General features: G+C 42.7%; 5 protein-coding genes and 1 pseudogene across 8 annotated transcripts in view; 2 read left to right on the top strand and 4 right to left on the bottom strand.

The window, feature by feature from the left end:
- Window positions 1–2,570: 2,570 nt before the first annotated feature.
- On the bottom strand, window positions 2,571–3,390 carry LOC133914791 (putative dynamin-related protein 4A). The gene is given in 2 exon segments (XM_062357807.1): window positions 2,571–2,999; window positions 3,001–3,390. Coding segments are annotated over 2 exon segments (819 nt in total).
- Window positions 3,391–8,512: 5,122 nt separating this feature from the next.
- Window positions 8,513–12,352, bottom strand: LOC133916484 (myosin-binding protein 2-like). Of its 4 annotated transcripts, none has more exons than XR_009909505.1 (5): window positions 11,095–12,351; window positions 10,857–11,015; window positions 9,383–10,740; window positions 9,111–9,195; window positions 8,513–9,011 (listed from the first exon to the last, which is right to left on the bottom strand). XR_009909505.1 is itself a non-coding variant. In XM_062360167.1 (4 exons), exons 1-3 carry the CDS (start codon window positions 12,128–12,130, stop codon window positions 9,404–9,406), a joined length of 2,529 nt encoding a protein of 842 aa, XP_062216151.1. In that variant the 5' UTR covers window positions 12,131–12,352; the 3' UTR covers window positions 8,513–9,011; window positions 9,383–9,403. The 4 variants fall into 4 exon arrangements, 2 of the variants coding, with proteins under 2 accessions (XP_062216151.1, XP_062216150.1); XR_009909506.1 differs by having other exon boundaries at window positions 9,286–10,740; XM_062360167.1 differs by lacking the exon at window positions 9,111–9,195 and having other exon boundaries at window positions 9,383–10,737; window positions 11,095–12,352.
- An 8,410-nt stretch (window positions 12,353–20,762) lies between these two features.
- LOC133916485 (uncharacterized) lies at window positions 20,763–25,114 on the top strand. Its single transcript, XM_062360168.1, has 3 exons — window positions 20,763–22,531; window positions 22,637–22,829; window positions 24,834–25,114. The coding sequence occupies exons 1-3, from the start codon at window positions 21,036–21,038 to the stop codon at window positions 25,026–25,028; spliced, it is 1,884 nt and encodes a 627-aa protein (XP_062216152.1). The 5' UTR covers window positions 20,763–21,035; the 3' UTR covers window positions 25,029–25,114.
- Window positions 25,115–26,681: 1,567 nt separating this feature from the next.
- Window positions 26,682–30,236, top strand: LOC133914792 (leucoanthocyanidin reductase-like; annotated as a pseudogene).
- Window positions 30,237–31,275: 1,039 nt separating this feature from the next.
- LOC133916486 (ERAD-associated E3 ubiquitin-protein ligase component HRD3-like) lies at window positions 31,276–41,199 on the bottom strand. Its single transcript, XM_062360170.1, has 6 exons — window positions 40,528–41,199; window positions 38,689–39,180; window positions 37,797–38,012; window positions 35,623–35,946; window positions 34,917–35,159; window positions 31,276–31,679 (listed from the first exon to the last, which is right to left on the bottom strand). The coding sequence occupies exons 1-6, from the start codon at window positions 41,104–41,106 to the stop codon at window positions 31,485–31,487; spliced, it is 2,049 nt and encodes a 682-aa protein (XP_062216154.1). The 5' UTR covers window positions 41,107–41,199; the 3' UTR covers window positions 31,276–31,484.
- A 29,682-nt stretch (window positions 41,200–70,881) lies between these two features.
- Window positions 70,882–71,259, bottom strand: part of LOC133914396 (chemocyanin-like) — a 757-nt gene continuing 379 nt past the window's right edge. The window contains exon 2 of the mRNA XM_062357509.1: window positions 70,882–71,259. This exon is cut by the window's right edge and continues 12 nt beyond it. Coding sequence (XP_062213493.1) covers window positions 71,078–71,259 — 182 coding nt within the window. The 3' untranslated portion in view covers window positions 70,882–71,077.

The following is a 71,259-nucleotide window of genomic DNA, read 5'->3' on the forward strand; positions in this document are numbered from 1 at the left end:
GGATCACTAAGTTCGTAGAAACAAGACACGCTGTGTTTCTTGAAAACGGGGATATGGAGACAAGGGAAGTTGATCTTGAAGAAAAACGGGTTTATGTTCCTACTCCACTGATACAAGAGTCACACATCCCTGTGCCTCAGGTGGTTGCACCTTCAGTAGAAACTAACGTCAGTACACCCCCTATTGAGGTCTCTGAAATTCCTAATGATATACCTAACGATGAGCCTCAGCAGTCCCCTGCAGCACCTAGTCCTTGTCCTGCAGTGCATAATGAACCGATCAGGAGATCACAGCGTGACAGGAGACCTGCCATCTCGAATGATTATGTTGTTTATATGAATGAGGATATTAATGACATAGGGAAGACAGAAGATCCCAACTCATATAAAGAAGCCATGATGAGTAAGCATTCGTCTGAGTGGCTTAATGCCATGAACGACGAATTAAAATCTATGAGCGATAATGATGTGTGGGACCTAGTACAAATTCCTGACGGAGCCAAAACAGTAGGCTGTAAATGGGTCTACAAAACAAAACATGACTCTAATGGGAACATCGAAAGGTTCAAAGCAAGGCTCGTAGCTAAAGGCTTCTCGCAAAGAGAAGGAATCGATTATAATGAAACTTTCTCTCCTGTATCAAGTAAAGATTCTTTCAGAATAATTATGGCGCTTACAGCGCATTATGATTTAGAGCTGCATCAGATGGATGTAAAAACGGCATTCCTTAATGGTGACTTGGAAGAAAATGTTTACATGGCTCAGCCAGAAGGTTTTGTCATGAAAGACAAAGAACATTTGGGATGTCGCCTTAAGAAATCAATTTATGGTCTAAAACAAGCGTCTAGACAGTGGTATCTCAAGTTTGACAAAGTCATCAGAAATTTTGGCTTTAAAGAAAATGAAGTTGATAACTGCATTTATATAAAGTTTAAAGGGGGAAAATTCACCATCTTAGTTCTTTATGTGGATGACATCTTATTGGCCAGCAGTGATAAGGATATGCTGTTTGAGACCAAGAGATTTCTTTCCTCTAATTTCGATATGAAGGATCTCGGTGAAGCCTCTTATGTTCTTGGCATTGAAATTCATCGAGATCGGTCCAAAGGAGCATTAGGTTTGTCTCAAAAGGCATACATTGACAGAGTACTAAAGAAATACAATATGCATAAGTGCTCTGCCACGCCTGCTCCTATTGTTAAGGGCGATAAGTTTGGGACATATCAATGTCCAAGGAACCAATATGAAATTGATCAAATGAAGACGGTTCCTTATGCTTCAGCTGTCGGAAGCATTATGTACGCTCAAGTATGTACGCGCCCTGACTTAGCTTTCGTGACCGGGATGCTTGGCAGATATCAATCAAATCCAGGACCGGACCACTGGAAAGCCGTTAAGAAAGTCCTTCGCTATTTGCAAGGCACTAAGAACTACATGCTCATATTTAGAGAATCCGATAACCTTGAAGTCTTTGGCTATTCGGATGCAGACTTTGCGGGGTGTGTAGACACTAAGAAATCCACGTCAGGTTATATCTTCACCCTCGCTGGAGGAGCTATCTCGTGGAAAAGCTCCAAGCAGACACTTACAGCATCTTCAACGATGCAAGCTGAGTTTGTGGCATGTTATGAGGCTACCAGGCAGGCTGTATGGCTAAAGAACTTTATCCCGGGACTAAGAGTGGTCGACAGTATTGTAAAACCACTCACATTATACTGCGATAATCAACCCGCAGTTTTCTATACGAGTAACAACAAGTCGAGTGGTGCTGCCAAACACATCGACATTAAGTATCACGTTGTGAAAGATAGAATCCAGGATCAAACTATAAGTGTCAAGCATATAAGCACTAAGTCAATGTTTGCGGATCCGCTCACTAAAGGCTTACCACCCCATATTTTTCGTGATCATGTTGCCGGCATGGGGTTATTGGAAAGCCTATGATTCTGGATAAGAGGACCATTATGCCAACCACTCCCATTAGGAATAATGAATTTCCATTTCGAGATGAAATAGTGTACTATGGGTTCTGGGTTTCAGTGGCATTTTATGAGCCGCTGTAATCTTTTGCCTTGGTGTGCTATTTCATTAAGAATGGGCTTATGATGTTAGCCTTTCGATCAAGGGGGAGAATGTTGGAATTGATCTCGGCCTTATCCCTGACGTGACCGAGATAAAAGGAGGACCGTTTGCCCTCCATGCGCTCTGATCGGGAGCCCCAACCAACAAATGGTGGTGGTCCCACCTTGTGCTGCGCTTGATATAAACCAGGGGGGAGTCCCGTAGGGCATGTGACTAGATTTTCGCATGTTAGGCTGATCTCCCCCCCCCCCCCACAACTCTAATCCGATCCTAAGAGAACGCAGTAAACAAGGTGAAGGCTACTGCCGCCTCCTCATCCACTACGTGCTGGTGATCGACTACATCGCCCAAAGCTTCTTCATCACGCCGGCGACCACTTCACCATCATCAGATGGCGTCACCGAACTCAGGTAAACACCTCACGCTTCCGCACTTAGGGTGTTTGATCTTAGGGCTAGCTATTATGTTGATTAAGTGAAGCTTTAAGGTCTAACAGTCGTACGTCTCGTCACCGATGCGGTTGCGGACGCAGACGTACCCGAGGCCGAGATGCACGTCGTCCATTGTAACTTCCTCAAGCAGGCCTTCGGGGGCCTTGTCGACCTTGGTGACCACGGCAAGCGTGCGCTCACCGGAACGGTCCACCTGCTGCAACATGTGGATGGACTCGCACGTTGGTAAGTCCAACGTGGATGGGAGCACGTTCAGGATGATGCTTTCTTTCGGAGAAATGTACTCCTTGATGATCTTGGTGACCTGGTCGTAGATATCGTCGGGCTGTCCCTGCACGGGCACGCGCGTGATGCCGTGGAGGTCGACAATGGTGAGGTCTGGCACGCCATGCTTCTGCACGACGAGGGTGATGGGCGCGTTGGAGATGCCTTTTCCGCTCCCGGCGATTTCCGCGGTCGCGACGTTTGATGGTGTCAGCGACCTTAGCCTCGGTGGTGGTCACCACGCGGCCGTTGCTGTACTCGAGCTGGAGCTTGGGCGAGTTAGCGGAGGGGTCGTCCTGGAGGCGCATGACGAGTGGCACTCGCGTGCAAATGCCCTGGCCGCTCGGAATGCTGATGCCGGCAAGCGACTCGAGCACGGTTGACTTGTCGCTGGACTGGTTGCCGACGACGACGGTGGGCAGCTGGATGCCCTCCTGGGTCACCTTGAGGTGGCGCAGCCGATCCACTACGTCGAGGAGTGGGCGGATCTGGTCGTCGTACGATTCCGCAATGGCGCTCGCTGTCTCGCCGCTGGCCGCTGCCGTGATCGCGGCCTTGGCGTCATCGGCTGCGTGCGCCTGCTTAGCCACCATCTGGAGCTTCTTGGACAAGTTGGATGCTAGGTGGAGCGTGGTGTGCTGTGTAACAACTGCTCCGTGCTGTTATTATAGGAGGCGCGAGGCGAGGGAGTGTTTCCGCTGGGAGGCGAAGGGACGCGCTCCCGGCTCAGAAGACGGTGGGGGGTGGGGGGCGCGGGGGGGGGGGGGGGGGATTTGCGTGCGTGGGGAGTCGTAGCGGCGCGGCGCGGCTGAGAATTGGGACGGGAGGCAGTTCGTACCAGCTTCCGACGCAGGACATTTATGCGCCGTGGAAAGCATTTGCTCGGCCAATGCATAACACTTCACGCTTCGAACTTTGTCAAAAATCTAAAAATAGACCACATATTTAACCGTATTTATTAATATACATAATATATCGGTATATTTATAAATATATTATATATATTTGGCATCTTAAACACCAAAAAATGATTCCGGTATTTGAGCTACCGAAAACTCCTGTATTCGGCACATAAGTACCGAATACGGTACTGTTCACTGTATTTAACACCTCATGTACCAAAAACTCCCCGTATATGATACCTGAGGTACCGAATACAGTAAACAGTGCCGTATTCGGTACATCATATGTCGAATACAAACTGACCCAAAGCAACGATTGTGTCATTTCACTTTTGTCGCTTCTTTGAACTAACGCGCTGCCGTGTTTCACTATAAAATGTGAGCGGACTGGTGTTGTAGCACAATTTAGTTTTATTTGGGCACGAACGAATAAATAAAGAAAGGAACTGGATGAGTAAATATGTCGTAATTTTGTCGATATTATATTATTCATTTAATGTATTTATGTAGTTAACTTTTTAGAAAAGTAACATCGAGAGGATACATAATCTAATTTATCGGACAATAATAATTATGAAGTACGATTATCATATAATCTGGTATAGACATTACATATACTGATAAACATTACATGCTATATGAGGTTTTCGCTGCTGCACGAATAGATCATAACCATAAAGAGATAACGACAACAAATGTTGGTATGTATGATACGTCTAAAGACTAACTTAATAGCGTGTTACTGCTAAACTAAACATGTCTTAGGAAATGAAAATAGATCGGGTTACAATAGATGCTCTTTACTGAGTGCATCTATAATATTTGCTCTTTTGCAGGGCATCGAGGCCTTTCGTTTTAGTGTGACGTGTCATCTTCCGCTTCCTTTCCCACTTTGCTTTACGTGCCTCAGCCGCAGCACGCTCTTTGGCTGCCTTCTTTATACGCTTCTTTTCTTGACGCTTGTGTCGTAGTTCCTTATGCTGTTACTCGTACTCTCATCATTCGTATGTTTTCCTTCTCCACTGCATACCTATGTCAACCCACCGCTTTTGGTGCGTATTTTGTTCCATATCCAGCCATTCCATGAAGTCACAGATAGGTGGAGGAGACTGGAAAAAAAGAGAGGGTATATTAGTAAGATAATGCATGAAATTGTACAGAAAGTGCCACATTAGTGATATATGTCGCTATACTGGTGGGTACTCGTACGATCCATGTCGAGGATTGTCGTACTGGTAGTTGGCATACATGAAGAAGCATAGGTCATAGGTATAGGAGATGTTCTGGGACTCGCGTAGCCTACAATGATCATCACAAAAGAACATCGGTGGTTTGACCCCTTTAGGAATGAAAATCCCTCAATTATCTTGGGTGGGCTTGGTGAAGCTGAAGAAGATATTGCAGTTGAGAGAGCTGAGAAATGAGTGTGGTCTATCCGTGGATGAGGGTGGGGTTATTTATGTTAGCTGGGGCTGGTGCATGGACTAAGTGCATGAGCTTGGCTGGGGACTGGAGTATATGATTCTCTGTAAAAGCTGAAAAAGTTGTGGCATTAATGTTTGGCAGTCCATGTGAAAGCTATTGCTTGGTGTGGTTATTTCATTCTGCAAAAGTTTAGTAATGAGTTACTGTTGCCTCTGCATTGAGGTATAGAATCTTATGAATGTATTTCCTGTGAAAGCTATTGATTTTGAGTGGGTGTAGAGGTAACATATATCCTTTGATCTTAATCCAAAGTCAAAGTCTACTTTAAGCATTCATTCTAAAGAAAGCACAGTCCGAGATTGAATGATTCATATAATCACATTGCTGATTTTAGAGTTGCAATTAATGTTAGTCTCTGAGATGCTGATGATACATTGGCGTGTCTAAAGCCTGAATTCACAAATACCTTTCATATGTTGGAAAGAATTGTGCTTGAATAGTACATTAATATAATAAACTTAGCATCACGTTGATTAGACAAATAGTTTATAAATAGCCATGCCTGCCATTTGCATAGTTTGTAGTGCATAGATGTTGAATACCTAGATCATGTCAAGATGACAGAGGAAAGTTACGACTTAAATTAGTGGAAGAATGTCAGCTATGTCAGTCGATGCTATCATGGTAAGATGATTGTTGTCTCTAAGGTGGTAATGAGAAGTTGTAAGGATGGGTATAAATCCACCATCATTTTCAGGGTCATCAATGTCCTCCGGAGATGGAAGCCTCAGATGGAAGGGGTTGTTGTGGTATGAAATCGTTATCGTCATCTTAAGCTATCACGGTAATAGCACATCATATTTCATTATCGGTTATACGTCATCTTGATGTGGTGCGTGAACGTCCTCTTGCAGTGGTCATTGAACCGTCTCGATGTGGGGCATGAAATCATCATCCTTGTCATTTTCTGGATGCAGTAGAGGGCATCTCTGTACCTCTTAGGTTCGCTGACCGTTGTCGTCTTCTACGCGAACCAGGCATGACACCCCCACCGAAGAGCATATACATGACCAAAAAGTTTGTAATATCTTTGTTGATCAACTGTGCGTCTTCCGAGAACACCTAACACAAAATATGAGTATTCGAATCAATGGAAAAGATAAGTAGTGTGAGCACATAGGAAATCACGAACCTGAATATGTGATGCATATTGGTCGGGCAACATCACTATCATTCTTTGCCTCCTAGAGAAACCTTTGAACAGAAGGATAGTTGGTCAGTTAGCTCACCCTGAGATACATTTGATATTGCTCGTGCAAGAGGGCCCTAAGGTCTTCGGTGGCTATATGTTGGAGCGGAGCGGTTAACGCAGAACAAAAGGATCTTACATGCAATTTGGTCACGACTTGGATTAGGTTGCTCTCCTTGAAGGGATTATCCTTTCCTTTACGCATAGCTTGCAATGAGGCATTAAGTGTTATATGAATCATTGTATGTATCCATGAAAAGTCTGTACTCGAAGATCCCGTCATAGATTTATTGATCTCTCACTGTAACGTTATAGCTCTATACCAAAGCATGAATCTCTAATTATTTAAGAAACATTAAACAAGTATTAAATATCACAATTATTTTACAAATATTATATAAATTATGTGCCAGAATTATTTGACAAACATTACATAAACTAAAAATAATTAAATTAACAATACAGTGAATAATACGTAATAGGAATGACTATGTCAATAAAGTCAATAATACATGTATCGTTAACAAGTGCAAGCGCACCGAACAACTACACTAGCGACTCAACGATGACAACGCCGCACGCAATCCCTAAGAGTGTACGCGTCTGGTGGGTGTGTGCCCCTCATCCCAGCGGCCTGCGCTGGCCCCTGCCTCTTGTTCCATTGCTCATCATCATCAACGTCCTGCCATGTGGGATCCCCATTGAACGTGTATCCCATCCTGCTAACTCTACTCTGCATGTACCATGAAGAATGATCCTCATGCGACAGTGTGGACACCCCTAAAACGTGCTCCGACGGAGTCCGGTGTGCTAAATAGATTTATTTTTATTTAGAAAACCTAATTATAACGTCATCACGCTAATGTGGCTCGGGAGGGTGACGTGGCTTGCCACATAGGATAAAAATGTCCATATGGCATGCTGACTGGGTTAAACACGACACATGGCACGATCTCATTGGCTAGCGAAGAGGTATGCCTATGTTCTAGTCTCGACCCTACTCGTGGAATCGTACGACGGGAGCTGGGTCTACCTCATAACTGACGACGAGTGGTGTCGGCAGCAAGCTCGGATGGCAGCGCACGGTCGGACCCGAGCTTCGACGGCAAGCGGCAGAGGACGATGTACGGTTGACGGTGAGTCCGTTTGATGGCTTGGACTGAGTCAGGGCGGCTCGGGGTGTCCTAACGGTGTCAAGCTTCAATGGCGAGGCTTTAGCTGCAGCTCGGGAGCTCTCAGGTGAGGGAACCACGACGGGAATCGGGGTTTGGGCACGGTATGGCGCAAAGATGCCCGATCATGGGTCGGGATGGGGTTTTATGGAAGGGGGGGGGGGGGATTGAGGAGATGGGGGCCGAGTCGTGCGACAGGTTCGAGCGGAGTGAGCGAGCAGGAGCGGGGCGGAGGTTAGGATGATGACAGGGCCCACGGGACAGAGAGATAAGAAGGGAGGAGAATAACAGGCGTCACACCGGTATTCATGTCCGACACTATTCGTTTATATCCGATCTGATATCTAAAGTATCCGAATGTTAGATATTACGAGAAAACCTATTGTGATTTCATTGAAAATATGATAATATATAAATAGGTTATCATATATCTATATACAGATAATACAAAATGTTTTTATTTTTACATCTCATCAATTACTCTCTGGCTATGCTCACTCTGATTGCATCTCTATACTGTATAATACGATGTGTGAGGATACAAATGAAGTAAAAAATTTCTATCTATTCGACCACTCGAAGGGGTCCAAAGCAAATATAGAATGACCGATATCCGTATCCACACTGTTCGGCACTATCCGTATCTGAATATGATATATTATGTAGGATCAGCGATACACATCCGTGTCCGATCCAATTATACCCATATCTACAACCCAGAAGTCTGTATTATTGCATCAATCGGCCGTGGCGTCCATCGGCAGGGCTTCGCTTTAAACGAGCTGAGGTCCTGATGAGTCAGGACAGCTCAAGGCCAGCATCATTGAACAATGAACAGGTTCAGTCTGCCGTGCTATCATAAAGGCATACTAACCTCAAAACCTTCCTTACAATCCGGATGGGAGCTTAGGATTAAACTTGAAGCAGAAACACCAAGGAATGGAGGATCATGGTTCGTACAATGGGATTCCATCTTAAAGAGGCTTTCTTTCATCATAAATCTGGCTATAAACAAGGATCAAATTGCACGTACCAACCATACAAGCTACAACCTCATAAAAAAGTACAACAAATACATGAACACCCCCTAGCTCAGCACAAACAAATCTGAAAGCTAAGCAAAAGAAGGGGGAAAACACAGATTAAAAAAACTCCACATCTCCACTCAGACTAACCTTTTTCTTTTGTTTTCATCAGTCGTGCATACCTCAGAAGCTGGCACCATGATTCAGCTTTGTGCAGCTTTGGAAGGCCTAATGATTCCTACAACCACCACAACATAAAAACAGGCAGTGCTGTACCAGCACAAAACGGAGGCTTGCTTCGGGCCCACAGGCAAAATGAGCAGAACCTCCCTTAAAATTAGCCATTATCTTGCAAAGGAACCATCACCAATGCAGTACTTTGGATCATTCCAATCGACTCTCCAAGTCCGATCAACTCAATCCATATCAAGCTGAGATAATCTGCAAAGCATAATTGTTTGATGACGTTATTGTTGGTAACAACCAAAGTAATGCAACTATCTGAAAGCATTCAAGGGAGATACGATGTTGATAACATACTACGATTGTTTTTCAACACTCACTATTCGGAGTGCCTTCCAAAAGTTATAACAGAAGCCATCTGTTTTAAGGTGTGTATTCTTGCCTGCATATCGGTTTCGCTTGGTGTTAAATCATAATCGTGTACTTTTCTTAAAAGAAGTTCATAATGGTAAACATCAAGGCTGTAACTTACAAGCTCTTTGATAACTGTGTGCTAACAGTGTGAATGTTCTTCACCCATCCATTGCAAAGTAAACAAGAAAAGGGAAATTGCAGGAGCAGAATATTACCACATGTATAGCGGGCATCTGCTATGCTGAATTTGCAGCAAGGGCATCACCAGCATTCTTAACGTGAAGGTCCACATTGCGGAGATCGCGAAGATGCTGCAAGATCTCCTGAAGAAGGTCCATGCCCTTGTCTCCTTTCTTCAGGGACTTGATGCAGTGCCTTAGGAATTCCTTGTCGGCCTCCAGTGCTTCCAATCTTTCATACACATGATCAACCTCCTCTATTATTGCCAGCCTCTCTTGCTCTTTTGCAAGAACAGAAACCGACTTTGTCGTCGAATCATCGGCTTTTGCCTCTCCTCCTACCGTTGCAGATGGCGTCTGATCACAGTTCTCATCGCATACTGCGTCAAAGAGAGGCAGAAGACTCTTCCCCCTACAGATAGAAGTCTTGCCTCCAAACTTTGCCTTGTCACCGGTGAAACCAGACTCGGGAGACCGGAGACCATCCGCCGACAAGTCGAAATCATCGGAGGAATGGCCAGCGGCCGCATTGGTGGTGTTGATGTCGTCGTCTTCCAATGTAAAGAGCCTCTCCTCCAGCATCTTGAGTTCCTCCAGGATGGAGAGCCTCTCCATCTCGAAGTACGTCAAGGAATCATCCAAAGCCACTAGATGCCTCGTGCCGTCCTGACCCGTCATGGGGCTAAGAGCAGCACCGGACGTGCTCTGAAGGTTGCCGCCGTCCGGAGACTCGCCGAGCTCGCAGTAGTCGTCGGAGTGCTCGTCGCTATCCTCACCGCTGGACGATGCAGAAGTGCCACCGCCATTGGGGCTGACACCATTGGCCTTGAAGCTCGCCATTCTCCTCCTCGCCTTATCCTCGTAGTGCTGCGCCTTCTGCCTGTACAGCTCGAGCTCCCTCTCCAGCTCCTGCTTCTCCCTCTCCCGCTTGGTGACCAGCTCGTTCAGCAGCTGCAGCGCCTCCTGGTCGTACTCCGACTGCTCCTCCATCATCCGCTGGTACTGCAGCGCCTCCATCTGCATCGCCGCCTTCTCCTCCTGCAGCCTGTTGATCATCGCCATCGTCTGGTTGGTCGCGATGGCGGCGGCGTTCCGCTCTTCCTCCAGCTCGGCATACAGCGCGCCGAGCGCCTTCCGCTCGGCTTGCAGCGCCGAATTTAGCTGATCCACGGAGGAAGGCTCGCCACCTTCCATCTCGCTTGCCACGCTTCCGTCCAAGGATAGCGACAACGACCGTTTCCGCTCGAGCAAAAACATTCTGTCCGAGCGTTGTATAGCGCCGCCGTACGTTGGTGTCTCAGGTGCCTTGTCTTCTTCGGCCTCGTCCTGTCGATTTGGTAGGTGGTCTAATCTCGCGGTGTCGGTCACCACCTCCTGTTCGGCTTCACTTGCTTCTAATCCAACAAAAGTTAAAAATTAATTTTAGTTCGACAAAAGCGCAAGTATCAAGAACATCTCAGTGGGGGAAAATTATATGTGAAGTAGGAGTAGTGTTTAATCACTGTACTACCTTGCTCAGTTGGGGCTGCATCATGGAGACTTTCCAATGGCGATGGCTGGTCGTCTGGAGCCGCCGATGGAGCAGCCGGCTCCTCAAGCGCCGATGATGCCTCACAGTTCGTGTCCACCTCTGCATCTCTGTTGTCATCCTCAGGAACTTCTTCTGTGACTGAAGACAAAACCATGAGATGGGATATATCCTAACCGATAAGAAATGGAACAGGATATGAGAAACATACGAAGAGTACCTTGAGGCACAACAATGTGTTCTTCTTCAGCTGTGGACTCTCCAATTTCAACAGTATCTTTACCATCTTGGGGAATGAAATTCTCGTTAGGATCAGATGGGCTTGTTACAGTCTCTGGTCGAGGGATGGGGCTGATGGGCACAACAGAGTCCTCGATCACATCAGCCGGCGTTGCAACCGAAGAATCCAACATCCTCTTCTCCTCCAGAACTACTCGGATATCGACGTCCCACGAATCCTGCTCATCATCTGCACGATTCATGACCTCCTCCTCCTCTTCAACATGCCGATGCAAACCCGAATCATCGGCGATCGTCATCTCATCGAGCGCCACCACCGGCACCAGCCGGTCGTCCTCAAGCGCGCTCTCTTCGACCTGAGCCATGACTTTCAAGGACTCATCCTCAACAGCAGCCACCTTCTCGTCCTGTAGTTGTTCCTGGCCCTCCAACTGATTTCGCTGCTCTTGCATTTCTACCTCGTCCTGCTCCTCTTCCTCGTCATGGTCTTCTTGAGCCAACAGAACGTAGCCTTGGTCTTCTTCTTCTTCCTCGGTTATCTTCTCCTCAACATGGTCTTCCCTCGTATCCTCCAGCTCGCGCAAGGAAGTTCGGACAACAGCTTCGCAGCAAGAACACGCCATGTCGCTCTTCTCCCCTGCTTCGTTTTTCATCTCCTTCCACATAGACAGGCAGCCCTCGCACATCTGCCTGGACTCGGCGAGCCGCCGGTGGTGGAGGCAGTACCCCAGCGCGGAGATCTCCGCGGCGTGGGCGCCGCAGAAGACGTCCCTCAGCCACCGCGCGCCGCCGGCCTCGCCACCGTCCGCCTGAATGAGGCGGTCGACACGGGAGCAGAGGAGGCATGGCGGCGTGAGCCCAAAGTAGGCCGCGAACCTCGCGATGGCGTAGGCGAGCAGACCGTTGATCAGGAGCAGCGCGATGAGGACCCACTCCAGGACTGCGTACGCCAGCGCGGGCGTGACCCTGTGCGTCCTCCGGTGGAGTGCGGCCGCCAGCTTGCCCGCCGCCGCCATGTCTCCCGCGCTCTCCTCCTCAACTCCTACGCCCGCGGCATGGACAACCGCGATCTTGCTTGGTCTCGGCGTGATTGGGATCTTGGCGCCGAGCTAGACCAGAGGAAAGTGTGTGGAATGCTTGCGAGTCGCGACCTGCAAAAGCGGAGATGGAATGAGATGGCAGGGGAGGGTTGCCGTGTTGGTAGGATGACGAGTTGTTGTGAAGCTTCTTCTCGCCTTCACCTTTCGAGTGAGAAAGGTCCGGCCGTTGGACCCCATGAACAAAGAAAAAGCCGTGATTTTTCGCGTCAGGTGGGGGCCGGTGGGCGCCGGGTAATTGGAAACGATGCACCGGCCAAGGTGACGAAGCATGTTCTGCGTAAGCAAGCTGTGTTGGTGGTCCGAATCTTGTATAGACGATAGATATTATAATTTTATAAAAAATATATTTAGTTATCTGTATTTATCGTTTAACTTGTTCAGATAAATATAACTAATTAAATATTTTTTAATAAATATAACTTTATTTAACTTGTTTTCTCTCTATCTACTTATAAGATGCAGGTTTACCGAACCTCGTCCCGAAAACCAGACACAACTAAGTGGTGAACACGCCCGTGCATAGAATCTAGCGGATTGATAAAGACTCAAAAATCAACAAGCGCGTACCAAGAGAATAATTCGACACCCAAGGCTTGGTGGCAATGAAATGGCCTATCAACAGTAGGGACGAAAAGCTAAAAGCTTATGAGTTAGTTCAGCTTGTGTCTGGCTCAAGCTAGAGTTTTAGTTTGTTTAGATAACGAGACAGCTCGTGAGCTAAACGAGTTAAGGTTATTGTTTGCATTATATCGCTCTCTTTTACTGTGGTTATCAGTTTATTTATTGGTCATCTTTATCTTCGATGTAGAGGCTCCTCTTTAATCTATTTGGTTTTCTATTGGTCAATTCTTTATTACAATGCAACTCTTATCTTTTTTCTTCTCGCATCAATCATTCCTTCAGGCTTCGTATGTATAGACATGTGTGGAGAATATTGTTTCATATATTTTTTAAAAATGATTTGTTCCAGTAGCAGAACATATATATGAGGATATGTCTACTGTTGTGTTGCATGTGAGTTTAAAAAATATTCAGAAGAGATTTAACTTATAGCGGTTATACCTCTAATTAAATTATGCAAAGAAGTACTATACTTGTAGATGTCATTGCTACTGTTGTGTGATTTTATCGATGCGTTTTTTATAATATTTATAATTTTTTTATTCTAGTAACGAGTTGCTCCTTTTTTTTAAAAAACGAGCTACTTCCGAACCAAACGAGCTCACTCGCGAGCCAAACAAACCGAGCTAAACTGAATTTTCTCTCGTTATATAAACAGGTCAGGCTCAAACGAGCCGAGCTGGCTGTTTTCTGGCCCTAGTCTACAGGTAACCACGCATGCTTGATTTGTGAGGTAATAATCATCGACTGGGAAAAAAGGGTCCGGGATAATAGAAGACGCTTTGACTTTAACATCGGAACCAGCAGCAGCAGAAGAATCCGATGCTCGTAGTGGTGCACTGGGGACCCGGATCTTCTGTTTTAATTGTGATTAATGCATAGGATCACTGTGTAAATATTGTAATAAAGCAACAGCTACAGTAGCCTGTATTAACTAATCGCTGTTGCTGTAGCATATACTGTAGCAACAGCGATGCTGTACGCTGTGCATCGTAATTTACTGTTCACAGGTTATTGTAGCATCGGATCTGAGCTCTCCGTTTTTTATTGGACAGTGCACGTTCACCTTAATGCAGAGGATTTTAGTGCGAGCACTGGTCGGTAGGCAGTGCATTACCAACAAGACGTGGCTTGTTGTATTTTGCATTGTAAGAAAATACAGACAGCTAAATGATCGTGGAGATTCACATTTTGATTTGGTTGCTAATTCAGGTTATTTGTTTGATCGGAAAGGGAAAACATCACATTTTCCCTTAAAAAGTACTGAAAAAACATTATGATAGAGGAGGGAGGCCGGCCCTTTCAAGAACCAGTAAGGCTGCATGAATGCATTTGTAGAGCTGGAGCCCGTAGACACGAAGTGGGATCAACTATTACAAGTCCTTTGGCATAAAGTTTCAGACATTCAAGCCCCTTTGGAACAAAGATATGGAGGAGTTGTAAAAAAATTGAATCCTATAGGAAATACTATTATGGGGAAATTTCTATGGAATTGTTTGTTCTATTTAAATTTTAGATGATTTCTAGCATGATATCTAACCTCATGAAATAAATACTTTGAGTTTATCTCTCTTTTTTAATTCATATATTTTTCCTATGTTGCATACATTTGATGTTGTAGGATTGGAATTGCTAGACACTTCCAATCCTATAATTTCTTTATTCCTATATTTTTAGAATAGTACATTCCATGTAGACCCTTAATGGCTCGGTCGTGCTGCACTACCTAGTAGGAGAGATTTGTAGAAATACACTTTAGTTGATCACGCTTCACTGAAATGCCACACTGTTCTCATGTCATTGAAATAGATGGTCCCACATGTCATTAACACAGATATGATATTTTATCGAAGCACCCATCAACTAAAGTGCATTCCGGTAATTTTCCCATCTAGTAGAACGAATGTGATTAGATATATTTTCAGTACTAAAGTTACCCTCCCTGCAAAGAGCATGCTAACGTTAGACTATGATCATCCGAGAACCCATCCACAAACTAAAAACACAAGCATAAGTGTAACTCCCATCAAACTTTTATCCAACTCTCTATCCTATTTTTTAGCAAAACACTCCAAAATAGCTTTCCAACCAGCTTGCTATCTGCTTCGCTACTTTTAGGGACTCGCTATCCGGCCGGTGTCACTCGCCACATCTAGTGAGCGGGAGAGGCTCGCTATCGAGCAACCATCAGCACGAAGTCGTCCCTTCCCGTCACCACAGGTTAGTTCCCCTCCCTCCCCTTCCAATTTCGGTCAATTTGTGGTCAGAGGAGATCGTTTGGCCGGATTTGAGAGAGAGGTGGGAGAGAGAGAGAAAAAGAGTGGTGGGAGAGAGGGAGCCTATATTCGCACTCCTGCGTGTTGCCTGCTCATTCATGCTCGCTGCCTACCCATTCGTGCTTGCCCTGCTTGTGCTCGCATCCCACTTGGTAGCCTGTTTGGACCTCTTGCGTGTTGCCCGCCGCCTCGAGCGGCAGGCAAGCATGCGTACCAATGGTCTGGAGATGGTGTGTGTCGGAGGGTTAACTCCTATCGTAGGGATCCTGAGGAATCCCTTTTAGAGATTCGGCCGGGGGGATAATTCTGAATATGTTTGCTGGAGAAATAAATTGATATGAATGCAATGGCAGGTGGTGCGGAATGATCTAATGCAGAATGCAGTAAATGCATTGGAGGGATTTTAGACAGGTTCGGGCCGCACTGCGTATAACACCCTACTCCTGTGTGGATGCTATAAATGCCTTGAGAATGTCTCTAAGGAATGTGCTGGTTACAAGAATGTTTGTCTATCCTAGAGCTTCGGGCTCCTTGTTCTTCGGTGGTCTCAGCTTCTATGCTTCTACGAAGATGTTCTTCTCTGTTCTTGGTTCACTGAGATTCACCTTGTCTTGCTTCAACTTGTCTATCTCCATTGTCTTTGTCCGTGCCTGCCGGAAGCTTTAAACACCCGCCGGCGATAGCGTGCCCCGAAAGGGAGGGAACGAGTTCCAAGGCGCCATAAATGGAAAGAGAGTCATCATGGCCTCTGCGCGAAGTGACGGGGGGGGGGGGGTTGAAAACGCGCCCCCCGCCCGGCCTTCGGTCGCCATAATGGCGATGGCAACGGGCGCCGTGGAGAGGGCCTACCGGGCAGCCGCAGAGCGGCCCGGCGTGCCCGTTCTGTCTTGTACGCTTGCCACAGCAGGGCGGCAGACGGGGCGCCTTGGGCTTTGCGACGCTATCCCGAGGCGAGCCGGATGACATGGGATGGGACCCGTGCATTAAATGTCCCCACGCCCTTCTGCCAGAATGTGACAGGGACTGACACCGAGCGTGGCGGGAGCAGTTGGAGGTGTCAGGCCACGCGCGCTCTTAAATGCAGCATCGGGCCTTTCACAGGCTGACACCTCTGTGGGGGCCACCGACGGGAGACTTCTTGGGCCGTCGGGGAACCGAGTGCTCGGGGGTCACTGTTTACCTCCCCGAGCACTCTCTCCCGAGAACGCCCTCTTTTGGTCCTCGGGGAACCGAGTGCTCGGGGGCTACTGTTTATGGCCCCAAGCACTCTCTCCCGGAATTGATTGTTCGGGTCCTCGGGGAACCGAGTGCTCGGGGGCCGTTGCTCACAGCCCCGAGCACTCTCTCCCGGAACTACCTTCCTTGGGTCCTCGGGGTACCTGGGTGCCCGGGGGGCCACTGTTCGCAGCCCCGGGTACACCCTTTTCGGTACTCGGCTCTCCTGGTTGTCGGGGGACTTGGGTGCTCGGGGGTCACTGTTCACCTCCCCGAGCACTCTCTTCTCGGTCACTTAGTCTTCGCAGATCATCGGGGAACCCGGGTACTCGGGGAGCACTGTTTATGGCCCCGAGCGCCCTCTCCCGGGACTTAGTCTTTTTCGTCCGTCGCGGAGATGAAACCCGCGGGAAGGTGCCACGTGGCGGATTGCTGGCCTGGCCTCGGGACTCGAGGACCTCCGGTTCCTGATTTATCGATAGTGTGGAGGAGTGCCTCATCAGCATTCAAGGGGGAGGCGAGGCCAAGGTCGAGAGTCTGACAGAGGAGGCACGTCGTGAATGTGGCAACGAGGGGGTCGACAACATCCATGTAGCGCGCGAGGGCCGCGCTACGCCTCGGTCGTGCTAACAGAGGCTACATGCCCGTGCGACTAGAAGAGTGTGATTACGGGAGTGCGGGGATTGGTCACTACTGATAGGGAGGAGGTTGGCAGACGATGGGGGTAGGAGGAGGCTGGAGGTAGGAGAAGCTTACCTATGCCTAATACTGTGGAATATATAGAGCTAAATTTAAAGAATTGATTAGAGCACATTAAAAAATAAAAAGAAAATTTAAATAGAAAGCTGCTTATTTAGAAGAATAGGAAGGCAAATTTAAGAAACCGATCGGAGATACTCTTAGCCGTGAGTATGGATCCCCATATGGAAGTGGAACAACGAACAGGTGCAGTAGTAGGCTAGTAGTAGGGTTACAAATATCGTCGGTAACCGCTCGTTTATCGTGGTTACCGGATGATTCGGTCCGCACTGCTTTTATAAACCAAGCGGTTACCGATCAAACTTAAATTTAAAATTTAAAAAATTGGCAAAATTCGATCAGTTTCTACCAAATTCTACTAAATTACTGTTTGGTTACCGCAATTACCGCCACCGAGCGGTTTTTAAGGTAAAGCATATTTGTAAACTTTGGCTAGCAGCAGCAGAGAAAAAGCTCTAGTTCAGAGCTACGCAATTTGGACGGGTGATAAGACTGCTGTCGCTAACGCCAACAGTAAGATGCTGGGTGAACGGGAGGACGTACGAAGTGATGGGAACGATTTGATCCGTTGTAGTAGCACGCGAGAGTCGTCGATGGATGACAAAATGGGCGACTGGAGTGGCCTAGCGCGAGTGGACCAGGCGAGAGAAGGGGGGAGCGGGGCCGGAAGGTGGGAGTTGATTGCGCGGCCGTGGTGCCCCCACCCGCCACCGACCCGACACCACTTTTGGCAGCCCCATTTCGGGACGTCCGCCCGACAGCCACAGCGCCACGCAGGTCCGCCCCACCGGCCATCTTTTCCCAGTTTTTTTAGCCAGTTCTGAGAGCTACAGCTACCAGTGTGCGGTGTGGACTACGGAGCGAAGCAGCTGTGAGAGGTAGCCACATTGATTCTGCGAAAGCTGCAGTTCAAGGAAGAGGCGGTGTTGCAGGACGGAGATCAAATGACTTGCTTGAAGCAAACACCGGAAAGCGGTGGGCGACGTGACCAGATTGCTCAAGAGGTCAAGAAAAGTGTGTCATATCAGGGGGTTTGTTACGAACCAGGCATCATTCCAGCGATGCACTCGAAATGCGGAGATCGATTCCGGTGTTGTCCTTTGCAGCGGGTTTACTTCATATAGAGCATCACCACAGTTTTTTTTTCTTCTAATCATGTTCAAACTAGGAGTTCCACTGCTGTGATTGTAACATACTAGAACGGGAGAATTGGACGCTGCTCAGGTGGCTAGCGTAGCAAGGTGTGCACGCTGCTCACCCGGGTTTGACCCTAGGATCGACCCCTGTCTCACCTTTTCCAAGTTAGATTTTCAGGTAAAGTAGTATAGAAACGTGCAAGGAATCTAGATATTAGAAACATTTTAGTTCCAAGTTTTCACCGAAAATATTTCTCTATTGAATCAGAGAAACCTTTAAAAACTGCTTGACGAGCAGTCTGAATTCAATTTCTTCAAAGAAAGAATGATAATGTAATTGACCACCTTGCCCTTGCTGATATGTTGTTTTTTTGGTTTTTTTAATAACAACATTGCAATAACAACAATTGACATACATATACATCATGAGCATCACATCTGATATTTTTGATCAATTGTTGCATGCATTTGAATTTAATTGGAATTGATCAAATTCATGAAAAGTGAGACGTGAAGAAATTTGAAATTTCATAATATAACTTAGATCTAGAGATAATTTTAGAAATTAATATATTGATTAATATGAATACTGACGAATTTTTACTAATTTTTGGGAATCACTTTTAAGATCTAAAAATTGATGGAAGGTGCAAAAACAATCAACTTTAATGACTTTTAATTTGGATTCTGTTTAGGCTTTTTAAGTGCAAATAGTTAAAATAAGTTGCTTATGGACTATAGAATCTACAATAAAATTAATAGATTTTTTGGAGCCTTTTAAAGGTCTAAACCTATAGGGAAAAGAGGTTGAAAATGGCCTTGAGGCATCTTGTTAGCTGGGAACCGAAGGGCAATCTGGCGCAGAAACGGCCGAAATGGCCTTATAGGTTTTCGCTGATTCGGCCGTTTCCGAGAAGCGTTTAGACTAGAATTGTTTTGACTTTGAATGTTTGGCTCTCCAATAGGTAGTTTCAGAGGAGAATTTGATCCGGATTTAGACAGCTAAAGGCACCCATAAACATCGTACCTTGTTTAGTGTCAATTGTCTCTCTTATCTTCTAGGACTTGGCGTTTTTCGATTGAGCTATAGGACATGCAACAACTTGGATGAACCAGTAGGGATTTGCTATTTAGGCTATTTTATCTTCTTCTAAAAAAATCTCAGACCTGGATGTGCAATATCCAATACGCCCCTAGTTCCACTTGTAGCAGCATGGCGTGTATGTGATTTGGTCGACCATGTCACCCAGGCACAGGGGCGGCATTCCAGCATATGTCTCGTGCAGATGTTAGTGCTGCTACTAGAACTGTTGATGGAAGCAAAGAAAGTAAGTTTAGCGCAGACATAAATGAAGGTGAACACCGCTTGAAAAGGGGATAATTTATCAAACATTCTCGCCCTCATCCTATGAAGCAGTAGAAAGCACGTCTTTTCTGGCTTCGTTTTGCACCAAACGATGCCAACTTATCAAACACTCCCCTTTCGACATAGGGACACGGATCCTCTCTGCAGTATAGTATTGTAGAATGTGTTGAAAATCATTGATATATAGATTCAGGCCCATATGTCAGCTACTTGTCTGGACATTGACATTGACACATCATAGTTTTCGGCTGAAAGTCTGAAACGTACCTGGAGAACTCCCAGCCAAACAAAATAGGATTCCTCCAATTATTTCCTTTGGATTCAAAACAAACAAAACTGCTTCCTCGGCTGAGCCTCTGGACAAGATCCAACGTGATTTTTTTTGCAATTTAGCCCTTCTATATTTTTTTGACAAATAGACCCTTAAAAACGAATCCCAAGATTGAACCTTTTGTGTGGCACCATGACATGGCGCCATTTAGTTTGGTGCCATTGGTACATGTCACGACGCCATTTACTTTAGCACCGTATATGTGCCATGTAAGATCCAATATGTAATGGGTGATGAGTGCCAAACCACGGCGCCTTGTCATTTAGCATCGTGCCCGTACGTGTTAGCGTCGTGGCACCTTGAATTAAGGGTGTAACCGCACCTGACATAATTAGAGAAATTGAGAGAAGTTACTTTAAGGATCCGAACCCTCTTGAAACAAGGGGCTCAGTCCGTAGGGATATGTGAATTTAGGGAGTGGAGAGGCAACTCGAGAGAGAGGAGATTGAGAGAAGCTCAGCTCTATTTGAACTCGGAAGTCAGCAGGAAGGGTGGGAAAAGGAGAGAGAGGAGGAAGGCAAGAGCGGGTTCGACTTTTATTGTCTAGGGCGTGACATCGTGTTATGTTACCATGATGCTAATGCGCCTGGCACCGTATTTTGCAACATCAAATTGAATGACCATATCGGATCCTAAGTGGCATATACAGACGCCGAAGTATATACCTACGACGCTAAAGGTCATGCCACCACATAGATGGTTCATATTTTGAATTCGTTTGACAAGGGTCTATTTGTAAAAAAATTGAAAAGGACCAAATTGTTACACGAGCACGGTCCTCCTGCGCGCACGCCGATCCAGCCCCGCGCGGCTGTAACACCCACCCACACCCACCACCAGGCAGGCAGGCAAGGCAAGGCAGCACCGGGCCACCACCGAGAAAACACCGCACCACCCGCCCGAACCCAGCCAGCCAGACCGGCCGACATCGCCCGCCCGATCCGGCTGCGGCCTCTCTCCCTTTTCCCCCTTCCGCTCCCCGCCCGTCCGCCCGCCACTCCTGCGGCTCCGTGCTGACGCCCGCCGCGGCGTCGCCTCCCAAGTCCAACCCCCCCAATTCGGCCGGGGCCGCTCCTCTCCAAACCCCCACTTTTTCGGTGCCCCAAAGGCCGCGGGGATGAACCGGATCCCGTCCGTCTCGCCGCGGGGCGGGGCGGACGCGGACGCGGACGCGGCGGCGTCCGACCCTGCGGCGCTGGCGCAGTGGGCGCGGGCCTTCTGCGTCATCCGGTTCGATCTGGAGCGCGGACAGCTGGTGGAGGCATGCTTCCCACCCGACGCGCTGGCGCACGGCGGCCTCGACCGCCTCGTCGCCTTCTCCTCCTTCCCAGACTCCATGTCCCACCACCTCCCGCGCCACCGCTCCTCCGTCCACGACTCCCTCTTCTCCTTCCGCGTCCCGGACCCGTCCTCCCCGCGCCGCGCCTTCCTCTACGGCTTCGTCTTCAACCGCCAGCGCCAGGACGAGCGCCTCCCCCGCGGCGGCGAGCAGAAGTCCGTCGTTATACTCTCCCACGCGCCCTACTCCTCGCTCTTCCGCCTCCTGCTGCAGATCCTCGGCCCGCTCTGCTTCGACGTCGGCCCCAGCGCGCTGTCCATGGTGGCGTCTCACGTCGCCGCGTGGCCCGCGCCGGCGCCGGGGCGCCCCATGGAGCTCCCAATCGGCAGCGCCGCGCTGCGTGTGCACCTCCCGCCCGCGGCCGACGACCCCAGCCCGCCGCCCGCGCTGCTGCCAGCGAACTCCTCGGTGCCGTACGGGCTCTTCCACGATGCGGACCTGTTTGCCGCGTTCCGCGGCCTGCTCCTCCACCTATGGACGCTCTGGGAGCTCATGGTAGTGGGCGAGCCCGTGCTGGTTGTGGCGCCGTCCCCAGCTCAGTGCTCGGAGGCTGTGGCTGGACTTGTTAGCCTTGTTGCTCCGCTCTTGTATAGCGTGGACTTCCGGCCGTACTTCACCATCCATGATCCGGACTTTGCTCGCTTGAACGCGCTTGCAGAAGGCGAGGTGTTCCCTCCGATGTTGCTTGGCGTGACCAACTTGTTTTTCTTGAAGAGTCTTAAGAGTGTCCCCAATGTTGTGTCCGTTGGAAGCCCGAATCCAAATTCCACTAGGGTGCTCCCAGTCGGTGGCCAATCGCCGGGGAATGGAGCCAATGGAACGCCCGGGAAGCTCAAGCTTGACAAACTTGCAATCAATAAGTTCTCCCCTACTAGCCTACTGAATTCCATCAAACTGAGAAGAGAAGGCCCTCTTTCTCTTATGACGGAGCGCAAAGAGGCACTATGGAGCACATATGCGCCAACCACAAAGCCAGACACTTCTGTTCTAAATAGGCTTATTGATGCGCGCGTGTCACTTAGGATTGAGGAGTCCGTGTCAGTAGTCAACAATGAGATATTGCGGCGGCATTTCTTGGAGTTGACAACCAACTTTCTTGCACCTTTTGGGCCGTATCTGAGAACCACAACACCATCGGAAGGGAGTTCTCCTTTTGTTGATCCACCATTACTACCACCATTTCATGCGGATGAGTTTGTCAATGGTTTGGCTGCTAGAGGTCCAGGGAAATTTTTGTCCAAAAGGATGAGGTCCAATTGGTTGGACCTATATAGGTAAGTAAGCCGGATTTTTTTTTTTTTTTTTTTTTTGGTCATACAACTTATTAGGTTCCTTCTTTGAATTACTGGCAGCATGACTTACCTTTTCATCTTTAACAGGAGATTCTTGGAAGGCCCCAACTTCATGCCTTGGTTCCGGCAAAGACGTGCTGCTGCAGAGCAAGAACAGCAGAGGCTCTGGAGGCAGGCTCGCATGAATGTTGACATTGAAAAGCTAATGTCAAAGATGTCCGAATTGGAGAAGATTGATTCTTTTAATGCTGTTGAGCGTTATCTTCTTAGAGAGATGAAGGTAACTTCCTTATTTATTCACATTTTTTAAAATCTAATATACTAAGCTACGTTGTACGGATACGTCCCACATGTGCCGTATCGCCGTCTAGGACGTGTACAGTATGGGGATACGCGGATCCGCCGCTGCCCCTCCTCGCCGCCGCCCCAGCAGAAGAGAGGAGCACAGGCGTGCCGCGCCGCCGCCGCCCCTCCTCTCCACCGCAGCAAAGAGGAGGACAAGCTCACCATGCCACCGCCACCCCTTACTGTCCGCCGCTGGTATGGCCCTTCCTCTCTGCCGTGGAGGCAAGGGTGAGGAGGTGGAGGCGGAGGCGGCGGCTGGAGCTAGCAGGAGGAGAGGCGGTGTGGGGAGGAGAGGCGGCGGGGTGAGCGGGTGAGGAGCGACGGACGGGTGGAGAGAGGGTATTAGGTAGGGTTGTAGATGGGCTGCTGGATGGGGCGGATGGGTCCTAAAATGGCAACCCATACATCTAATTCTTTTTTCTTTTCTTTTTCTTAATAAACATGCCCGTATCCTCGTATTGCTGTTTTCTAAAAATGTCGTATCCCCGTATCCCCGTACCGTGCAACATAGGTACTAAATTTTGCAATTCTTAACAAATGATAGCATTACAAGATTGAGGCGTTTATTCAGCAGTAAGATGTGGAACTTTAAGTCTGATCATCCTTACAGGTTCTATGTTGTTATGACAACCAAGAACAGCCAGAACCCAACATGTCAAATAACAAAGAAAAATTAAAAAATGAGTGTTTATATAGAGAATTTTGCCACCTAAGACTTCAATCTTATCTTAATACGAAACATACATAAGACTCAGCTGTCCAACTCAGACTTTCTTTTATGGGGACCACTTAAGTTGGATTTAGAATCAACTCCAGTCGGTGAGATAAGAGGCATCCTACGATATATCTGATAGCCTGATTCATGAACTCTAGGAATTGAAAGTTCTGAAATGATCTCTTGCAATAATGAATTGAGATTTGAGAATAATCTTGTTGTTTACTTATCAGCAGCGTAGGGCTGAAATGCCCTAATACTCAGAAGCTCTCTTTGGAAAAGATTCGGATCATGTATTTATTTGGCTTGCCACAGAATCTTAAAATGAGCATGAGTGAAGTTCTTAGAATGAGTAGATGACTGTCACTAACCGTGTTGGATTGGCTTCTTATATAAAGAAAAATAAATACTAGAAGTGCTTTTGCTAGCTGCCATAAGAGTAACTTGATTGCTCAGTGCTGATCAAATGGAAACTTCATGCTACCATCCTTCAAACAAGAGCATAAGATTTGTTTGGTGCCAGTCTGCCATCTTTCTATTAGTTTGACTACGGATACCCCTTCTCTTCCATACTTAAAGATTGGTGGAACATCTGTACTTAAAATAGTGGAGACTTTGACACCGTATTGAAACAATTCATTCTTTTCTGACTGCCATATCTTCGAGAAATCTGGTCCTCTATAATATTAATACAGCTTGAATATTTGTTGTATCTTTCGAGCTAATAATATTTGTTTGAAGAACAACAGAAACATGTTGGTTATTGTCTCAGTGCCTATTGTACTGTATGAAATCTTCATTAATCATTAGTATCGTTCCATATTGAATGCCAGATGGAATACTCTAACTGACTAATTGCTAAAATCATATAACTGCATTGGTTTATTTTCTTTGAACAAAAGTTAGTTTGGTAATTTTCTGAATTTACATTGATCAGTGGGGTTTAATGTTTATGATTTACAGCTTTACACAATCTGAGGTTTTTATGTCTAGTACCTATTTTCCGTCATTGGTTACACCAGCAACTAGAGTTTGTTGCACCAGAAATGGGCATGACATTTCTTAATGGTATATAGCATTTAGAAAATTCGAGGTCAAAGGAATATCTTCTACACTTACCTTGCTCAAAATCCCTGTTCTGCCATTCAGTTATCTATGTTCTATAGACATTATCCAGCGGAGGTCCTAATTTTATTTGTTATTCTTATTCTTCGGCCCCTCCAGAGCTCTGAAAAAGGAAGTGCTGATTCAATACCAGCATGCCAGAAACTAAAGGGTGACCTCCAAGCAGCATTCAGTGTCCTCCCGAAGGACATGCAACAGCTCCTGCTCTCCAACCCTAAAAGATGTGTTCTTATTCAAGGTAGCCAAGAAAAAGTCCCAGAGCTCAACGGCATTGCCACCCAGAGAAGTTTGTAGCAGTTCTTTTTTCTTCTTCTCTGTAACATGACCACTGTGCTTTATCCTACACATAATACAAAGTTACTCATTTTTATACTTGACTACTGGCCGCTCCTCATATCTCTCTTTCTATCCCTCATTCTCTCTGTATATTTCGAGCCTCCACATTTTTTTTAATTTGTCATTTTTCGATAACCCTTTTATCTGAGTTTCCGATAACTCTTGTATATAAAGATATTTTTTTGTAAATTTATTAGTTTCCGACACCTCATTCAGCGCATCTGTAAATTTATTTACTTGTCTGGGAAGCTCAATTCCCGGCGCAATTCAAATCTACTTACTTGATTGCGAAACTCAATTTCCGGCCCAATTCACGTCGGCAGGCCGGGAATTTCAGTCCGAGTGCACACCGCACTCACGCATTGGCCTGGCCCTACTCCTTGTACGATTGCAATGATGACGCACTCACATCATTGCATCACCCACACACCTAGGCTCTACATGGGAGCCCATATTTATGAGATAACAGGCGATCGTCAGCATGAACTTATCGTGGCGTTTGAGTCACGACCAACCTAAGGTACTGCAGGATAGTAATGTAAACAGATCAACTAATTACAGGGCTTTCAGAAAACTACAAGAGGATTAATTAAGGAACAAAATAATCACTGCATTTGCAGCAAAGTACTGACTGGGAAATTGCCAGCCAAAACAGGAAGTACAATTTCATTCGTAAGGAGATTTGGCAGGTCCAACTAACCTCAGATGGTCTTCACACATGTTGTAAATAATAGTACTCAATTATCATGTAATTAGCAGTTATAAATATAGAGACACCTGTTGGGGGCAACCGACATACTCAATAGGTGTCTTGCCATCCCTTCATCCCCTATGTATATGTACATCACTGTTGATCAATGAATACAAGATTTTCATTCTCTTAATTTCTCTATCTACTTTCTACTTTATGCAATCCATTGTAATATGTTACTAGCAATGTGATCTCCATTGAGCAATCAAAAGCACATAAGGCACGAAAGCCTCTCCCAGAAGGTGAGCATGGAAAATCTATTTTGCCATATTTATGGCATACTTGCATCTTTCTTCTTCGTCGTTGTCCTGGCACATCGTCCACGCCATCGCCGCTCCCACCATCGTCCGTGCCGTGGTACTGCTTGTCGCCGTTTTGGCTGCTATAATGGCCCTATAAGTGCCGCACCCTCTGCAGCAATCGCTTCCGTGCTCTGTCCATCGCCCTCACTGCCATCAGCCTCACTGCCCTTGCCGCCCTCCCTTCTCTTTTGGAGTTCGGGCGCGTGCAACACCAACAATCGCCATGGGGTCCTTCACGGCAGTAGCTACCACCACGACGGCGATTGGGTTCGAACCATCGCCCACTATGGCAGCTCGTCGAGGTGCTGTCCCTCTCTTTAACGGTTCGACGGCGGCGGTGTCCTCCTCCTCGGAGGATCCGGAGGAGTACACCCTGCTTACTCCTCCAACGACCGCCACCGCCACACGCACCATTCCAAAGGATACCATCCTGCCTTCACTAACACCCACTGCTCCCTCCTCTAAGACACAACACAAGCTCCGGTGCTCTCCGATGTGACGATCATCCGCTGCAATGGGATCTTTAGGATGCGTCGTTGCAGGAGACTCCCTGGAGCCATGGGGAACTATGGCCCTGCTTCTTCTTCCTGCGACTTTGATCTCAACATGCCGACCGAGTCATCCTCCTTCGCACCGTCCTTCAGAATACCACAAAGTTCAATGACAACAAACGCCGCCCTAAGAACTTCAAAGGCAATAAAAAGTGCAAGAAGAAGCAGAAATTTCATGGACACAACAAGGGGAAGGACATTTCCAAATCTAAAATTTGTCGCAAATGTGGTTGCCACAGCCACACAACTAAGCAATACCGCACCCCAAGACACTTAATTGACCTCTATCTCAAGTCCATTGGACGAAAATGACCAGTTCAAGGAAATTTTTTTTGAAGCACATTTCAATCTTTAATTTGACACCACCAGGAAGGTCAGTTGTTTTCAAAGCGTTCCTCCAGAACCAGACAACGATATTACTCTACAACAACATATGGACATTGAGAGCACCGACAACATGATCGTGGAATTTACTTCTAACGACTTGTTTGAAGACCTCAATTAATTAGATATTATTATATCTATGTCCTACATAGTGTTATAATAGGTTGTTGTCTTCTTATACTATATTGTATATTCTAATAATATATTATCACATTTATATTCAATAAAGTTGTATGTATTCTATATATCTATGAAGAATTTCACTTTAAATTTTACATTTCTATATATAGATGTCTACGGGGGAATATCCATTGGAAGAGGAAATGTGCTTAGTAGGTAGTTGTACCATTAATTATATACTTAGGGAAACTAAATATTTTCAATCTCTTAAAATGAGTAAAGAAAATATTATGACAATCGTTGGACGGAATGTTATGATTGTTGACTCTAGTCGCGCCATAATTACTCTTCCTATGGGTGCTCAAATCACAATCGATGATGTACTATTGTACCCCGAGTCAATACCTTACTAAGTTATAGAGACATTCGTCAAAATGGTTTCCATATCGAAACCTATGATGACAACAAAGAGAAATATCTCCCCATTAAAAAAATAATAGATATACCAAACAAATACTAAAAAAAATTCCCTCTTTATCTTTAGGATTATACTACACATACATCAAACTCATACCATATGTTGCATATAAGGTAATTTTTCAGAATGTCAACATATTCTAAATATGGCATGATTGCCTTGGTCATCCCGGCGTCGGGTTGATGTGAAAAATTATTAACAATTCAATTGGTCATGGCATGAATACTACCAAATTCTCACAATCCTCAGATTTTATGTGCACTGCATGTGCCACAGGGAAATTGATTTTAAGACACTCTTTTCTTAAATCCAAGCCGAACCACTAAAATCCCTTGAATGCATTTAAGATGATATATGTGGTCCGATCCAATTATTAACTAGACCGTTTATGTACTTCATGGTTATTATTATCGTATCTATACGATGGTCACATGTATGTCTTTTATCCAAATGAAATCATGTTTTTGCCAAAATAATTACTCAAATTATTAAATTACGAGCACATTATCCTGAACATAGGATACAATCCATATTGATGAAAAATGCGGCTGAATTATCCTCACGTGCTTTCAATGATTATTGTATGACCCTAGAAATTCAAGTCTAGTATTTAGTATATACATCCATAATCAAAATGATTTGCCGAATCTCTCATCATGAGAGTCAAGCTCATCGCACGACCATTATTATATAATTACAATCTACCAACTTCATGTTAAGGTCATGCAGTCTTACCCACTGCTGACTTAATTTAATTGTGACCAACTGCATATCACACATCTTCCCTGCAAAAGTTAGTACGTGAAAATCCAACTAGCATTTTCCATCTGCGAAAGTTCAGTTGCGCTATATACATACCGATCTCATCACCACAACATATATCAATGGGCCCACACAAAAAATTAGGGATTCACGTAGGGTATAACTTTCTGTCAATCATAAAATACATTGAGCCCCCCACAGGGGACCTATCTACAGCCTGGTACGCTGATTGCATATTTGATGAGGAGCATTTTTCAGCATTAAGGGGAGATTTCAATTACCATAAAAATGCCAGGAAATCAAATAGAATGCCACACACATTTTCTCCTCAGATTCACGTACTGAAGAATCTAAACTCCAAGTTTAGAGAATCATAAATTTGCAACATATTCTAAATAACCTGTCAGATGCATTTACTGACAACAGAAGTGTCTCCAAATCCTATAATCCTGCTAGGAATGTGCCGGAAAGAATGGAGGTACCAAAGAAAATCACTCAACTCCAAAATCAAAATAAGGAGAGAAATACGGTTAAAAAGGACAGCTTCCTGCAAGCTACCGCGGAGATAAATGAATCCCTCCTTCAAAACAATAAATACAAATCAACGTTAAGTTAAACGACACTCGAGACCTATGAATACTTATACACCCATTGAATGATCAACATCAATATCCTAGCTCAACCATGCACACAAATATTAATGACGGGATATCAAAATGTCCTGACTCTATCGTAATAAAAAATCATGATGAGTTTGTGCATACTTCATACTTGCACGAAGCGAACGTCTTCTCCTGGAGCGTGTGCATGCGCTTGACACGTAAAGTTTTGTGCGCGTGCAGAGGTTTCTGCCGTCGGAGTTCGGGCACGACGTGGACCGGGCGCGGCCGGTTGGGGCGGGGCTGGGGTTGTACGACGAGAAGCGACGGGTGCGGCGCGCGGCCGAGGCGTCGGGCGTGCCGTACACGTACATCTGCTGCAACTCCATCGCCGGCTGGCCCTACTTCGACAACAGGCACCCGTCGGAGGTTCCACCGGCGCCGCTCGAACGCTTCCAGATCTACGGCGACGGCACCGTCAGATGTACGCACGCGACTTGATTAGTTTGGCCTGCGCACATTCGGAGCACGTCGTCTACCACGTAAACCAGTACAGGATCGCCGACGTGATGAATACGGTGTGATGCGAGATGATGACGTTTTAGTTCTCAGTTGTGCGTAACATTTGCCGCATTTGGGGCACGGTGCCTCTGCTGATTCGATTCCTGCGCAGCTTTCTTCGTGGCGGGAAGTGACATCGGGAAGTTCACGATGAAGGCCGCCTAGGACGCCCGGAGCGCCAACAGGATCGTCCACTTTCGCCCCGCTAGTAACCTCCTGAGCACGAACGAGATGGCGTCCCTGTGTGAGAGCAAGATCGGCCCGACGCTGCCGCGCGTGACGCTTAGCGAAGACGACTTGCTCGCCATGGCTGCAGGTTCAATTGGCCCGATCGTTCATGCGCCGATCTTATCCAGTGATGCTAACACAACACAATGACTGCATCTCGTCGTTTGCAGAGAACATCATCCCGGCGAGCACAGTCGCTTCGCTGACGCACGACATATTTATCAATGGCTGCCAGACGAATTTCCATATAGACGGGTGCAGAGACATTGAGATCTCCAACCTCTACCCTTACGCTCCCTTCAGAACCATGGACGAGTGCTTCGACGACTACGCCAAGGGCCTCCGTCTGGAGACTGAAGAAGCAGAAGAGAACAAGAACAACAACGCGCCGACGGTGGAGAGACTGGAAGTGCGACCTACGTGTGCGTAGTTCCAGACAAGCGAACTGCTTTCCGTTCCACTTCTCATGTATCGTCGAATAGGATCGACCTAATGGTTTTGTGTATACTGTTTCTGCTTGCAAACGCCTGCGATTGTGCAGGCGGTTCGCTGTTTGTAGTCGACTTTTTGTGTTGTGCCAAAACATGTCCACACACGTGTTCTACACAGGTAAAATAAAAAATATTGTGACGTGACAAAAAATTCATGGAAAAAAATAATTGAAAAACAAAAAACTGAGAATGCACCCCTAATAGAGTATTAATATTTTTAATGCTGATAACACATATTAATTGCAGGTTTTTAAATTGATTGGAAATTTCCAAACAATTAAGAAAAGAGGTGGACTACTTTTGATTATGTACTATTTGATCGTATAAAATATACGATGAAAATCGTTTGGATCTTCACAGCTCGTTCATTTTTATAATAGTATAAATTTATATTTTGTTCGCTCTTGTTCTTTTGTTTAGATTGGGTGACTTTGATACTCTGCCTTAGTACGCGTGTTCCAGTTTCATGCCGCTTTTATGCCAGGCTAGGCAGATTGTAGTCCAAGTCCAGCTCTTAAGGGCTAAGCATAAAAGGGAAATTCAATATGCGCGATTATTTCGCGTTGGTGGAAATTCGAGGGCCATTTATAAAACCCTTCTGCAGATGAAATAAATTTGTCATATTTTTGTACAATCGTCATATACAGGAGCAATATTTCTAAGCAGCTGGAATGCACATGTATGGTAACAAAACTGGGAATGCACGTCAGCTTCTCTTGCCATGGATGGGTTCAAAGCAGTGGGGGCAAGGTCGGAGGCAAGGACAGAGCGGAGGAAGAGCTCGATGGGTAGGCGAGAAGACGAACACTGGGAAGGACGGGATTTGATTGGTCTGATTTGGTGTGGAATGACCTTTGAACTAGTCCGCTATCAGGTCAAGGTAGCTGATTACAGCAGATTCAAACCAAACAGAAAACAACGTAATCGCTTTACGTTGTAATCGGTTTGCGTTAAAAATCCCGAACCAAACAATTAGTGTACACAAGTCATGCCTAAGAGCTATCATTTTACATCCCAAATTCCCTCAGAGAATGCCATTAGATGTTGAGGGCATTGTCCTTTCGTAATGTTTCAGATATTCAACAAAATTTTCATGCTATGACTGGGAAGAAACAGTTATATGCACTACCTCAAGCAACCGCGTCAACAGACCCTCCTCCCCCTCGGCATCATGATGTAAACCGACATTACATGGGTGCACCATCAGGTTGCTGGGGATTGGCCGCCACCACTTGACGCCTTTGACGCTCTCTCAGGTACAGGACAGTCACAAGGCAAGCGAAGAGAGTCAATATTGTTGCATTCCCTTCATCCATAAGAACATCCTCCACCCATTCCTCAACAACAGGATATATCTCCGGCAGTGAATCAATAAAATGAACCTGAGATTTTAAAGGTTCTTGCTGAGCATTGCAAGGATCAAAACAGTTGCCAATACCACAATAAGCGCAAAAACTAGAAGCAAGCACTTGCCATGTAGTGTGTTGGACTTACATATCCAATATATGTCATACTTCAAGAACTACTAAATTCATGTATCAATACTACTTGGGTAGATTTCGAAATGAACTTTCAACTTTAGTACAAATATTTTGCCCAAAAATAAACTAATGAATTGGTGTTTACTTCGTGTCCTTGGAATTGGCAAAGACATTTGCGTTTTGACTTCCAAATCTGGGGATCAAAGTTTATCTGGTCTGCCATAATAACTTAAAAACCCGCCTTCCCTTTCCATATCTTTTCAGAGATATGCACACACACCTCTCCAACTTCATTACACAAGTGAGCTATTTATTCCCCCGTTTTTTTCACAAAATCATCAAAGTTTTTCAACTGAAGACTCTGTAATAGGCACTTTATCACTGGCAAGGCATCAACACTTTACTGCTTGTTTGGATAGAAGGTCCAATCACCTTTGATTATGTTAAAAAAAGCCATGTCTATCCAAACAAGGCCTTAAAGGTTACACAGTTCTTGAATAGTTTTTAAGTACTGGAAATCGGAGTGTAAAACGACTTTTAGGCAAAGATGCTAAAGAACATAAAAAAACTGTCAAAACAGGGGGCAACACATTGACAATATCCAGGTATGTATGTGTCAAGGATGGGAAAGCCGGTGGTAAGCAGCCTGTTATTATTGCCAGAAATCCAGGCCAAGGTATGACTTTGTATATCTGTGCGTTTAACATAAGCATGCTCAGAAAGTTAGTCCCAATTTGAAGCAATTCTGCATGTCTGTTAACGGGTTTAATTTTGAGAAACCAAGTGAAGAAGTACATTGGTTAGCTTGTGTTTGTGGATACTTGTTCTTGTTCATGTCTAACTCGAGGTGACGGTGTTTAAAATTGACGAATTCTTCTCTGTACGTAGAAAAATTACACACACGGGAAGTTTCGGTGTTTACCGAAAGTTTTGGTATGGGCAGTGTATACTCGCCGAAATATTTCTTGTAGAGAGCAATTTTTTGAGCAAAATTGAAGATCAATGCACCAAAAGGTCTGGTGAGTGTGGTGACTACACCGGAGCATTTTTAGTACTGAAGCAGAAATAAAAGCAAATACCGGATGGTCCGGTGATAGACTTCGAGAGCGTCGGAGTATTTTCTGCAGAAAGGAGATTTTTGACAGCAAGTTAGATTATGTACGCCGGATAGTCTGGTGCTGAGATTGTGAACACCGGAGAATGCACCAGACCTTTTATTGCAGAGAGGTTGCAGAAAGATGGTTCGATGGATTAGCACACACCGAATTATCCGGTGATGGACATGAGATCACCGGAAGCTTTCATCAGACCTTTTCTTGCAGAGAGCAAAGTTTTCCTGAAACAGATAGTGCTACACTCACCGGATGATCCGGTGTTCACGTTTTTTGCAGGATGTGCTCTTAGTTGAAGTTTTTGATTTTGTGCTAACCTAAAGGTATTTTGGAGTGTGGAAAAATGTGTTTACTTGTTTTAAGATGTGCAGGTGACGGATATAACTTAACGGGTGATCGGGACCAGACGGGTGCTTGGTGCCGAACGACCAAGGAGGGTCGGATAGAGTCAAGGGTGATCCTAACTATACACATGAAGGTCAAGCAAATAATGAAACGAATGATGAAGATGACATGTTGACAAAATCAAGCGAAAAGGATGTCGGTGTAAGTGATAAGATAGCTCAAGGGATCGGGAGCGGGAAAGACTTGCCGACGGTCAAGATCGCAAGACGGAGGTCACGCGTCATCATCGGAGCGCTTGCTTCAGGTGGGAGCAAGTGGTGGCTAGTCACCCTTTGAGAAGAGTGCTAGGGTTTCATGATTTTGCCTCAAAACCATGAGAGGACTGAAGAAGTATGTGGCACCATCGCGAAACTTACGTCAAGGTGAAGTTAAGTCGTAAAGACGTCGCGACTGTCTGATGAATAGAGAAGAAAATGAACTAAAATACCCTCGGTGGTAAGTAAAAATATACTACAAGAGGGTATTTTGGAAAAAAACTAAGAAACTTGGGGTTAAGTTTCCTACGCCTATAAATAGAAGGGTAGGGCTATGAGGGTGAACCGGCCACTTAAGCCTATTATGCCACTCATTTAAGAGCCTAGTGTTAAGGTTTTAAAGGAGAGGAAGGATGAGTGTTTAGCCTATGTATTAGGTGAGACTTTTGAGTGAAAAATATTTGTAATCCGCCTAAAATACAGCTGATTTCTTTGAGTAATGAAGTTTATGTTTTTGCATATGGTTGAATTCCCCTTCTTCTAGTTTTCCTCTATTGGTTCCCTTGCAAGTTTGCAAGTTTTCGATGTTTCGTTGTGATTTTCGTTTTGATTTTTGAACTGAATTTTCAGCACCTTGTAAAGTCATTCTTCTTATTGCTAGAGGCATAAAAATCACGTCTTGAACTCTCTTTAACTCTAGATTATCAACTTGAAAAATTTCTTCAACCGATGAACTTATCTTTGTTTTTTAATCTTTCTTCTTAAGTTCCAAACTTTGTGTAGGAATGAGTTATGGATTAATTTGTGTGAAACTTAGTGTTCGATTCCAACCATGAAACCTACCTTTGATTGGATCTTCAAGTTTGGTTTTTGAATTTCTTAAGTTTTTATTCTGTTCTAGACGGATCTTCCGGATTGAGTTCTATGTTTCCACTGTGTTTTGTGTTGCGCTTTGTTCTTGAAGTATGTTGGGCGACAAAATAAGAGAAGACCATCAATTTCAAAATAAATTTGTTGATGTGCCTATTCACCTCTCTCTAGTCGTCATTCTCAGTTCTAATTTTTTTTTGGGGTTGTAATCATGACATTTGATAACTCCAAGTGCAGGAATAACCCAGCAAGGTTTCCCAACCAGTTTTCTTAGGAATCGAGGCTAGGGTTCAGTGAGGACTGACATAAGTTATCAGTGAGGACTAGCCAGTAACCATCAAGGTACCAGTAGTAGCGACCCATTGGGCATCGCCGAATTGGTCCAGGAAAGAGTTTCAAAATCCAGACGCAAACATTGATAATATACGCTTCGAGAGCAACCATAATCTCAAATAGCATAGAACTCAAAATATAACTACGAATGAACTACAAAAATAAGTCCTATATGAAACCAGGAACTAGATGATACATACTACATAAAGAAAATAATGTCTTACCAAAAAACTGTCAGCGTAGTTCTTCCTTAGCCACAAACTTGTTAGTGCAAGCATGACAGGGAGCTTAGCGGCTGAATCCACCTCAACAGCTTGATCATAATATCTTTTTGCCAAGTGCAAATCAAGGGGAAGTCCATGACCATGCTCATGCATGTACCCAAGGTTAAACATGGCCTGAGCATTCGACTGTGACTGAGCATGCCTATATGCCTCTGCAGCACGTTCGTAATCCTTTGCTATACCCTGCAACAAAAAACAGATCCAACATGTGATGTCATAGTGCTAGTGTCTCTGTGAGCAGTCTCCTAGTAAAAAAGCACAATAAGGAGCCATATTTTGTTTAGTTATCTAAATAATTTCCTTAAGGAAAGCTGCCTCACAAAACGTAACATTTGGTTCGTCGTACAAATGCATAATTTGGCAAACAAACAGGGTATTTTGTATTGATGACATCAGCGACTGTACAACATATATTCCATATTCTTTCTGAAATTCATAATGTAACAACAATTTTTTTAATTGCATTTCCAAATCATGTCTTTACAAATACGTAATGGTCACGCTAACAGGTAAAAAAAAAATAGAACCATGCCTTCAACATAAAAAAACTAGAATCACTGAAATATACAGTACACTGCTTATAATGTTATCACAAGTCAGCACCAAGGATATGTATTTTAACAAGTCAGAGGACTCTAATGCATACCCGACCGTAGTAGTAGGCATCACCAATCAACAAAGCAGCATGCTCATTACCCTGCTCAGATGCTTGCCACCACAAAGCATGTGCACGGAGATGTCTTTCCATATCTGTACAGAAACCAGATTCCCCCATACATATACTTTGCTCACCGTATCTATCCAGAATCCAAGCAGCATTGCTCTGTGCAACCTCATATCCAAGATCTGCCATTCTGGAATATAACAGTAATGCTTTACCTACATCACCTTTCAAATAAGATTCCAGAGCCCATCTCAATAGTGAACTCCAGGGTCCCCTCTCAGCAACAGACTTGTACAGAATGGTTGCCTGAAACAGGAAAGAGAAAGATCATACAAATGATTCAATTATTGAGAAATCCGGAGTTATTGCTTTAATTGATTTATGTTTCCCTATTTGTATCACTAACAAATTAGTATAAAATGAAACCAATCAATCAAATATAATTGCATCTTATTGTTATGACCGGCAAACTATAGCCGGCGCACCAAAAGTGGCTAGTAGCAGCAAAGGAGATTAATTCGGCATTAGAAAGGATATCCAGCAGAACTTCAGCTAGAATTAGGAGATAAAATAAATCAGTTTATTTAGAGATAAGTATTAGAGATAGATTTGTTAAACAGATAGAGATCAATTAGATTGTGTGGGCTGGCTGGGGTCATGTCCAGCCAGCTATAAATAGGGAGGGCCTCCTGGCTGATCAGATCAATGAAAATAGATCTATTTCCCTCCTCCTCCTTCCTCCCTCTTGGCTGGCTTCTCTTCCTCACGGCTGATCTCTCCCTCCCTCTCCTTTCTATTCTGTTAGCCCTGCCGACCCCCTCCACCTCTGCTGCAGCTCTGCCGTGATTACCTCCTGGTAATCACGGCTCAAACTAGCAGGATCCTCAAGCCCCAAGTGGCTGGAAAGAACAGGTACAATCTGAGAAGGAGAAACCCTATCACTTATCTTTTTTTTTTAACAAGAAAGAAGATCTTGATCTGCCAGACTACAGGATTTTCTCTAAGTACTGGATATATATACACTTCAGCATTGTGTGTAATTCCTTGTGTATAAATCCCATTCAACTATGATGATAAGAATGGGGAAACACCCATGTACTCTTAAAGTAAATAAATGTACCATAGTCGAGCTATAAAAATAAAAAAAGGTAAAAAAGGCATGGACTTCATTGATGCCTAGTGAACATCTGCGAATACAGTCAACACATATGAAAGAGAAAAAGGAAACATAAAAAGGCACATGTCGGCAGAAGTGGGTGGGTGTGCGTATATGGGTGACTGAGTGAGTGATGGGGCAAGCATGTGTGACTAAATTTCCTCACATTAACATGGTATTTTAATAGTGTCTATAGTGTTACTATAGCAGAAAGGTCACAAGTAGCCACTACATAGATGCAGCTATAGCATCACCGCAAAGTAGCTGCGCTGTAGTGGCCTGCTATGGCAGGAAGCAAAGAACGGTGATTTGCATATACATGTCAAATTTTCATAGCCATAATCTGAACACGGCAACTTTTGTTATTAAGAGGACAAGGCAAATGAGTTGCAAACTTAGATTCTCCACATGGAAGAAAAAGGGAGGACAAACATAAATTTTGTTTCCCTTCATGCTTTCATGAACGACATAACTACATAGGTCTTTATGTATTGTCAATATGTTATACTTATGGTGTAGACATATCGATTTCTAAATTTTTCGGTGTTATACTTTAAGATTGGTGCACTAACTTCAATATTTTCTCTACATATGAGTATGTTGTGCTCGCTGGATTGTCATTACATGCTATGTTTTATATGGAAAAAGTTTGCCGCTACAGATTTAAAACACTGTGCATGAAATAAATGGAAGAAAAATGCTCCTAACCTCAGGAATAATCGAATCAATCAAGGAGACTGACAAGATATATCAATATCGGATGTGATGAATTCAGCTCAAAACATTGCACATGCTAAGTGTTTGGCATTAAAACTCGAGCCAAGTTTCACTCTTCAGCATACATATAAATTTTGATAGACAAATAACTTTTGAAGTTCGCTGGCGGAGGACCATTACAGATACTGATGATAATCTAACCGACTAATCACACAATGCTTACGGGACATCCTATGTACCAATCGCAATTAATCAATTAATACAGAAAGAGGTTAGTCATTACCATATGGAGATTTCTCTTAAGGCCGATGCCTTTCTGGAACAGCTTTGCCACCTGATAAATAGCTTTTGGTTGCCCAGCATTAACTGCATGAAGCAAGAGATTGCATGCTCTTATAACATCCCTCTTTACACCAATACCCTTGAGGTACAACACACCAAGGTTATAATGTCCCCCAGGTTCCTTATTCTCAGCTGCGAGTTCAAAAAATTCCCTAGCCTACAACAACAAAAAAGATGATATATTAGACAATTCAATATTTATTGTCATATTAAAGCCTCTGTTGTCTAGAGTACTGTGTGGTTTTAGGTCTTTTTTTCTTTTTTTTAACAAGTGGTTCCATGTCTTTATCTTTAAAAAAAATACATAGGAAAATTTAACCACTTCTTCACTTTCCATTCAAATCTTGTTTTTGAAAGACACACCATAAACCAGGTTGCAAACCTAACCCGTCTGGTTGATCGCAAATCTCGTGCAATTGGTGTTTGTGTGTCAAATTAGCATCAAATTGTGGTGGATTTCGTACCAGATCGATATACAATTAGTGGTTCCATGCCCTCAACTCGACTTTGCTATCAACTCAAAGGGTTGGATTGGATGTCACATTCGCTTGTAGGGGTCAGGAAAACTGAAAAAGTCTGTTTTGGTACTAACACAACACATCATCAGTATGGATGGTCCTTCGCCGCTGTTTCTTTTCAGAAAGGCAAATTTGTCTCTAGGACACTAAAAGAGTATGGCTTTATCTCCAGGACACCGTTCTGTTCGATTTTGGCTGTATGACACTGCGAATTTGTGGTTTTGTCTGTAGGACACTAGTGGGAGGCAAAAGACCATTATGCCCTTAGCTTCATTTTGCAAAATTTTCTGGGAAAATCTTATACCAGATACTTACTTTCGTCAAGTTTTTCTTCTCCACCCCATAGCCTTTGACATATAGATAACCCAATCCATTATAAGCTGAGTAATGTGGCTGCCTTGCTGCAAGTGTCAACCACTTGTATGCTTCAGTATAGTTCCTTTCCACCCCAGCACCTCTAGCATAGATCTCACCCAGAAGCTCCATTGACCGTGTATCACCTTTCACAATAGCCTTAGAGAACCAATGAAACGCTTTTCCATAATCACGTCGGAGTCCTCGTAGTCCATAGTAATACAGAAGCCCTAATTTGTACATGGCAGCAGCATTGCCTCGTTGTGCCTGGTACTCTGTGATTTGAAAATCTTCATCATCCTCACCCCGGGACTTCCTCAAGGCCTCTTTGTTTTCTTCAGTCCCACTGTGGAGCCGGATTGGTTCGATCATTGGTGGCTCCTTTGATATCAAGGAGCTTGTTAGCGCAGCCTCTGCAAGTTCAGCATATAGTGTAACAGCTTCTTCGTACATCTGAAAATTCTAATGTCAGGACTGACCGATTAAGCCTAATTTAAACACCAATAAATATGATCTGAATAGAAGAAGCTACATGATAATAATTAGGTTAAATTAATTAATGTAGCATATATCACCATTACAAATGCAGAAACAATCCGAAAATAGTAAGCCTAGCAATTTTCTAACAGATTGTCTCTGAATCAAATTGAATTAAAGCATTAGATTTGACATATTATAAAAAGAAGATTTTTTTAGCAAATCCTACTTTTTGCATATGAAGTTATAATTATTGCGCTAACCACATATTGTGTAATACATGCAAGTAAAAAAAGGAATTAAAATTTTTGGCAGGAAGCTAAACTAATAGAGAACAATTACGTACTTTTTAAATAAGGGCAAAATACTATCCCTGATCCTGTTTCATGAAAAGAAAACACAACAATTGACAAGATAATACTGCATCACACATCCACTGTCGGTATACAAGATAGAAAGGTAAAAGCAGTTTCAGCATGTATATAGGCATGAAATAAAAACAAGCTACCCTCCGGATCAACACCAAAAAAAAAAAAGTCATATTACTGCAACAGACATCCACTGTCGGTATACAGATAGAAAGGTAAAAGCAGTTGCAGTATATAGGCATGAAACAAAAGCAAACTATCATCTGGAAAAACACCAAAAAAAGTAATGCTTATGACATCAAAGCAGTATGGGATCAGCAGTAATATAAGTCTAGTATGGATCATCTTGGCATCAGAGGGTGAGCTTAAGGCCATGTGAATTCATTTTTTGGTATTCCAAGAACTTGAAAAAAAAAACTGCGAAATTAAATTCCTTTAGTACTAAATTTCATCAACTTTTATATTGATGGTTAAATCACCTCCAACTTCCAAGGTGACTTGGGGTCACAGAATACATTACTTTTATATAAGTATTGTTGTTCCTACTTCCTACCATTACAGAAAGTCTACAACACTGGAGATGATAAAGAAGGGAATTCAATTCTAAATGATATTGTGTCCGTGCACAAATTACAACAATGTTGCAGGAAAGATGAGAATCACGCTAAAGAAATTGGCAAGGAGTGTGGAAGTGTAATTCTACCACCAAACATTAGTAAAGCATACAATGAATACCAACAAACATGACTAGCAACTAAAACAATTTGCAATTCTAGTGCCTATTACTTTCGCGAGTTTTATCTACCAGCAAACACGAAAGTTAACATGCGAGACGACTTCCTCCTTATTTCTTCCAAGTACGCTAACTAACTTTGCTCGGATGACTCAAACATGAAACCCCCATTAGCAAACGCAGATTGTACTAGTAAGTAAGCAAACGATCTAATGACTTCACCTCCTGGCGGAAGAAGGAGTATGCGAGGGCCATCTTAGACTGGAAATCTCCCGCGTCAGCCGCGAACTTGTGGAGCAGGAACGTGCGCGATCGGGACGCTGGGCGCGTCATCCCGGCCCCGGAGAGGAACGCGAGCGCGGACTGCGCGCCCGGGTGCCCTCCCGCGGCCGCAGCCTCGATCTGCGCGGTGGCTGTGGCGAACGCCGCGACGTCCCCCGCGGAGGCCGCGGAGATCATCGCGCGGGCGCCCGCGACGAAGAGCGCGTCGGCCGTCGAGTCCGGCTCATCGTCCGAGGAGGAGGGGCTGGTGGGGTCGAGGAGGGGCACCCATGATGACGAGGAGAGGAGTGGGTCTGCGGTGGGGGAGTCGTCGGCGAAGTCGTCCCACTCGTCGGCGTCGGCGTCGGCGCCGGCGGAGTCGGCGGAGGGTAAGGAGGGGTGCGACACGGAGTCCTTGAGGAAATCGTCCCCAGAGAGGACCAGGACGAAGGGGCGCACCGCAGCGCCTGGGCGGAGGAGTGAGGCGATGACGGAGACGGCGGCGAGGAGGAGGAGACGGCGGTGGAGGGCGCGAGCCATCGGAGAAGGCAGGAGATCCCCCGCTCTACCGCGCGTTTGGCGAGGGATGAGAAGGGAAACGCGAGTAGTACTTTTAGCGCTGTTTGGCACCCCTTCGAGCATCTTTCCGTTTGAAATCATAATTTCTGTCGAATAGCAGTTGAAAACTTTTTAGTTTGTAAGTAAAATTTGTGGGAGTAATTTTTTAAAATAAAATAAAAGTTGATAAGCTAAAAAAAGAAATTTCTTCTAATTCACTTCCACACAGAATCACTTCCTCCATATAGAATCACTTCCCTAGAAAATCACTCTCTATAGAGAATTTAAATCAGAAAAAATTATATCAAATAGACTATTAATTCCAATCTATTACTTGATAGTGTTGTGACAGTGGGTAAGGGAGGGATTTTTTTTCAACGGGCGGGGAGCTTCTCCGCATGCTCTTAACGAGGGTCCTACTAGCGTATGTACGTCGGACAAGACGCTAGCATCGGACACATATTTTATCATCTGATTGAACTGTATTGACAGTTTTTTGTTGTCTGATCATGACAAAAATCATCCATCGCAACATATGAAGATGTTTCACATAACATTCATCATGATCCTCCTTTTTCTCATGAGGCAACAAAACCAATCGCAAAAATTGCAGCATCCCACGGTAAGGTCCACATCCTAGACCACCCTATTGCAAACATTACAGCAAGATGTGAACAAAATCAAGAGCTCACTACTAATAACTGACATATACGAATGATCTCAAATAGATGACGCAACCTGTCGGTGTATCAGGAACCAGGGGTCCCTGAGTCCCGAGACCGGGCCGGCCATCCGCCACACGTCACCATCCCGCGAGATCCACCCTGCAAGATAAGAAGAAGCTAAGTCCCGGGAGAAGGTGCTCGGGGCCGCCGCCTCTGGTTCCCGAGCACCCCAGTTCCCCGATGATCCGCAGAGTCCAAGTACCGGGAAGGAAGTGCTCGGAAGGGTTCTCGCCTACCCCCGAGTACTGTAATCCCCCGATGATCCAAACAGCCAAGTGCTCGGGAGAGAGTGCCCGGGGCTGCACGTGGCAGCCCCCGAGGACTCGGTTCCCCGAAGGTCTCCCCCAAGTGCTCGGGAGAGAGTGCTCGGGGCTGCACGTGGCAGCCCCCATGACTCGGTTCCCCGAAGGTCTCACCTAAGTGCTCGGGAGAGAGTGCTCGGGGCTGCACGTGGCAGCCCCCGAGGACTCGGTTCCCTGAAGGTCTCACCGGAGTGCTCGGAAAAGAGTGCTCGGGGCTGCACGTGGCAGCCCCCGAGGACTCGGTTCCCCGAAGGTTCGCGCAAGATCGTCCGACGACCCAAAGGGTCCCATCGTCGGGGTGTCAGCCAGTCAAAGGCCTGATGCCGCATTTAATAGGCACGCGCGGCCTGACATCCTGACATCCTGACATTCTCAGCTGCTCACGCTCTAGTGTCAGATCCTGCCATGCTCTGGCAGGGGGGCGTGGGTCTATTAAATGCACAGGTCCCGTCCGGTTTCACCGGGTGCCTCGGGATAACATTGCCAAAATCGAAGCGCTCCGCCTGCCACCCTGCCCTGGTAGAAGAACAAGACAGGGTGGGCGCACCGGGCACCTCTGTGGCTACCCGGTGGGCCCTCTTAATGGCGCCGGAGGACATCCACAGTGGCGGGTGGTCGGATGCACGCCGTATTTTTCCACCGCCCCTGTCACTTCGCCAAGACGGAATGATGACGCCTTTCTCCGTGGCGCCTTGGCATTCGCGCCCCCTCTTTCCCATTCTGGATAAGTCGAGGTCGGCGCGCCTATAAAAGGAAAGGATGGAGAACACATAAAGACAGACCGAAAACAAGGTGAACAAGGCAAGAAAACCCCGACAACCCTCAAGAAGCACCCGAAGCCCAGATCAAAAGGCGAAGAACATTACAAACAAGCTCAAGCCAAGCTAGAACACGAGAGCCTCAAGCTCTCTGTTGACAGCTCGCCCCTGTAACCAGATACATCATTGAAGAATTCCCTTCAAGGAGAGATATAACACTCACACAGGAGTAGGGTGTTACGCCCCCGTGCGACCCGAACCTGTCTAAACCCCGGTGTACCCATCTTTCTTGCACTAGGTTGGTCATCTCCCACCACCAGCCACTGCATTTATTTCCGTTCCCATTTATTTCCCAGACAAGCTCGTTCAGGATCATCCCCCCGGCCGAATCTCTAAAAAGGGGTCTCTCGGGATCCCTGCGACAGGAGTTCATCCTCCGACACAACCCTTCCACTGAAACAACAATATTTGGCAATACAAGAAGAAATAAATGGTCTTTGCAACATACTAAAAAGCTCAGTGCAACAAGTGCCAAAAACAAAAGAGATTGCAACAAATAGAAAACATTGCTGCAACATTTCAAAATAACTAATGAAACATAAAAGTAACACTGGTCTCACATAGTGACCCTATTTCTTGCACTTGAAGCAACTAATGAGAGCATTGATCTTCTTTTGATTTTTCCCCTTGATCTTAACATTATTGGACTTATTCTTCTTGTTAGAATTGAGTTCAAATCCACTTTTATTTCTTAAATGCACTTGATCTTTGAGCTTTTTGCTTTTCCCTTCATTATCAATATTATAAGTAACATTAGAGAAAACATTAACTTTAGAGCAACAAGAATTAGTAGTCAATTCATCATTAGAAACAGAATTGACATCAAATGAATTGCTAGAACTAGCATATGTAAAATTTAAATTCGGCACAAACAATGTGCTAATGTTCATATGAGGTTCATAGGATTTTACCGAGATGACTATTACTTCATGAGCTATTTCTAGCATGGCTTCTCATGAGTACACAAAAGCTTGTCATGACTTTATTGTAGGCTCACATTCTTGCTAGTAAGTGAAGATTTAGCATATAGGGACATGAAGAAGTTCTAAACATGCTAAAAAAACTTATCTTAAACAAGTATATGAGTGATGATTCAAGCATTGAGATAGCAAGCTTTCAAAAACTCTAAAAGGAAAGTTTCTTTAAAGAAACCAACATTTCTAACATAGGAGTTAAATGAAATATTTCACAAAGAAAGAAATAACTTGGAAGCAAAAATTGAAACAAAGATGTTCAACAAGGGTTACCACTTGAATTACTACCAATTGTAAGAAAATAATGGTATATATAGATTTCACAAGTCGGTAATTGCTATAAGGCATAGATCAACTTTCTTCCAAAAAGCATGGGAAGAAGGGTTTTAGAAATTTAAATATCATACTTCAAATACATTCTTTCACAAAGTCAACTATTATAAGTAAACACATAAAAATTATAATTGACTTGATTCGAATGAGAAATGATTCAAATTAAAATCTTGAGATTAAATAGATCACTAGAGAAGTACCACAAATCTCAAGTTTTAATTTAAATAAAAAATGGATCAATTAATGGATTCTTGCAAAGATAAGATTTGTATGAGCTTGACATACCACATAGATACTAGATAAACAATATATCAATTCCAAATAGTATTGCTCAAATATCCACACTTTATGAGTTTTAAGATGCACAAAACATAATACTCCTTCATAGTGTGATAATCTATTAATTTCTCTAACAGAGCCAATATAGAATTCAATAAAACGGATAAGATCAAATAAGGCTCTAAAACCACAATCAACATATGAATGTGCAATACATTCTACACATACTAGTTATATGATTTACACATACTAGTTAGCAAGAAAAGCTAGATGCACTAAAAACAAATTTATAACACACTTAACAAGCAATCAAGACATACATGGATATGAAATATAGACATGATAAGATTGCAATAAAGCCTACATATGCTAGGATAGACACTAGCTCTAAACAAGCATAGATACACAAACTACATATGCAAAGAGCTAGAAACTTCTAGAATTCGGAGTTTTGGATACAACCCAGAACTTTCGGGACCAATCGGATATTCCAGATTGACCCTGAACATCCGAGTTGTGGAACATTCTAAAAAATGTGTAGAAAAATAAATCTAACATAATGAATAAGAATATGAATTTAAGGCATTATGATAGAGAGTTACCTTCATAGAGTGACATTGGATAATAATAAATATAATTCAACACAACTTGGCTCTTTTTAATCAATTAGATAAATCTTTAAATAATTTAGCCAAGTCTTCAATGTCCTCTATTTCATAGAGAGAAACCATAAGATCATGTAAATTAAATTCATCTTTCATAACCATCATCAAGTCCAAATCTCTAGTGCTACTTTTACCTTATATGTTACAAAGACACAAAAGGTAAAATTCACAAGAGATTGTAACTAGAGATTTTAGCAATTACCATCTCTTTTTCAAATGTTTCTTTGAATATCATTGATGAAATGGTCTCTTAGACACTTGATGAGCTCTTTATCTTTCTTGATATTTTTCTTGATGACTCTCACCAAGGATTCATTGCCTAGCCAACAAGATGTTATTGGTTCTTGATATTAGAAAAATAATCTTCATACTTGACGCCCTTTCCAAAAATGATGGGAAATACCACTTGAAAGAAAGCTTGACAAGATATATGTAATATAATTCTTCTCAAGTGAGCTAAGTCTTCAATGCATCTCCAGGTATCTATTTAGTAATCTAAGCACTTTGTGGTATCCAAATTTTATTGGGTCCTTTAAGGTTAGTCACTAGAGACTTAGGCCGCCAAATGGCCTTTGCATTGACATGAGGTGAACTAATCACCTTAGCAATACAAGAACCATTCTTAGTCTTCCTAAACAAGTATTAATCATTATTGAAAGAGTTAGGCTTAAAAATGTTATCCTTGAGACAATTTTTATTAATATATCCCTTGGTCCGATAAGTGTAGTAAATGCGATGCATGTCCTTGCAAGATGCTTTTTCATCTTGCTTTTTACTTGCTTCCTTGCCCTAAAGCCTCTTCCTTGATGACATAAGACCTTCATTTTGGGTCATGATGCAACTTTATATCCCTTCTCATTGCATCCATAACACTTGCTCTTGCTTCTTCTTGTTTTTTTCTTTGAAAGTGTGGTCTTATCATCAATCTTATTGGAACATATAGAGGCATAGTATCCCATGTTTGAGCATTTGAAGCACTTGACATGAGCCATATTCTTATCTTGGCTCTTACTCATTTCCTTCTCTTTCTTCTTTAAGAAGCAATCTTTCACATGATGACCCTCCTTCTTACACTTGAAGCAAGTGATGAGAGCATTGATCTTGTTTTGATTTTGCCTCTTGATCTTGATATTGTTGGACTTATTTTTCTTGTTGGAATTGAGTCTAAGTCCATTTTTATTTCTTGAATGCACTTGATCCTTGTGCTTCCTGCTTTTCCCTTCACTATCAATATCAGAAGTAACACTAGAGAAAATATTAGCTTTAGAACAAGGATTAATAGACAATTCATAATTGGATATAGAATTGACATCAAATGAATTGCTAGAACTAGCACATGTCAAATTTACATTCGGAAAAGATAATGTGCTAATGTTCACATAAGGTTCATAGAATTTTACCATGATGACCATTACCTCATTAGCTATTTCTAGCATGGCATGAGAATTTACAAGATCCTCATAAGTGCAAAAAAGCTTGTTATGACTTTCTTATAGGCTCACATACTTGTCAGTAAGCTTTTCAAGTTGAGCCCTTAGTTCAATATTTTCTTTCTCTAAAGATGCTACACAAGAATTTGAGTTAGTAGCACAAGCATCATCAATAGGAGAAATAGTGGATTTATCATTAGATAAAATATTGCAATTAGGACATATTTTTTTAAATCCACTAGAGGCATAACATCTAATTTATCAAAAAAAGAAATATGCTTAACTTTAAGATCCCCATAAATATTAGACAAAGAACTATGATATTCTTGAAGTTTTTTACATTTCACATTTAAGGTCTTAAGCTTTTCAATTTTCTCAATGAGGAATTCATCTTGCCTCTCGAGGCTTTTCTCATGACCTTCTATTATGCACATGAGTTTTATTATTTTAGATATATCCTTTTTGTTCAAATGACCAAACCCGAGCTTATCACTATCACTAGCACTAGAGCAAGCATTAAATTATTAACCTCACTTACCGCTTCTTTTTACCTTTTGCCATAAGGAACAATGGAGAATCGGTGTGAGGAGATGAGCATCTTGGAGAGGTGGATGCTTCACTTCCAAGTTGAGGACAATCCATGCTATAATGACCATATTAATGACATGTATAGCATGTCCTTTTTTATCTTCTCTTAGGTGGATTTATCTTCTTGATTTCTCTTTAAGTCTTTCCACCTAAGCTTTGTCTCAAGTAAGCTTCTGTTTTTTTTCAAAATATTAGTCTCACAAATACTAATAGAAATAGATTTATTACAATGAGGATAATTAACCATATCATCATGATAAATAGGTAAAGTTGTACTAGATGATATGCAAGAGTTAACAACACTAGTAGATTTAGAAATTTCATTGCAAGTGTTGTTAAATTTGAAAGATACAATTGGACACTTACTAAACTCACTCACCATTTCATTACCTTGCTCTAAGTAGTATGTTGGTGAGGTGGTTTGCACGGCAAGACTAATGTGGTTGATGGAGAAAATCATTTGAGGCTCTTTATGATGTGTTGATGAACTAGAGCACTCCTCAAATAACGCCTCCAAAAGGAGTTTTTCTCCATCACATTTGGGCTTGTCATATATTTCTTTGAGAGTAGTCTAAAAGAGATGAGTGTCTTCAAACAGCATTATTTATTCAACCACATCTATACTCGCAGCATCAAATAAAACATTAGTAGCTTGAGCATTGAGATGTATGCATTTCTCTTCCTCTTCAGGTGTTAGCAAGGTGTAACTAGGAGGAGAAATACTTACGTCTACAACTCGCTCTATTTGAGGACCCTTGACCCTAAAGATATTAAGCGTGCGAGTACTGCACTCAAAGTAATTAGAACCATCTAATAGTAGTGGCTCTATGTGTACTTATCTGCTAGTCGACATTTTTACTCTTTATGCGGTAAAGCCCTAAAAAGAGAGACTTGACTTTGGTACCAATTGAAGGGAAAATGATATCGCATAGAGGAGGGTGAATAGGCAATTTTATAAAAAATTATCCCCTTTTACCGTTGACCTAAACTTGCAGCGAAAAATAAATCAACAAATTTTTCACAAGTGAAAATCCTAAATATACTAGGCTCAACTAGTGCACAATCACTCTAAATAAGTGTAGAACTTACAATTTTAGGGTGACAAAGATTATTCAAAACTGGCAAAAGATATGCAAGAAAACTCTAGTTGAAAAATCCTAAAAACACTGTTCACCAGATACTTCGGGTTGACCCTAATACTCCGGGTTCAGATTTGATTGTATAGTATCCGGAGTATCCGGGTTAAATCCGAAACTTCCAGGTTTAGCAGAGAATTACTCAAAGCTGAAATTAAAGAATGCATAGAGAATTCTGGTTCAAACCAAATGAAGTTGTGTGTTCTAATTGATGATTCCAAGTAGATCCATCGAAAACCTACAATCAATTTCACACGAGCAAGTAGATCGAGCAATATGCATAAATATTAAGTAAAAATTCAAGAACAAGGAAAAAAGCGAGGAGACATAAGATTTATTTTTCGAAGTTCGGACACCTCCTTTAGAGGTTCCTACGTCTCCGTTGAGGGGCTCGGTCACACTTGAGCCTGGTCTCTCTCAATCCTTTTCCTCACCAAACTCGGTCACACTTAAGCTTGACTTCCACTCTTGATTTTTTTCCCTTCTAGAGGCGAAATTGAAGCCTTCACAAACTTTCAGCGGCACACCACAACCTTGGGTGCTCGCCGATGATGTCTAGACGCCTAGGAGCTCAAAGCTCTAAGAGTAACAAACGCTTCACGAACTTCTCGCCGATAAACTTAAGTGCTCAAGAATAGAGTTTAGCTCACTTGCACTCAATCTTTCAATCTCTCAACCCAACTAACTTTTCTTTTCAAATCACACACTAGATTGGAGTGGGAGGGAGTTTTTTTTTTTGCTTTAGAAGGTTTTTCTTTCATACCCAAGCACCTACAAAGGATGGGGGTGAGAGGGTATATATATAACCAATCCGAAAAAATTAGTTGTTATACAGCTTTTTGTACTGCCTCGGAGTATCCGGGTCAACCCGAAGACTCCGAGTTGGCACTAGAACGCTTAATCGAGAATCCTGGCTGGAGCTCATCCTGAAAACTCCGGACAGAACACCAGAATTCGGAATATTCGGATCAACATGGAGACTTTGGGGGAACTAAAGAAGGCACAAACCGAGACCCCAACTCGAAGCCTCATCCGGAGGGTCCGGAACCTGGAAAATCCGGATTCCACCTGGAACCTCTGAGCAAAAGGACTGACTCTTAAAAAACGGTGATAACTTTTGATTCTGAAATCCGATTTTGACGATTTTGGACTCTATGGAAAGATTATTCAGAGGGCTACAAATCCCAATTGAATTCATGATATCAAACACGATGGATCAAACAAGCAATACTCTAAAACTCAATTTGGACACTTTCACACTTTCCGCACCGGGCTCCTTAAGCTAACTCTCACTTTGGGTTAGTTAGAAAACTTTTGAGTATTGAGACACGGCAATTAGCTCTACATTGCATCCCTCTTACTAGTGCAGAATACCTATACTAAAATTCAAATGTAAAACTCATTTGAACCAATTTGGGCCTTTGAATACTTTCAAGTACTGTCTCTTTCTTTCAAACCTTGAGGGTTGCCAATTTCCATATAATCTTCACTCCATCTCTTCTTGATTCTTCGTATGATTGATGCGAGAAACTCATAGCTTATAATGGCCTGACATGGTCCATCTTTTGGTCCTTTGGCGTCAAGCCATTTGTTTTTCCTTCACCACCAAATGGTCCATCGCAGTCGAGTCTTGCTTGCCCTTCATCATCTTGCCATAGAAAACCATTTTGTATCCGACATATCAAATAAATTCACTTTATTATATATGGAGTCTAATCTTGTTCTTCACTCTTAGCATATATGATTTTAATTCAACTATGCCTTCTTATGGATCCTAAGTCTAACTCACTATCAAGTAGAGAATGCACTTGAAACTAAAATTAAAGAACGCCTGAAGAGTTCTAGCTCAAACCAAATGAAGTCATGTGTTTCAATTGATGATTCCAAGTAGATCCACGGAGAACCTACAATCAATTTCACATGAGCAAGTAGATCAAGTAATATGCATAAATATTAAGTAAGAACTCAAGAACAAGGAGACAGGAGAGGAGACACAAGATTTGTTCTTCGAAGTTCGGACACCTCCTCTAGAGGTTCCTACGTCTACGTTGAGGGGCAGATAGTGCTACACTCACCGGATGGTCCGGTGTTCTAGAGTAGAACACACTGGAACATCCGGTGTTCACGTTTTCTGTAGGATGTGTTCTGAGTTGTTGTTTTTGATTTTGTGCTAACCTGAAGATGTTTTGGAGTGTGGAGAAATGTGTTTGCTTGTTTCGAGGTGTGCAGGTGACGGATGCAACTTGAAGGTCGACAGCGGGTGATCGGGGCTAAGTGGGTGCTTAGTGCCGGATGATCAAGAAGGGTCGAACAGACTCAGGTTCAAATCGAACAGTATGAGGTTAATAATAAGGCCAGAAATATTTTATTCATTAGCTTGAGTCAGAATGAGTTTGACAGGGTCCAGCTGGGTTAGAGGGCAAGTTCAAAAGCTTTTGACTGAGAATGAGTATCTCTTTTCTCTGGTGGAGAAGTGCTAAGAGGGCAAATGAAAAATGAATTTGATCTTGGCTACGACCAAGATGTGTGCTGACAAGGTGGGTTTAGCTATTGGGTTGAGTTTTGAGAGGGTGGCTTACAGTGAGGGGAGTAAGATTGTGATCACCACACCTCTGGTACTTGTCATTTCTTGGGTACTTCTCTTTGTGTTGGTCTTCTCACAAACAGTCTAACGTTGCGCAGTCTACTCCTGAAGCTGAATAGGTAGTTGCTGCTAGCTGTTGCTCACAGATTTTGTGGAGGTTGCTACTTTGAGGGATTTTGAGTTGAACTTTAGGAGTGTGCCACTTTTGTGTGACAACACTAGTGCTATAAACTTAGCCAACAACCCAGTTCAACACTCTAGAACCAAACACATAGATATGATATTCTACTTTCTAAGAGACCACAATGGAAGACATTGAGTTGAGCTACATAGATATCCAACACCAGCTAGCCGATATATTCACCAAGCCTCTAGATGCTACAATATTTGCTTATTTGAGAGGAGAATTTGGTGTGTGCCATCTCTATGGCATTATGTGGGGAGGAGTTGTCTTGTGCACATACTCTATTTTACTTTTGTTGCATTTACATTATTTGTGTAAGATAATCATAGTAGTTGAGCTTTGACTTGTATGTTTTTAGTATTTTCGATTGCTAGACTTGAATTTGGACTAAATTGAGTAATTGTGTAGAGCAATCTTTTAATGTTAGGCTCTTCTTGATGCTTTGACATGATACATTTCAAGCAAGCTTGCTTTACTTAAGATGAAATTTGGCAATTTTATGAATCATGTAGGCTACGAAATGCTACATTCTTGATCGCCATGTTCGTAATTGCTTAGGCTTAGTTAATGCTTGTGTTAAGGATAGTCTGATGAATATCTTGCTATAAGTCTTCTTGGTTCACGACAGTGGATTGGAGAACATTGCACTATATTTTCTGTATTTTTTAAATATTTAGCTCATGATAGAACATTGAGGTAACATATGTTCCTTATGTCGCAAAGGCACTACTTAACTTGATTTTGTGACCATCTTGATAACTTATGCGAATCGAATAATCATGAAAAACCAAATCTCTTGTGCTAAAATGAGATCCAATACGGTTGTTTTGAGGCCTCAAGGTGTTTGTCGTACCCAGTCGCACGACACTTTGCTTGGATAAGAGGCAACTTGAGGATAAAATAAAATTCAAAGAAATGTGCCTAACTGTTCATTCTTTTTAATCACTTGATCAATCTAAGTCTTGGTTTCATATGTGAACGTTTGCAAAGCCTATTATCATTTATGCTTGTTTGCCTAGTTTGAGATTGAAGTTGGCTAGTTCTTAATACTTGTATTGTCTCGGCACCAGTGGATGCTTATGTGGTGCTCACCTTGCACATGATTCAGCTATATGAAATTAAATGCACTAACCAACTCTTCGGGTTTAGCTTGTCACGCTTCATTTTCTTGTGTCACTGTCTCTTTTTGAGAGCCTCTATGCAATTGTGAGCTCCATTCTCTCCTTTCTGGAGCTCTTTTGGACATTTCTAGCACTTACAAATACTTTGTGGTATACTTGTGAAAGCTCACTAGGATTGCATATTCATGCATTGCATAATATTTTGTATTTGATGTTTGCATTGCCAAAGGGGGAGAGCATATGCACAAAGAAGAGAATATGCTACAAAGGAGGAGAAATGAGGAATTTTGCAACACATCTCAAAGAGAAATGAAAAATGTGCATTCATCAAAGGGGAGCATTTGTTTTAAAGTTTTTTTTAAGCTTTTCTTGATCTTTTGAGGTTTTGGCTTGTGTTCGCCTACCTTTGGCCTTTTGCAATCTATCTAATGCCAATTGATTTTTGTTTATCCTTTCTCGAGTTTTTGGTCACCTGGATGTGTTTTACTTCTTCTATCCAAATCTTTGTGTTTTGAGGGTTGTCAATGCACTCGTCAAGGGGGAGATTGATAAACCAAGTGGAGAAGTACCTTTGTTTGCATATGATGAGGTATTGACAATAGATGTGTCTTGAACTTGGTTAGAATGTGTTTGTGGATGCTTGTTCTTATTCATGTCAAACTCGAGTTGATGGTGTTTGGAATTGGCGAATTCTTCTCTATACGCAGGAAAATTACACACACCGAAAGTTCCGGTGTGGGTAGTGTGACTCACCGGACTATTTCTTGCAGAGAGTAATTTTTTGTGCGAAATTCAAGACCAATACACCGGAAGGTCCGGTGAATGTGGTGGCTACACCAGAGCATTTTCAATGCTGAAGCAGAAATGAAAGCAAACACCAGATGGTCCGGTGATGGACTTGAAGAGCGCCGGAGTATTTTCTGCAGAGAGGAGATTTTTGACACCAAGTTTGATTATGTACGCCGGATAGTCCGGTGCTGAGATTGTAAACATGAGAGAATGCCCTAGACTTTTTATTGTAGAGAGGTTGCAGAAGGGTGGTTTGGTTTATTGGCACACACCAGATTATCTAGTGATGGACATGAGATCACCGAAAGCTTTCACCGGACCTTTTCTTGCAGAGAGCAAAGTTTTCGTGGAACAATAGTATTACACTCATCGAATGGTCCGGTGTTCAGGAGCAAAACACACTGGAATATCTGGTGTTCACGTTTTCTACAGGATATGCTTTGAGTTGAAGTTTTTGATTTTGTGATTACCTGGAGATGTTTTGGTATGTGGGGAAATGTGTTTGCTTGTTTCATGGTGTGCAGGTGAGGGATGCAACTTGGTGATCGACAGCGGGTGATCGGGGCTAAGTGGGTGCTTGGTGCCGGACGATGAAGGAGGGAGGGCAAAGTCAAGGGTGATCCTAACTGTACACATGAAGGTCAAGCAAAGTATAAAATGAAGGATGATGATGGCATGTTGACAAAGTCAAGAGATGGGGATGCCAGTGCTAGTGACAAGGCGGCTCGAGGGATCAGGAACGGGAGAGACTTGCTGGCGGTCAAGATCGTAAGACGGAGGGCACGCGTCATTATCGGAGTGCTTGCTTCAAGTGGATGTAAGTGGCGGCTAGTCATGCTTTGAGAGGGATGCTAGGGTTTCACGGTTTGGCCTCAAAACCGTAGGAGGACTGGAAGAGTACGTAACACCATTGTGAAGCTTGCATCAAAGCGAAGCCAAGACGTAAAGGCGCCGTGACCGTTCGGTGAATGGAAAAGAAAATAGACTAAATGTTCTTGGTGGTAGGTAGAAGTGTACTATAAGAGATACATATTTTAGGAAAAAACTAGAAAGCTTGGGGTCAAGTTTCTTATAAATAGAGGGGTTGTGCTATATGAGAGAGTGAACCAACCATTTTGAGCCCCTTGTACCACCCATATGAGAGCTTGTGCTCGGGTTTTAGTTGAGAATAGGATGAGTGCTTAGTCTAGGTAATAAGTGAGAGTTTTGAGAGGATAATATTTGTAATCCGTCTAAAATAATGCTGAGCTCTTTAAGTTTGAAGTTTATTTTGTTTCATATGCTTGAATTCTCCTCCTTCTAGTTTTTCTGTCTTGGTTCTCTTGACTTGTGTACAAGTTTTTCCTTTCTGGTTTTGATTTTCGTTTTAGTTTTTGAGCTGAAATTTCAGCACCTTGTGAGGTCATTCTTCCTGCTGGTAGAGGCATAAAATTCGCATATACATGATTATATGATACGATGTTGAATTCTCCAGCCTCTAGACAATCAACTTGGAGAGTTTCGTTGCTCGGTGTTCATCTTTTCTTGTTTCTTTGTCAGTTGTGATCTTTTGAGTGCTAAGATACATAGATTGATCTTAAATAAAACCTATGGTTCATATACCATCCGTGGAGTCGTGTTGCCTCGATTTTTTCTTGTTAAAACTTATCTAGATTTTTACTTTTGCTTGAGTTTTGAGGTGCGTTGGGTGATCCAAATAGGAGAGGGCCATCGATTTCTCAAGAAATTTGTTGAGACGTCTATTCACCCCCTCTAGTTACCAATCTCGTTTCTACAGTGGACCACCCACCCGGGCCAGCCTCGGACCATCAAGTCCACTGAGCTATAGATCGAGTCCACCAAATCCGGTGCATAGTGAACTCCATCGCAAACCCCACTGGTTAACAAGCTTCATGGACCGAATTCGTAGTATAGTGCCCTTTTCCAATTTTCAAGATTTCTATTCTAACCATTCTTACGTGAGCCATATCTTCTCCGTTTTAGCTCCGTTTTTGCTGATTCTTTCGCCGATATTCCTCTAAAATTATAATATACCTCTCAGCCAAATCTTATAATTTTTGAAGTTCATTTAATTTCTCGTCTGGTACTTAATTCGTGTCACGGTGTTCCACCTAGATTTAATTTAGTTTTTTATTAAATAAAGTTGAGTTAGTTAATTCCATAATTATGTTTAGGTTATAATGACAGTTTAGTTGCATATGTTAATCTAGGATAGGTATAGTTTTAATCCTTTTCATAATTAAATAATAATTTTTGGAATAAACTAAAGAATTAATCTTTCAATTTAAATGTTTAGAATAGTTTGTTACTTCAAGCTTAATCCATAAGGTTTAATCTTAGTATTATTAATGTAATAAGAACTAGTGTAGCTACTTAGGTAATAAATACATGTCATTAGAATGTAATAGAATAAATTAACGCTGGTAATTAATTAATTGAATACCCTTTTAATAATTAATTAATTAGTTTTAAATAATAGATTAACCTAGTTAATTAATTACATACATGCTTTTATGATAACAATAAAATATAGCTTAATTAGAGTGACAATTAAGTACTAGGTAACCTTAAAATAGTGTTATGGATTAGAATATTAATCTCGACACTTAAGCACATATAATCGCGTAGAGGTATACTTACGCATATATGTATACATGCTCATATATATATAAACGTAAGTATCGCATATATGTTTATATCAATACACGTGCACTCACCTACACATAGAAACCCTAATTATCGCCTTCCGGTAGTTAAGCTAATAAACGCTCACCTAGTCGTTAATAACTTGATTAGACTTTCTCTTAAGTTAATAAAATAACTAAGTTAACAGCTTAACCTTGCTCCAATGAATAACCTCGCTAGACTATGTATGTCAGTTTAGCTTAGCTTAGAGTTGTCGATTGTCTTCCCGCTAGGTTAGTTTTTGTCGTTTTTCTGGTCGTTCTTCTTTCACTTTAGTGTTTCCTTTGGTTTTGTTGTGGTGTTACTTTGCGTAGTTGTTGTGTGTTTTTTGTCGTTAATCTATGTATGCTCGAAGTCAAGGTTCTAAGAAAGAATATGAGGAAGGAACTAAAGGTGAGGCCCGATGATGAAGAACTCGGGAGACTCGAACGACAAGACCAATCATGAATTTACCTTCATGAAGGCAAGTCATATCTCCTTGATCATATTGAACCTATGTTTTCAATCTACATGATCAATTAAAAATAGACTTATTATTTCATATGCTATGTATTGTGTTTTCTTTCAAATTGCTTGTAGTAGCTAATCCTATCAAATAATTGCCATGACTTAAATGTTATCATCCAGAATGCATATCACCCTAGGATTTACCTATCGTTAACTATATTAACGTCGGACGACTCCATAATATCTAGCATGCTTAGGATTGAAAATGTTTCCTCGGAGACATCTCTTTGAAATGCATCTCTTCGGAGATATCACTTCACTCTTTATCAAATTAACTCATATACCATGAATTCTTAATGGTTGTGAATTCCGTGATGGTTGTAAAATCCTTTATGTCGTGTGGGATATGGATGTTGACGTGTAAAAATGGGTGAAAATTGTTTTGATGGGGGCAGGTAGAGTAGTACTCTGGACGATTATACTCTTGGAGGCTTGAGTTACCTTTGTGGTTTTTAATGCCAGATGATGTCGGCCCAGGCTGCTTAAGGACCGAGTCATTGCACTGTCATGGTTAGCCACCTCAGTGCAACTATGCGTCCTGTATGGATATGACTTGATTTTTCTTTCACTTGACTAGGTTGGGTATCATACTAGAAGGCTGGGGACCTACGAGGGGTCAAGTGACCATCTGTCCTTCTGTTTGAATATTTTGAGAACCGACTAACAGCTTAAAAAGGGGACTAGCATTCAGTACAAAGCATTTGGTACTTGGGGTATCTCGTAGAAAATCCCGACAGGAAAGGTGATTGAAGTGTCTCGGTATGATTCGCTCTTTCGCTCACAATGGATGGAGGCTGAGCATATCGTGTGGATACATTGTACAATCTTTGCATGGTGTAAAACTATTCTAATAGCCGTGTCCGCGGTCATGGACACGCGAAAGCAATAACTGTCTTGATTAGACTCTGGGTGTGTGTGTCTTGATGAGTGAGTGTTTAGACTAGATGTCTGTGTAATGAGATTGCTGGCTTAATCCGCCAGGATCTGTGTGTTACTAGAGGTACACCAGATGTGATGATAGGGACTATAGAGAGATGTGTAGCCCCACCCAGGGCAGAAAATCCCTAGATATGACTTGTTACCTGGTTTCAAACTATTTCAAACTGTTTTAAAGTTAACAGTAGAAAATACAATTTAATACTTGCATAAATTGCTTTGCACTTAAAACTAAAATAATAAAGTCTTATCCTTGAATCATCCTTTATGCATCTATCAACCCCTTGAAGTAGTATATGACTCATTGAGTAACTTCCATACTCAATTTTGTCACTTTCATATTGTTGACATTGAGATCAACCTCAACCCAGTTGAAGTCAAAGAGAAGAAGTCTAAGGTCGTGTCCGCACCTGAGTTGCCTGTGGCATTGGATTGTTCCGCTTGTTTCACTCTGTTGTAGGCTCTTCTGCTTGGCTGGTCTATCATAGATCCTTGTCCACAAGACCATCTTTTACCTCTTTTAGGTAATTATTTTATACGAAGTGTGTATTTGATATCATGTTGGAGAATTCTGTGCGTATCAGCTACTTGATCCAGGGACTGATACAAGAGGCACAAGAGAACTCGAGGTCGGGATCCTTATAGAGTGGTATCAGAGCCGTACTTACCTGCAGGTGGTGACCTTAGCATTACGTACTTATACTTTAGTGTTATTACAAACTATTTAAAGAAAATCTCTTCTTTACCCTATCTATGTCTTATTGATCTTACATTACCTTGGTACTCTATTGCAAAACTTGTTGATTCCTTCCTACCCACCATTTCTTAAAACGTAACATGGAGAACCCTAGCAAGATTAGGGCTTACACAAGGAGTTGTGTCAAGCATGAACCCTAACCCCTATTCTCTATCATATCATAGAGATGAAAACATTAATTGTGATTTTTCGCGTTGTAGTACTGGTTATTGTTGGTTGTCCGTTGTGTATTTCTCGGTTGTGTGATCTTGTTAAACATCTACCAAATTGAATCTTGACTCATCTTATGCTTTCTACCCTATCCCTGAAGAACAAGAAAGCTACCGAATATGTCGTCAGAGAAATCAAGAAGAGATGATCAACACCTAGGGCTTAAAACCCAAGCCACATGACTAAAAGCTGCAAATAGCCCATGAACAAAGTTCATACAAGACAACATAAATTAGACAGGCGACAATGTCAAACCAATAGAAGAAGACACTCGAGGCACTGAAAGCAATCTAGAGATACAGGAAGCCCCTAAAGGACAAGAATTGAGTAAAGAACAAGAAAATCAGGACAATAAGAATGAATAACACATGACACTAGCACCCATTGCTAGTGACTTTTTCGCAATAATGGTTCATCAGACCCAACTGATGCAAATTATTGCTCAAGGACTCAGTAACATCAGTCAAGCTCTGATTCTAGGAAATGATAGCAAAGACTGCATAACTAAGAAGAAGAGAAAACTTAGTGCTCGAAGACTATTCTTGTTAGAGGCTATGCATAACTCAAGAGGAAGTCAGAACCAACAGATTATTCAGAATGAAGCCCCAAGATCCACCTTTGATCAAGAAAATCCAGTTCCATGCAACCAAGGTAGTGAAAACCTGTAGCAAGAAGGAACTTTGAAGATGTCAGATCTCAGCAAAATTTGCTACAAGTGTAGGCAAACCGACCATTTCATGGCAAGTTGTCCACCAGTGTCCCGATACAAGGCTCAAGATGCACGAAAAGCTCTGTTATGTTTGCAAGGAACCAAGACACGTCGCAAGAAATTGTCCCTAGAAGTAACTGACTGTTGTGTTAGTCTATATCATCGAAGTATCCCCATCAACCACCGGAATAACTATGGAATATCATGTAGACCCTTGGGAAGGATACCCATAACTGGAAACCCAGAAATCAATGGATATCAATCTCAATGGATACTCCAGCTAGTTCAACTTAAGTCGTTGTTTAGCTTACCTTGGAATTATACTTCTGTCCACCCTTCAGAGAGTGTCTCCTATCATGGAAATTATGATGGCTGAAAAAGTCTTTTGAAATCCATGTACTCAGAATAAGTATGAGATATCTTTTGGACACCCTTATGTTAGAATCTCTTTAAGTGGGGAAGAGTTTCTAGCGAACGCTACAGCCATTGAAAGAAAGAACAAGTTATAATCTTGGAATTAAGTGTTTGACCATCAGTAAGGAAATGTAGCCTATGGAAATTGGAAGTTTACCTCGATAACCCTAGGAAGGATTGAAGAAAAATCTTGACATCAATAATCTAACACTTGAACTCATAGAAGTTTACAAAATTTCTCCCGAAAGGAAGTACTTATAGTATGGAAATGACCGTAACCAGAAATCCTCTGGGATGAATGATCCGATAGCCAGAAGACCCTATTGGATGACAATAAATGATCTACTTGTGTAGTATCATAAAGGAACTAAGAAGTCAATCAACAGACTTGTTTTGTAGCAACATCATTTAGTATGAGAACTGTAAATGAATCTCAACAAAGGACAAAGTGATAATCAATGAATGAATAAAGGACTATAGTGTCGCATACCCTATGGAACACCTGAAGCCAAAACTACTTTAAGTGGGGTAGCCCCTTCGGTATCATGGAAACCATACCATTTAAAGGATGCAAACGTGAGAATATGTTTGAATCAAGGATAACTACCAGACAAGGACAACTAAACCACCGCTGACTGGTAGGGATTATGGAATCAGAACCCAAGAGTTATTGGTATATCTAATAGATTAAAAGAAATCATTGATAAGGTTTCGGTGGATGCCAGACAACCCATAGATAATCAAAGTTATCAGTGGGATTATAGATGATAATATTGGTGTTCTGGAGATAATAACACCTGAAGTTGGATGATCCCGTGATTTATCACCGGACTAAAATTGATTATTGGATATCAAACATATTTAATTAATGGATATACTTGGAATGAAGTCTTGAGATTGGAAATATTGAAATCACTTTGAGTCATGACAATATTTGGTGGAAACTAATACAAATTGTACGCCATGAAAAATTAAGGTTACTGATGACAGGGCGGTTAAGAAACGGAATATACCCCAGGTTAGCGTTATAAGTGGAATAAATTCGGGGTTTAACGTAAATTAATGAGGGCATAACAAGGAATTAAATGTAAATTGATAACTCAAGAAGTATCTTGGACAAGTTAAGAACCTAGTCTTTAAGATATGTCACATCAAAGTTTTGGATGTATACTCATACAAGAAGGAAAAATAATGGTTTATGAGTCAAGGCGGCTGAAGCTACATGGACGAGTTTACCTAGCTTATGATTTGGAAGATAACATCGATAGTACACGCACTTAAAATATAGAACATTATCCAAGTTGGAATAAGTGTGAGAACTATATGGATAAGAGATATTATATTTTATGGAACTTCCATCATGCCACAAGTAATTACAAGATATAGAAGGACAGTGGCTAAGATCAGAAAGAATCTTAAAGTGGTTAGTTTTGTCAAAAAGCAATAAGAACAACCAAAGGAAATGATCCCATGTGTTGCCAGAGAATGAATGCACTTGGAAATTTCTCTCAAGTACACAGAGACTTCAGACCTAGAGAAAAGTTAGCTCCCAGATGTTATGGATATGGCAGCTCGCCTAGCTAAAAAGGACAACAATTATGTTTGACAACTATCATGAAGTTTTCACATGAATATTAAAGTAACAGTTGATCAAGAAGAAGATCTGATAGAAGACAGTTTTCTCCTGATCCCTTTTCAAAACCTTTCGAATCTCAGGGACGAGATTCCCATTAAGTGGGGTAGATTTGTAACACCCTGAATTTTAGCATTTTAGAATATAGCAAAATTCACTCCTGTTTAATTTTTTTCTCATTATTAATCAAACATAAAATCAAGGAAAAATATATTTGATGTATATATACTCGTATGTATATATTCAAATATTTTATTTTGGCTAAGTATTCCGGTCGTTCTCATTCGCGTCGTCGCTGTGCTCATCGTCGTCATGCTCGACCACCTCCGGATGCCACCATCTCACCCAACACCACAGTGAGCTTCCCCTCTTGCCACACCCTCGGCACCCTCCTCTACCCCTCTTGTGCCATGCCATCCTGGTCGCCAAGGTCTGAGCTCCCTTCCTCCGCACCCTCGCGCTATTGTCCCGCGCCGTGTCATGTTTTCATCATGCACCACCTTTGTGCTATCGCTCCCGCGCTGCCATAGCGCAAGGATGTCGCGTCATGCCTCCATTCTCCCATTGCCCAACCTCAAGCCGAGCCACCGCCGTCCTGGTCGCCTCTGGCTTGCGCCGCTGGACCATGTCGCCCACTTGCGCCGCTGTAAAAGTGCATCTAGGCCGCTAAGTAGGTTTTGGTGATAATGACAAAACAATTAAAGAACTAATGAGTTTTATAAAGTATGGACATGTATAATTCAATCAATTGAGAATTTGATGCATGGTGACCCCCCCAAAAAGGAGAAAGAAAAGCGGCTCATGGATCGTATAGTTTTAAATTCATTTATCTTTTGAAGTTGAGTTTAGGATGTCGTACTATTAAGAAGGATACAAAATTTACTTGTTTGCGTAAAAACAGTGCTCAAAAGATCTAACAACCTATGAGAGAAACCTCGAACACTACACTTGCATCTAGGTTAGCCCTTATGTTGTAAAGATGTGCAAATACGGAGTGTTTGCATTTTTGCGGATATTCCGCACTTTTGCGGAGTTTGGGTTAACTAAGGGTGTGCAGAGTCTCCGCATTTTTGCGGAGAGTCTGCATTCTGACAATTGTAACGACTAATTTTTTGGAGTTAGGTATAAATACCTCATCACTCCTCCCTTTGGCTTGCTGTTGCTTTATTAAAAAAGATGAACAACTTTAGAGCCGAAAGCACTCTTGTAGGGATCGGTGACGTCCTTAAGAGGGGGCGGGGTGAATTAGGACACTTCAAAACTAAACCGGCTCAAAAAATCATACAAGATAAACATATATCAATTTCTTTCTAAATGTGCTCTAGGCTTATCTAATGTGTCTATTCTACCGTTCACAAGAGATTGCAACCTATCTAAGAAGGTAAATTGCAAGAATATAAATGCGGAAGCGTAAATAAGGTAGAGAGAGCAAACTCAGCACAAGAGATTTTTAACCCGTGGTATCGATGGCATGAATGCGACCCCTATTCCATGTTGGGGCTCCACAAAGGATATGCTCTCGGTCGGCACCCGGTGATAGCCCTTGAGCCATTAAGGCCTCAAGCCGGATGAGCCACCAAGCCACCAAGGTAAGGCCTCACCACAAGCCTCTCTTCCAATCACTCGCCACCATGATCACTTTGGAGCTTGAGCCACCAAGCCAAGGTCTCCACGTCCCTGTACACATGTCTTGTCGCCGCTCCACATCAAGTCAGAGGGTTAACAAGGTGCCGGCGAGTCACCAAGACTCCAAGGCATCGGCGTACCTCTTGGTACACAGCTAGGATCACTCCTTGATCCCCTCTCAAAACCGTAGCACCTAGCTACAACTCTCTCTAGGCCTATAATCACTAATCACTCTCTAATCTTATGCTTAATTGCCTAAGATGATCACTTTAAGCACTATGCTGGCTTGAATGTCTTCTCAAGTGTCTATAAACTTATCTGGATAACCACATCTTCAAATGACCGAGTGGAGGGGTATTTATAGCCCCAAACCCACCAATCAGTCATTGCTCCAACGGCTCAGAAAAACTGTGAACACCGGATGATCCGGTGACAACAATAGTAAAAGTACTGGATCATCCGGTGAGTACAACAGAAGAAACTAGCTGTTGGAACCCACTCAAACTCACATGTGAGCACCAGATTATCTTGTGATGACTTACTGAATACCGGACAAATACACCAGATTATCCTATGTGCATATGTTCATTTTGGAGCTCTTTGCAAAAAATAGTCTGGTGTGTTCATTTTATGAACACTGGATCATCCGGTGAGGCAAAAGACTCCACTCTAAACTTTTTGTGAATACCAGACTATTTTTCTTTGTTCTCACCAAATTATCCGGTGTAGCACCAGACTAATTTTGATGTAAGCACCGGATTATCCGGTCAGACAATTTTCAGCAGAACAACGTTATGTATTTTGAGCATAACTTTTCACTCTTAACTCCGATTTTGATAATCTTGTACTCTATGGAAAGCTTGTGAAGAGCTCTACATTATTATATAGAAATCTATCTCATTTGATCGCATCAAAATTTATAGAACAAATCCAATTCATTCTTCTCTTTGTTCCGGCTTCGGTAACTTCTCTTTTGTTGCATCCATGAGCCCTACTAAAGCATATACTTAACAAATATGTAGTCTCATTGACTATATTGTTATTAATCACCAAAATTACATGCATGCCCTAAGTTGTTCCTCTACAATCTTTCCAAGGGCATGTTCTCTACAACTCTCCCCCATCTTGTTTTAGCTTGATATTTGCAAAGTTTTGAGAGTTGGATTGGGAGAGAGATCTAGTGCTAGAGAGATTAACTCCAATCTTTGAGCACTCGTTTTCTTCGTCAAGCTGGTGATTTCATGTTTGTTACTCTTGGTGGTTTGTCCACCTAGATGGCTAGGCGTTGCCTATCGCGCTCCTAATCTTGTGGTGAGCCCAGGGACATTTATTTTATCCCTACGAATTGAGTAAGTAATCCTAGCTTGATCTTTGTGATCTCTTGGATGAGAAAAGGGTTGGAAGAGACCTGGATCTTTATGAGCTCCTCAACGGAGACGTAGGCACTTTTTTATGGAGTGGCCGAATTTTGGTGAAAAAATCCTTGTGTTTTTCTCTCTTGTCAATCTCTTGTGATTTATTACATAATCTTGTATCCGTTGACTCTTAGGGCTCCGATCCAATCTATTTCTTTGTAAGGTTTAAGCTGCATGTATCTGGAGAAAAAGGTTGGAACATATTATCTGGTGCTTGGTAACTCATGGACTTAATTCACGCTGTTGTTGCATAGGTATATTTTTGAGTTCTCCCAGAAATATCTGGAGTATCCATATATTTGCGGAGGGTCCGCAAAAATCTAAGGAGAGTAAGTATTTTGCTGATCCACTATGTTTTAGTTTGTAAAATTTTCAGGTTTCACCTATTCATCCCCCTAGGTGACATCAGATTCTTTTCATGCTGGCTCACACCAACCCACGTCGTTCTGCCAGCGTGTCTCCCGTGTGTGCACCGTGTCACGCCGTCGCTCGGCCGTCTCTCCATCGTGCCACCCGGTCTCCCTACCGTGCTCGGCCTTCCCTTCAAGTTGTATAGGACTTGTTGAGTACCTTCCGTACTCAGTCTTGCCGCTTTCAGATTGTTGAGATAGAGATCAACCTCAACCTAGTTAAAGTCAAAGAGAAGAAGTCTAAGGTCATGTCCGCATCCAAATTGCCTATGGTATTAGGTTGTTTCGCTTGTTTTGCTCCACTTCGCTCTGTTGTAGGCTCTTCTTCCTAGCTGGTCTGCCGTGGATCCTTGTCCACAAGACCATCTTCTGCCCCTTTTAGCTAATTATTTTATTCGAAGTATGTATTTATATCATTCTGGAGAATTCTGTGCGTATTAGCTGCTTGATTCAGGGACTGATATAGGAGGCATCATCAAGTGTAATGCATGTACCAAGTCATGTTGTTGTTTGCTCTATGATGTGATAGCTCACAAAAAGGACGACTGAAACACTAACTCATCTAGATTTTGTTCCATGTTTGTTTGCTCTGTGATGTCATAGCTCACATGCTAGTCATGTTGTTGCTTGTTCCTTTTCTTTGGCTGCAATTAATAATTTATGTAGTTCGACACTGTTGTTTGGAACTATATTTAATGGGTTGCCATATTTTAAGTAATGGTGATATTATAACAAATAGATAAAGATATGCTATTATGGTCCTTCTATGATCTATGTAAACCTGTTACATGTATAGAAACTAGAAAGACCTAGTTTTGATATCATGATTTGGTGTCACTATTGTTACTTCTTTTAGTGTCACTATTGATTTCATGATCATTCTCCAGAGTCCGATTTCATGGCTTTGACCCATTTTCCAGTTTTGAAGTATTGTTACTTCACAAATATTGCACTCTGACTTTATGGTCTTCCAACTTATATGTTTCTTTGCGGGGTGCAGTACCATATTGTTACTTCTTTTAGTTATGTTTGAATCTCTTGTTTTTCTTTAGATTTTCTTGTCGTTCAGTAAACTATTAGCTGCAATTTTGCTCAGTTTACATAAATCCAAACTGTATCTATTGATCTGTAGCTGTTGTTGTGTAGTTTGTCATTAATACTCAAACTAGAAAAATGGTGTGCATGTGGATTGAGCTTAATAGATATGCATCTGACAAAGATATCTTTGACTTTGAGCTATTATGTTTGCCTAAGAATATTGCAATTCTTATTGTCTACAGCTTGTAAACATGGCTGCAGAATAAAGGCAACAAATATTCATCTCTCATATCTAAGAATGCATGTAGATAATTCTATACTAGATGATTCATTTTGAGATAAATGGAGCACTTTACCATATTTTAGTGCAGGTTGAAAAAAAGGTCTACAGCCAGTGGGAGTGGGAATAGCAGCTGCCATCAAACTCCATTGTCTCAAGCATCATATCTAGAATCAGAGTCATGTCCAGAATCTGTGAATGATTCAGAACCAATTCCCATACTTCATGATGTAGAGAAGATTGAAGTAAAAGATGAAGAAGATGGTGATGATCCAGGGTCAAAGAGAAAACTCACTTCGGTTGTTTAGAAAGAGTTTAAGAGAGTGAAATACATGGGCACAACTGAGGTTAAATGCATGTATTGTTTTAAGAAGCTCTCTACTAGAACAAAGAATGGAACTAAGCACATTCATGATCATGATCATTTGAAGACCTGCTCACTTAAAAAGATCAAGTTGATGGGAAACAAGACATTGGCTCAATCTTCTTTGAGGTTTGGTTCTGTAGATTTGGGGAAAATATCAGTGGAGAATTGCATGTTTGATCAAGACATAACTAGAAAAGAGCTTTGTGCAATGATAATACTCCATGAGTACCCCTTAAGCATGGTTGATCATACTTGCTTTAGGAGGTTTGTAAGTGCACTTTAGCCACTATTCAAGATTGGGACCAGGAACATAATAAAGTATGTGAGTATATGACTTGTAATATTATTTTATTATGCTTTGTCCAAGCATTAAATGCATTTCTTAAGTTTTTTTATTTTGTTTTATAAATGACATTATGGTGCAATATGAGTTGGTGAGGAAGAAAGTCATTCAGTGCATGGCTGGAATTAATTCTAGGGTGGCTATCACTAATGACATGTGGACCTCTGACAATCAAAAGAGATGTTATATGGCCATAACATCCCACTTCATTGATGAATCATTAACTGTTCTTTGATGGCACTTGTCAGTGGTGAATGCAATCAATTTCATGATACACCAAGATGCATGCTTCTGTATAATATACTACACATGACCTTCTGTTGGAGATAGTCACTGCCCACCTAAATAAAATATATGGAATTTGCGTATCGCCAGACATTGATATCTCAACCATTTTTTTCGATCACTTGACAGAAGAAGGAGAGGTGGGAGATGGAGCACGCGTTGCAGGCTAGGATGTGCGAATGGGATCTTGAATTCGTGGATTTCAAGTGATGTTTAAGTATACAATACAAGTGCAATGTATTTTGTGCAAATTTATACATCTCCTTGGTTGTAATAACTAGTATGTGATGAACTTTAGAACTTGTAATAGCTAGTATCTTTTAAATTTGATGGACTGATGGTCCATGTAATGTGGTATTAGTCTATTTGGTATGTACTTATGCTAGTCTATTTGCATGTTGCCTGGTAAACTACTTGTATGCTAAATTGCTTATGCCTAATGCACTTGTGGTACTAAGTGCACATATGTTGTTAACTTGTGATGTATGATGCACAAGTTCTGCTGAGTGCACATCTGAGATCACAATAACAACATGTGCACTTGAATTCATGATGCCTAATGGACTTCCTGTGTTTAGCTATTACTGTATATGTGGCATGCATCTTGCATTCCTGTTGTAGTTCTGTTATTGTGCAACTACATGGGTATGGGTAACCCGTCGAGTACTTGTTACCCGCTTGGGTACCGGTATGGGTAAAAATTGTATCCGTGTGCAGGTATGGGTATTGTAGCAGTTGCATTTCTTTGAGATGGTACGGGTATGGAGTAATGTTACTCAGTGGGTCTAGACCCATTGCCATCCCTAGTTCTAACTCCGATTTTAACGATTCTTTCTCCTATATTCATCTAAATTCAAGATCTATCTAACCACATCAGCTTCATAAGTTTTGAAGCTCATTTGAATTTTAGTTTGAATTTGAGCTATTTTGTTGTAATTTACTTGCTCAGAGTTAATTGTCTATATTAGGGGAAGAAGCGTTCAAGGAGTAATCCGAGGACTCGAATTGTGAGGAAGCAGAAGAAGAGACATTGACAAAAGCAAGCTCTATACCCTTTGACCATATTTTACCCAAGTTTTATGAACACAACCTAATATAGCTAAATTTGAAATATTATATTCTTGCATACTTACTTTAATTAATTTAAATGCTTAATGATTGAATATTTATGACCTAGCTTGATTATGCCAAACCTTGCTATTGATTGACTTGTTTTCTGTTAAAACTCTAGTAGATCCCCAACATCAATTATATTGATTGTTTGAATGATCGATTTGATCACTAGTATGCATGAGGCTTATCCAGCATTCCTGAAGAATCATATTAACTACTCGTAGTAATCATGCTTTTAGGAATAGTGTGAATTGATGTGTGTGTCGGGTGATGTGAGTGGGTTAAGAGTGGTGATGTTAATGAAACTCTAAAGCTTAATTTGATAGGGGTGAGCGTGGTACCCCACGGAGTGGAACTACCTTTATAGCAAGGTTCACCTTTATGGTGTTCTTGCTAGGAAACACTTACCTCAGTCATATAAGGATCAGTTCTTTGTGACATACTACCTACTGATATCCGTACAACCATATGTCTCGTATGTGGCGGGACTTGACCCAACCTCTCTAGCTTAGCTCAGTGTCCACTCGTAGGTTAGTAGTGGCAACGGGAGCTAAGAGAATACTAGCGCAATCTATGTGAAGTCCCATGATCCGGCTAAAGACTCTAAGTGAGACACGCATATGTCAAGGAATTATGCACGATTGCTAAATATATGTAATGTAAATATAGGGATACGTGCATTGTCATAGAAGAATATCGCAAAGAGGGACACATGGTTTATACAAGTTCGGGCCTCTGAGTGGATAATAGCCTTATGTCTTGTATTGCCTTGAATAATTTCATGATCAAAGTTTACAATAGGGTGTGTGTATGGATCAAACCATAAGAAGTTATACGGATTTCTCCGTATTCCTACTGCTAAAGACCTAATCTGATGATGGTTGCTTCTACTTGGATCTTCGTTGGGTGTTGATGGTTCTACCCGACTAGGCTTGCTCTGGTGCTTTGTGATTTCGTAGATCTAAAGGCACGAGTTGCTCTGGTGTTATGGGGCTTGTGCTTCTATAGATTCGCGTGTCTTTGATATCCCCTCCCCTCCTTTTATATTCGAGGTAGCACGGGCGTACCCTACCCAGACTCCTCCAGGTGAAATTCTTTTTAAATTGTTGATCTCTCAAATATCTAGGAGATTCCTCTTGAATAGGGGATGCCTTCCTTGTTCAGTATGATTACCTCTCTTATACTTTATATGCATACCTTTCTCCATGTGAACACAAATTATATCGAATCCGGCAAGATATGCATCCCTATCATATATCCCTTATAGATATACAATATTTATAGTAATAATAATAATACTAATACTAATAATATGTTCTCGTTAGCTAGCCCCCAACTCAGCTCAGAAGAGGGTCGATGGTACATAAAGATCTTAATTTTTCCAAAGTTCATCCTAGTCAAGAAATCCCTAGACCACACCTTTCCTAATCGGGAATACTTCCGATTGCATGAGGTGAGCCCCTTCGGTGGGAATTTTGACAAAATCAAGTCTCAAAGCAATTACATTAAGAGAATTATTTTTTACTAGAAAACCCTAGAAATTTCTTGGCTCCCCATCCTTATACTTAGTGCCTCATTAAATGTGCGTGACTTCTTAGGAGAGTTGACATGATTAGAACCCTACCAGACCGTCTTAGAGACCAAGGGTAATTAATTAAATGTGATTAAACTCCAGTTGTACCCCGCTAAGAGTCAAAGAGTCACGCCCTCCATTAATGTTAGATGGTGTTGCTCCCGCCCATAAGGTGAACAACCTAAAGTCGAATTAGGTTGTGTTTTTGCTCTAAGTGTTAGAGACGTGTTAGTTTGTGTGTACTCAGGAATGAGTTGGTCAGTTATTGAGTTTTTGCAGTTTCATCACGAAACCCTTTGCACCAACGAATCAAAGATAACCATGATCGGAGAGCGCAACAAATCTTTTAAAAATTCTCCATGGATCATACCTATTTCTCTAGCCCCTAACTATCTGATTGCACAGAGAACTATAATCCGGTTTGGCCTCGGTCCATTTATTGAATGTGTTGATAGCAACAAATAGAAGTTCAAAACCTCCGGAGGCCTTTGGGAATGATCCCAATATGTGTAGCCCCCAGGTCGTGAAAGGTCATGCCAAAAGGATTGTCTGTAGCGCTTGTGCGGATTTGTGAATCTGTCGGTTATGGAATTAGCATTGTTCACATGTTTTAACCAAGTCGCACGTATCTTGGAGGGCAATGGACCACCAAAATCCTTATCTGAAGCCTTTTCCGACTAGTGTTCAGAAAGAAGCGTGGATCCTACAAATCTCACCGTTGATTTTATCGAGTAATCTCTTACCCCGCGTGTGAGATATGCATTTCATCAAGACTCTATGGGTCCCTTTACGATAGAGGATACTGTTAACCAGGGTAGGTGACTCTACCTAGATTCGGTGAGTGAGTTTTGAAACTTTTTTTATACACTATAGGAACTTTTCAATCCACTAATGAAACTTCCATTTTTGATATGGAACTTTTCACCTATGTGGTTTGAACTTTTTCTATCTAATCATGGAACTTCTATTTTAGATGTGAAATTTTTCTCCTCCATAGTTGGAATTTTTTTCCCTACTTGTCACGGGCGGAGCCAGAGGGTATTTTGGGTGTCACAATCACACCCAAAATACATGATGCCAATACATATTAGTTATTTGTTGAAAAAAATTCGTAGATACCAGTATAAATTAGTGTTATAGTTACACCCAAAATTCTTATCCAGAGAGTGTTTTAGCTCCGCCAGTGCTACTTGTGGAACTTTATTTTCTGATCGGAACTTCTCATTTTCTGAGATGATTGGGTCACCAGAGGCACTCGTCGGCATGTCTCCGACACCGGCGAGTGGTGAGGACATGCGGCAAGCGTGCCCTGTCAATCGGCTGGAGCGCCAGTGGGGACGAGTGGCGCTGCGGCGGGAGGCAAGGTGCGACGGTGGCTGCTGTGTTGGTGCCGTGGGGATGAGTGCGCGGCAAATACGTGAGCCTGTAAAGGCGCTATTACCAAATCAAGAGGGCCATACTGCTGACAACAAACGAGCAAAGCTTGAGGTGCTTACTACCCACACGGCACGCCAGTGACACACAGGCATCAATACATCATGCTTTACCTAACACATCCCCATACAAAACACATGAGCCTGTATCCGTTTAAAGTTGTAACGCACGTATGGAACAAAGAGCTATCGCATAACTGAGTTCTTGCACGCGATCTGACGACCGATGACACAGCACTTATTAACCTTCGAGCACTCCAATAAGAGGGGGTACGTGGTGTCTTGATGGCTTCAGCTGGCCGTGAGGACCATCTTCATCCCCATCCCGCAGTGGCCGTTGAGGCTGCAGATGAAGTAGCTCGTGCCGGGGCCGAGCGTGATGCGGTCGCTCCCCGAGCTGTACGACGTGCCGGAGGGCCGGCATCCGTAGTAGCCGCCAGCGTCCACCGCCACCACGTTGTGCACGGAGGGGT

The sequence above is a fragment of the Phragmites australis genome, chromosome 4 (genome assembly GCF_958298935.1).
Source record: "Phragmites australis chromosome 4, lpPhrAust1.1, whole genome shotgun sequence".
NCBI lineage: Eukaryota > Viridiplantae > Streptophyta > Magnoliopsida > Poales > Poaceae > Phragmites > Phragmites australis.

What these genes read in the sequence shown, in the direction of transcription:
- LOC133916485 (XM_062360168.1), top strand. Translation starts at nt 21,036, where the DNA reads ATGAACCGGATCCCGTCCGTCTCGCCGCGGGGCGGGGCGGACGCGGAC. An exon ending in AATTGGTTGGACCTATATAG is followed by an intron (nt 22,532 to 22,636) that starts GTAAGTAAGCCG and finishes CATCTTTAACAG; the next exon opens with GAGATTCTTGGAAGGCCCCA. An exon ending in ATCTTCTTAGAGAGATGAAG is followed by an intron (nt 22,830 to 24,833) that starts GTAACTTCCTTA and finishes CGGCCCCTCCAG; the next exon opens with AGCTCTGAAAAAGGAAGTGC.
- LOC133916486 (XM_062360170.1), bottom strand. Translation starts at nt 41,106, where the DNA reads ATGGCTCGCGCCCTCCACCGCCGTCTCCTCCTCCTCGCCGCCGTCTCC. An exon ending in ACTCCTTCTTCCGCCAGGAG is followed by an intron (nt 39,181 to 40,527) that starts GTGAAGTCATTA and finishes TAGAATTTTCAG; the next exon opens with ATGTACGAAGAAGCTGTTAC. An exon ending in AGAAGAAAAACTTGACGAAA is followed by an intron (nt 38,013 to 38,688) that starts GTAAGTATCTGG and finishes TTGTTGTTGTAG; the next exon opens with GCTAGGGAATTTTTTGAACT.
- LOC133916484 (XM_062360166.1), bottom strand. Translation starts at nt 12,130, where the DNA reads ATGGCGGCGGCGGGCAAGCTGGCGGCCGCACTCCACCGGAGGACGCAC. An exon ending in ACACATTGTTGTGCCTCAAG is followed by an intron (nt 11,016 to 11,094) that starts GTACTCTTCGTA and finishes TTTTGTCTTCAG; the next exon opens with TCACAGAAGAAGTTCCTGAG. An exon ending in TGCAGCCCCAACTGAGCAAG is followed by an intron (nt 10,741 to 10,856) that starts GTAGTACAGTGA and finishes TTGTTGGATTAG; the next exon opens with AAGCAAGTGAAGCCGAACAG.